The sequence below is a fragment of the Eurypyga helias genome, unplaced genomic scaffold (assembly GCF_000690775.1).
Source record: "Eurypyga helias isolate BGI_N326 unplaced genomic scaffold, ASM69077v1 scaffold25952, whole genome shotgun sequence".
NCBI lineage: Eukaryota > Metazoa > Chordata > Aves > Eurypygiformes > Eurypygidae > Eurypyga > Eurypyga helias.
In genome coordinates this window covers 1-57,248 of record NW_010236950.1, presented here as the reverse complement: position 1 = coordinate 57,248, position 57,248 = coordinate 1, and the positions used below count along the sequence as shown (strand labels likewise).

The 57,248-nt window shown below is 40.5% G+C and overlaps 1 protein-coding gene across 2 annotated transcripts; it reads left to right on the top strand.

Annotated features, from left to right (window-relative positions):
• The first annotated feature begins 16,257 nt into the window (after nt 1-16,257).
• On the top strand, nt 16,258-48,082 carry MAP3K7CL (MAP3K7 C-terminal like). 2 transcript variants are annotated; one of them, XM_010147293.1, is made up of 6 exons: nt 16,258-16,626; nt 18,771-18,915; nt 19,434-19,542; nt 28,425-28,483; nt 38,189-38,304; nt 46,920-48,082. In XM_010147293.1, the coding sequence occupies exons 3-6, from the start codon at nt 19,473-19,475 to the stop codon at nt 47,098-47,100; spliced, it is 426 nt and encodes a 141-aa protein (XP_010145595.1). In that variant the 5' UTR covers nt 16,258-16,626; nt 18,771-18,915; nt 19,434-19,472; the 3' UTR covers nt 47,101-48,082. The 2 variants fall into 2 exon arrangements, with proteins under 2 accessions (XP_010145595.1, XP_010145594.1); XM_010147292.1 differs by lacking the exons at nt 16,258-16,626; nt 18,771-18,915 and adding an exon at nt 19,161-19,178.
• Nucleotides 48,083-57,248: the final 9,166 nt, after the last annotated feature.

Genomic DNA, 57,248 nt, shown 5'->3' with positions numbered 1-57,248 from the left:
GTATTTCACCAGAGCTGGCGGCGGGTGGCGCCCGCGCTTCGGCTTCTATCTCTGTGGGAGCCCCTTGTTCCTCGATCAGAAGGGTTTCCTAGGAGCTGGGTCCCGTGAAACAGCCTGGCACCTTTTCTCGCAGCCTCGGCACCACCCGGCAGCGTCTGCCTCAGCGCCCGGTAGAGGCCTCCGGGAGTCTGAAGGAGGATGGAGCCCGCAGCGCGGGGGTACTGGCTGGGGGGCTGGGGGGGGGCCCGCTCCGTCTCGTTTTGGGTGTTTCGCTTTAGGGAGATGAAACCAACCAAAGGTGGTGGTTCATTGCACTTTTACAGTATTTGTGTAACATTTGTCATTTATTAAAAAAGGAAAAGGGCCCAGTTCACCTTTTTCTGAAGTAAGACAGCGTTGCTTGATAGTCGCTGAGCTACGCGCAACCCACTACCTCTTTGTGTCGCGGGTGTGGAGCGGTGGTGGCCTTTCCCAGGAAACCTCATCCGTGCAGTGAGGTGATGTGCAGTATTGCGGCAGTGGCTGATGTTGGCTCCTTCCGAGTCTTCCTTTCACTGTCACGTTCGGCATAGTGTCTCCAAGGCATTTCTCTGAGTGCGCGTAGCGATACGTCTCCCAGAAACGATTAAGAGCATTCATTGCCACCGAGGACAAAACCTGGTCGTAAACCATTGCAGGCTCCAGTTGAGTATTTGGCTTAGTATGTACCTGACTTGCTTAAATGGAATCAAAATGAACTGGTAGGAAGAGTAAGTACAGTCAAGTTCTTATTTTGCAGGGCAATCCCAAGTAATACACGTGCTACAGGACAGGCTGAATAGTACTTTGCAGGCTCAACTTGGCATCTCTGCAAGTACCTGAGGCCCAGCCTGGAGACAGGGGAGCTGCTTCTATAGGGACCCATTTTAGGTTTGATAAGTTTTGTTAACTCCACTTCTGTGCCACACAAAATCAAACATACCGTTTCAAGTTGAGAACTTCAAAGACCTTAGAAACAATACTACTGTGTTTAGACTGCACAGTATCTGAGCCTGTAACCAAACAGAGACGGGGTTGCTCCACCTCTGCAGCACAGATAGGCCACCTGCAAGGTTAATGAAATCACTTGATGTGTGTCGCTAAAGCAACCTCAAGAGGACACACTTGGGTTAGTTTTATCCTTCCGTAATTCTTAACCTGTAGCACGTTATGGCAGTGTAAAAAAGAGTGGTGACTGAAAGCAAAACTACGTAAGCACCCCATGAATGAACTTCATAAAATCTATATGCAGTTTTGCTAGAAGTACTTAGGGGCAGATGACACATGGAGCAGAAGAGGGAACCTATTCAGTTCTGACTGTTGTGGCCAAGAAGCATGGGAACTTCCAAAAGGAGGTGCTGGGGCTTGATATATGGGGCATAACCCCATTTATCCCTCTCTTCTCTCTTCCAATGTAACTGCACCACAGTGCAGCTAGGAAGGAAGGAGGTGTCCATCCTGTTCTACAGCCAAGGTACCAGAAACTCTTTATAAAGCAGTTTCTGTAATCTATTGTTAGCTGTGGGGATCAGAAGAGGTACTTACTCCTAGATCAATGCAGAAGGCTTTTCATAGTCTTCTAGCACGAAGTCACATGCATTATATCAATAGTTGAATGCACTCTAGTCAGAGACATTCATTTGAAGGCACAGAAGAAAGATGGTTCAAGTGGTTAGTCTGCTGATTAGTAAGGGCAGGATGCGTTTCATTTGTCTGTGACTAATACCCTGCATGATCTCAGGCAAGTCTCTAGTGATTCATCAACACTTAAAAGCTTTGTCAGTTTTTTACCGTATACTGTACATTCTCAGTGCTGTCTGGATTAGCTACCTCATTGTTGCAAGACTTAACGTGAGTACATTTTTTTTCCAGATATGAAATAGAATGGTAAAATGATAAAATGGTTTCCTAGAAATTTTGCAGCCTTCAGCCAGGAAGTCCATAGCTCTTTTCCTGTTGGATCCTGTCACTTGCCTAAGTAGATTACTAACCTGGGTTTAAGTTATGATACCCCAAACAGTATTGATTTGTATTAAAAGAAGTTTCTCAGCTCATTGGTATACATCGGTATTATTCTCCTTCCTTGATTTTCACCAACACAAATATCAGAGGAGTCAAGACAGTAGTATGTAGGATGCTAAAGAAATGGGCGTTTACTATTAAAAACCTTTCTCAAGTTTACATTCATTATGGCCTTTCCATAAAAAGAAAGGCTGAATATTTATCTTTCCATAACTTCTGAACTCTGTTCTCTGATTTTTCAGGCATGGCCTCTCCAAAGCACTCACTTTGTCAGAACCTTAGTAAACATTAGCTCAGAAATTAAATCAAGGGCTGTTATTGCCTGGCAATGTGGCATGTTAATCACATGAGCATTCATCCTACTAACAAGGTGACGTTCCCTTTCTCAGTATTCAATAATTAAAATGCTGTTATTTCATTAGTCTCTCAAGTGATTATATACAGGAAATGTAGCTTGCATAATGTTGGAACTACAGCAAAAAGCAAAGTCACCTCATGCAGGCCATCACAGCACTGCATAGCGCTTCTTGTTAGGTCAACTCTGCTTGAGTAAAATAAGCAACTTTGAGGTGAAAGACTCAACTCTTCTTAGTCAGCACTTCAGCTGTCCAGTTCACTCCGGTTTAGGCTTCTTCCTAAGTGTTGCTTTTGCTTGGAGAAGTAAATTTATCCAGGTTTGTTTCTGGTCATAATATTGCAGAGTCATAAATCAGTGTTGCTCAATGATTCCACATTCCAGGTCCAGTATTTTAAGCAAGGACAATGGCCACAAAGGCAGTCCCATCTCTTGGCTGCTTGTTTCACCTCTGCATTCTCCTTCCCCTTCTCTCAAATCGTCTTGCGCCAAACATTTGTGCCCCCTTGCGATGAACCAGGTTAGAGTACTGATCTGCCTTATGACTAACCCAAAAGAAGCCTGCCCAGCTTTCAGCTTTCCTGCTCACTACATGGTTATGCAAAACCTTGGGCTGGCATGCTGGGAGAAGAAGGGAGACAGGGCAGCAGTCTCTCGGTGGCAGTGCTGCCTTATGCTATCTTCAAATATTTCTGGAACTGCCCTGTTGGTACAGTGCCTTTATTGAAGCTCATGCTAGCTGTTTTTTTTTTTAAGCCAGAATACCACTAAAGATAAAATATACAAGTATGTTTGTGTGTATGTATATACACTGTATACATATATATGTTAATTTGTATTAAAGTATAACCAAAACATCTATTTCTATTATAATCAGGAGTTATTTGGGACTCGCTGCCTAATCATGACTTTGACTTGGCCTTGATCTTTTTTTAGCTACTCATCTACGCCATTTATATTCTGTACAGACATTGCCATGCTAAAAGACCATCCAAAGGTCAGAGGGTTGGCTATTGGCAGTTGGCTGCCCTTTCACCAGCCAAAATCTATTACTGTACACATGGAAATCCCCAGCTTATCTGTAGACACATGTTTGTCAAGTCCTAGGATGGTAAAATTTTAACAGGATCTTGGGAAGTTGATAAAAAGGGCAGAATGTTAATTTCTATTTGCTTATTCAGCAGTGGGAACCTCACCAATTGGAAAACAAGGGATAGAAAAGCATCTGCTGAAGTTGTGGGTATAACATCTGACTGTTTGTACAGCAGTGCTGACATCTGGCTGTTGGCAAAATGTGAGTAGCATGTTCAGGGAAGCCCGAGGACCTTACTTAGTTTGCAGAGAATTGTGCTTATACCTAAAACGGAGAATTGTGAACGACATTGGGCTGAACGTGCAGGGTGAACATAGTTCTTTTAGCAACAGCAGCAGCAGTTACATTAGCTTTTCCAAGACTGCGCTTATCTCACTTGTGACATAATGAGAAGGAGCACTCTAATCAAATAGAGTACTTGTAATCAACTAAGTACTTCTTAGGTCATTGGTCCACAGCTCCTGGGTTAAAGGCTACCCTCATCCTGGGCTTATCTCGCTTGCTGGTGCAACAGATTGCAAGCTAGACAGGAAAGCGAGCTGTCCTTACCATTTCTGTATATCCTTACATGTGCTTTCTGCTACAGATAATTCCTTTAGCTCGAGTCACTGGAAAGCACTTCTGGGGATTTTAGAGGAGTGTTGCCTTTCATGGGATCAGTAGATCAAATTGTTTGAAAATGTTGACATAGTAAAATAGTGTTGACAGTTCCCAGCTGAGTTAAGGATCCAGTATGTTTGATTCTACCTGCACAAGAGGCAGGAATTTGGAGATTCCTCTAATCACACAGGGTTGGAAGGGATGATAGTTTCAGAAAGGAATCAATGTCGTTGGTATTGATTTTGTAATGCAGGTACAATCAAGGTATAAAATCATGCTGTGACACTGGTGCAGTGCACACCAGAATAAAATTCAAAAACCTCTGTTTCATGAGAGAAAACAAAATTATTGAGGTCTATCTGGTTTTGATGTCATGAGAAAGAACACATAATTGGGCAAGAATTATGTCTTCTAGATGGTGAGTTCTGATTTCCACAAGGAGGTCAAATCCAGAATCAGATAAGGTATAGAGAAACGTTTTTCTTCAATTTTCAAACTGGTCATATGGGAACTTTTTTTTCCAGTGGAGTACACAGGAACCTGGAAATAAAAGCCAACTGCTATTGAAATTTCAGCTGTTCTTGTTGGTGTGAGAAGAATTTATCAGTAACTATGGGATGTGGAAACTTGGAGAACATCAAACTGAGGAGTCTGGAAAATGGTAATTTCAGGCTGTAATTAGAAAAGATAGGAAATACTGGAAGAGGGTGGCAGGCTCAGGACTGAATAGCTAAAGACTTCCACAGAAAGAGCACACCCAAATGAAGTCATGAAGAGTAAAATAAATAAGTGTCTGCAGACTCCTGGAAATAAGCTACTACCACGCCTGATTTGCGTTTCTTTCAGCTCTGCAGACAGCAGAAAAAACATAGCTAAAAGGTAGGATTCTGAGATCAAGACCACAACTTAACATTGGTTGGCACCTGGGCCACTGAGATCTGTGGTCTTCTTTCTTCATTGTGTCATGCCTTGACTTGGATGCCCAATCTGGAATTTTCTAAGGATGGTCTAAAACAATACTAGATCTTCGAAGGTTTTTTTTTTTTTTTTCCAATTTTTAATACTTTGTTTCTCTATTCAAATAATTTTAAAGACCTTGCCCAAGTAACTGCAAATTTTGTTCCTCAAGTTGTCCCCATTCTTATTTGGGGGTTAACTTTAGGCGTTCTTAACCGTGTGTCATCTGAATGTACCTGTTGAGAAATCCATGAATTCTCCAGAACTCAGGTCAGTGGGAGTCGGTTGGCACGCCTGTCCCTGAATGAGGCTGCAGAGTACTCTCCTCCTTGCTGCCAGAATGGAGTGTGACCCACCAGACTGACCTGGGGAACTTCTGTGTGTCCCATTATTTCTTGGCTACTCTGTCAGCCTCATATATCTGCCAGCGGCTAGGAAATTGGCCTGAATCCGTGCTTGGTTGTGAATCAAAAGAATTCCAAAGACACCTTTGCAGCCCTTGTTTCTGCTCTGCATAACCTTCATAGCTGTAATTAAGAATCATAGCTCACACAGTAATGCATAGTCTTTCCTATATGATTCTTTAGGTGCTTAAAGAAATATTAAGGAATGAATGTGCACTTCTGCAAAGCAGGACATACTATGCCACGTTGTACAAATAAGGGAATCATGCCATAGTGTAGTAAGGGCTAAAGGTCACGGCATGGATTCATGCCAAAATTTAGGAAATATCACATGGGACTTGTTCCCAGCATTGTATGCTAAATCCCAAAGGTGTGATCTCCTGTCTGAACAGTGGACTCATCTCCTCCTGCCTAAAAAAAATTGTTAAGTTGAAGACAATGTCGTTACTATCTAAGTTCCACAGTAGAGAAAAATAAAGTAACAGATATATGTGAATAAAATTATTTTGGATAGTTACTGAAGTATCATTAAAGCTTTGCAATGCAGTTTTCATATAAAGATTTAGCAGAGAACATTTTCTAATAAACAACTCCATAACAGGTAACTGTGAATACACTGGTGTTGTAGTGTGTACAACAAAAGAAAAGTTCATGTCCTGGAGGTTTATTTAATAAGAAAATCACCCTAATGTACATCTAATCAACAGGAACTAACGTTTTTACTGTGCTAGGATGATATGTAAAGCTCCTGAAATACTGCATTGCCTTGTTCACTCAGATTTGCATGGATTTGCCAAGTATTTGATCTCTGGCCACTTTGCATACTACGCAGTGAATGAGTGAAATGAGAACAAGAGAACTAGGCTGAGGGAAGCAAAAGGATGTTACCAGGCATCAAAGTTCCAAGGTGAAGGTGGCAACACCACATCTCTGACTCAGCAGTATCAGTGGTTTTCCTTGCTGGCTCTCAGCCAGATTTAATTCCAAACCCTGTTTTGGGGTTAAGATTCTTGAAAATGTAATCAGGCAGTAAAGAAATAGCTGCCTTTTTTTTTTTTTTTTTTTTTTTTTTTTTTTTGCTTTTGAAGGATGATTGTCCCAACAGTTTTTCATTGTCAGTATTGCTTATCTTACCAACTCTGCAGGCTGGGTGTTGATTGCTTAGCAAAGAGATTTCCTCTGTGATGCATTTAATGCAGTACAGTGAAGTGAATGTCTAAATGTTTGTTATGCATCTTTATGATCCAGATTCTGAGTTCTATTGACTAAAATATGGGCATCAGTATGCCATGTGTGAGATCAGGACAGATTCTCTGCCCAATATGGTCCATAACATACACTACAGCATCACATTGGTTATTTTGATCCACTAACAGATGTCCTTGTTGGCAGCCAGCTGGCGAAGAGACAGCAGAAGACATAAAACTGGGGCTTGAAGTGGGACAATATGTGGCAGCAAGCCATACCACCACTCTTACTTTGAACATCAGCAGGTTGCGGGTTTAGGAGGGAGTCATCTGTGTTCCCAACACCTGCAGAAACTCTGAGGGAGCAATTGTCGTCTTCAGTCACTTACAAAGGCTTTGGACATGTTGGCCCAGAAGCTACCGCCTTCACAGAAAGGTGATGGAAGGCAGAGTGTCAGGGCTCCAAACCAGACTGCTTTGGTTTTGCTTCGTTTGAACTTAACTTGCTTTATTAACAAAAGAAGACATTTGACAATTAGGCTTGCTTTGGGCATGAACTCAAAAAACACAGTGGAATATGTTTCCACTGTCTAACTCCCTTTGAACGTCATCAGCAGTTTGATGCCTGCTTTTCCAGCCTTCAGAGTCAGTTGAACTCACACCTGGTGGGGTACATCATTGAGCCTACATGCCTCCAGTCCTCTATGACATGGTCTAACCAGCAATTTGTCTTCCATCTTGAATTTTTGTTACCACTGGCATGTGCAAGGGAACTGCAAAAGAAAATGCTCTGTTCTGATGAGACTTATGAATTTGAGAGCTAATAATGGATTTTACATACTACAATCACAATCCAAGATGAAACAGTGAAATGCAGAGTGTATGCTTTTTAAGGTGCCATGTACAGTATTTTTACTGTAAAAGAAAACAAAAATAAATTCTTATGCTTTTACCCATTGATGATGTCACTAGTAACTGTGGCTTATTCAGTCAATCTATGGTCAGTCCTGGGCAGTTATCCTAGGACCATCATGGGGTGAAAATAAGGGAACTCTTAGAACAAATGGGATTACAGGTTTTTCACTGTTGTATGATACCTGGTTCCAAAAGGTTCCAAATGCCTCAGTAGCCCTCCTGCAGATTTCTCATCAGCTCTAAAGAAAATACTGTTTTCATTTATGCGTTTATCTCCGGTTGCCTGTGTTAAAGATATGTGCTTCCAGTGTTTCTCCCTGAAATGTTGGAGAAAATACCAAGTTATAGAATCACAGAATGGTTTGGGTTGGAAGGGACCTTAAAGACTATCTAGTTCCAACCTCCCTGCCATGGGCAGGGGCACCTTCCACTAGACCAGGTTGCTCAAAGCCTCATCCAGCCTGGCCTTGAACACTTGCAGGGATGGGGCATCCACAGCTTCTCTGGGCAACCTGTGCCAGTGCCTCACCACCCTCTCCAGGAAGAACTTCTTCCTGATATCCAATCTAAATCTCCCCACTTTCAATTTAAACCCGTTACCCCTTGCCCTGTCACTACAGGCCCTTGTAAAAAGTCCCCCCCAGCTTCCTTGTAGCCCCTTCAGGTACTGGAAGGGGCTGTAAGGGCTCCCCGGAGCCTCCTCTTCTCCAGGCTGAACAAGCCCAACTCTCTCAGCCTTATGCATCTTTTGCATAACATCTTACAGTCTTGTAGGAACATACTGTTTTAACTTTTTGTGTCTATTTCCTGGTTTTAGGAGGCTTAAGTGAGGTTATGATGAAATCTATGAGTGGTGGTGTGAAGATGAATAGCAAAATTGTAATATTTGGATATGCAGAGCTTTAAAAAAAGGTGTTTCATCAGCAAGTGAAATCAGACAATGTTTATTTTCACTGTTTTGTAATCATTATGGCAAATTACAGCTTGTAAAAATGTTTTAAGAGAAGAAATATTTGAAATAGTTTTCTTACTTTTTGGTTTTTGACATGTATTTGAAGTTCAAAAGTCTGTCATGTCTATAAGCCATGTTTTTTGTAATGATTGAAAGAAGTGTTTTAAAACTGAAATCGCATCAACCACTAAGCTGTGGTGATACAAACTGTCCAGTTCTAGTAAACAGCACTTTATTACAGGATTTAACATTTATGGCTGTAACACTGTAGGACCTAAGCGAATGGAACAGGAGTCATTTTCATTGTAGGTATGTCAGTAGTAATTTTCTAATTTTGCACTGTGTTTGAAGACTTGTAATACTGAAGTGGCTGAACTCTAACTTGGAATGTGCAGTTTTCCCCCAAAAATTATGTGCTACCCCACATATCTTTCAGCTTTCCTTACAATGCCGTTGATGGCCGCTTGAGACTGCAGTCTTGTGTTTCATAAGGTTTCATCTGAAATGGACAGTTACCAGGCATTAAGATCAACCCCTCCTCTAAAGGAGAGGCATTCAGGGTATGGTGAAGCTTCACACATAGATAGAGATGATGTAGTTTGCAAGATGAGAATCTTAAACATCTTTTTCAAGAGCCTGTAATTCCGATAATTTAAAGATTGGTATTCCCTGCTGCCTCCCTCTGAAGGTGACATTCCTGTCACTCTCACATGAGAATCAGGATTTAGAAAACTCAAGCAGGAGGTATGGCAGCCTGCATACACTTGATTGTGTTAAAACAATTAGCTGGTATTGGCAACAGCACTTAAAAAAAAAAAAAAAGGAATAAAAAAAGTTAAAAAAAGATTCAGTACAAGTTTAGTTTGGAGATATAATTTTGTTCTTGGATTATTGCGGATGACCACATGAAGAAAGTCATAAAATCAAACCCAGGATGTCATTAGGGGTATGAACATGGCACTTGAAATCAAGGTTGGGCTTTGACAAAAATTGCTGTAGCAAAGGCAATTTTTTATTATAGAAATGACCTGATTAACTCTGATTTAGGCGTTTTACATCGATATGCTATACTGGTGAACAGTCAGTATCAAAACAGTTAATAGGTTTCAAATGGCACAACATCATACCGCCCCGACCCATCTCTGTGTTGTCGTCTCAGGCCCCGTGAGATGAGGTGGATGAACTTCTCGAACGTGCCCTCTAAGGGGCAGCATTGAAGAGCAGGTCTCCGCAAACGGCAGCTTCTGTTCGTATTACGGGGTAGGTGCAAGTGACTAACGAATCAGTGCTTGAGCCCTGTTGTCTGGAATTATGGATTTTCAAAGGTAACCAATATATTTGGGAGTCATTACTCCCGATCTGTCAAAAACCCTGTGGCAGGCGTGTCAGTTTAAGTGATAAAACTGTTGGAATTATCCTCTGTGTAGTACTCAAAATCATAAAAAAAGGTTGGTTCTTTTGTTATTTTTTTTTTAAGTGAGAAACTGATGGCAGAGCCTATTTGCATTTCTTTCTTGTGAGAAATATCAATGTTATGTCGTTTCTAGAAGCAGTATGTCATCTTGACTAATGCTAATTAGACAATGTCAAGTCTTTCCTGTCATTATTGTACTTAAACAGTATTGTGTGGGTGACAATATGGGAATATTCTGGAGTATTAATATCACTGGCTTAGTCCTGTACATTAGATCACAAGAAAATCTGCTTCTTCCTTATTAAAGTCCTGTGACAGGAGGAAGAGCTTGGCAGTAATAATGACAAAATGGGAATGCTTGGTCCTTCACTTGCAGTCAGCCTCAGGGGATAATCATTTATGAAGAACAAAGTTCAAGTGCTATTTCCCCCCTCTGAAAAAGCAGCAGTTTACTATCCTTACCCTACTTTGTCTTGTCAGTGTCCCAGGAGAAAACTGGTAGAGTCTTGTTTTCTGGGCAGGAGCTGTCCCTGGGTAAGATGGCCTTTGAAATTGTCTCGTATAATTTATCTGCCAGAGCAAAGTATTTTTTTTTTCCCTAGTGTGACTTTATAAAAAGATAATATCTTTGGATTTATAAAAATATAATATCTTTCATTAGAACAAGTAATTTTGGCTGCATTTGGTTCATGGGAGAAAGTGGCATGAGCATCCATCATAAAAGAACGTATCAGAGATGCACAAGGGTTCCAAATAGGCAGGCAGGTCATAAGTCTGACAGTTTTGACTTTGTAGGCACAGTGATTTCTTGTTTGGTGTAGCTCATTCTACAGAGCAAGATAAATCCGTGCACACACATCCTGTCATTGTGTGATAGTCATGAGCCTGATACCCCTACCACGCTGCTGAACGGTCTGCTCTGCTCTTGCTAGTTATAATATCATATGCCTTCTCTTTAGGGAGAGAGGGGGATAAATATCTAGAGGAGGTGTGAGGACTTCCAGAACTATTATAAGCCCCATTTAGGAATGAAAAATTTTCATTAATAAGTATTCTAGCATTTGTTGTTTCTAAACTTCTGTGTGTTTGCAGCTGGCATTATTAACTAAGGCAGTTTTGGTGCTGAATCAGCAGTGAGGTTTTCAAGCTGGCAGAATACCAGCTGCTGCTGGGGATTTCACCGCGTTCTTCTGAATGCTGATTTCTTCCTCACAGCAGCAAAGCTCCATGAAAAAAGTGTGTTGACTTAAAAGTCTTGTGCGTGTGTCCATGAGAGCATGATGACCTCAGCCATCACCTGCAAGTGAGGCTCTAATGTCTTGTAGTATGCTGTTCAGGTAAGTTCTGACATAAGGTAAACTAAGCATTCCCTCAAGGAAAGGCAAATTCAATTGCAATGGAGTGATTACTCAGCTTTTACATGGTTATGAGGGAATTCTCTTTTTGTCCTAGGACAGTTGGATGTGGTTTAGTGGCACAACGGGCAAGCACAATTGCTGCATTTGTGTTTAAGTGCTTGTGAGAAAATGCTGCTGTTTACAGTTAGACAGCGCTAGCCAGTGCTAGCTTTGATCTCCTGGGGCTGCTGATCTCCTATGGAATTGCTGCACACTGTTAATCCATATCCTCCTTCATCATTCCCTGTTTAGATGATATGCTGTCATTCTTCCCGTAATTACTTTCTAAAGGCAAGGTTTAGATTGGGTATCAGGAAGAAGTTCTTCCCAGAGAGGGTGGTGAGGCACTGGAACAGGTTGCCCAGAGAAGCTGTGGATGCCCCATCCCTGGAAGTGTTCAAGGCCAGGCTGGATGAGGCTTTGAGCAACCTGGTCTAGTGGAAGGTGTCCCTGCCCATGGCAGGAGGGTTGGAACTAGATGGTCTAAGGTCCCTTCCAACCCAAACCATTCCGTGATTCTATGATCTCTATGCTGATGTGAGCGAAGCGTGTAAGTTTGGACCTGCAGATTTCTGACAACAGTGAGACTTTTTGAGTAATACTTCTAACTTCATCTTTCATCTCATTTTCCATGCAAAAGACATGCAAGGGTCTTTAGCAGTAACATATCGCAAAGGCTTCAGTTTTCTTCCTCTCTGCAGAATTAGCTTCCCACAACTTCCGTCTAGAGTTAGCTGTGGAAGCGATGGAGTTTTTCACCAGTCAGGCTTTCAAATGATTCAAGATGCAGTTAGTTCCAGGTGGTCTTAAGGCAGGTGTAAAACTGTTAACACCCGTAATTCCAGATTTTGTTGAATGAACTAATTTTTTCATTTCTCTGCAACAATTTCCTTCATTAGATCTGTATGGTCCTATGTAAGCAATTTCAGCTATTGCATATCAATTTGCCATTAAAGTTTCTTATGTGCTATTTTTTATGTTGGTGCTCAGTGTATGTTTCATGCTGGTTTTAATTACTTATTTTAATCTGATAGGCTTCAGCTATTTATGAGTTGTAGAGCTTGGGAGAAAGTATGTTATTTTACCTGTGTTAAAATCCTACCTAGGCAAAGAGACTGTAGGTAGTATCTAGGAACAGTAATGAAGTGCTCTGTGGGCTGCTCCGGTTGTCAGGACTTGGGATGTTAGGTTGGGAATGAGGTGCAACAAGACTAAATAATGTATATTTGATCTATGCTTTTCCATTATCCAAAAGACAAGGAAAAAATATTCTTCTGTCGTTCTGGATTTCTGGCTGGGAATACTGTGATTTCATTACACCATGTTGTATGTTGTGATCTCACCTAGGATAACTGCTGTTGTAGGAAAAAACACTTCTCTACTCAGTCCTATGGAGAATACAAATGGTCATCCTTATGGACTGCAAGAAGAGATAAGGTCAACAAAGAAATTCTGGTTTTGTGGCTGGTGTGAGGGACCTTATTCAATTACCATGGCAGACAAATGGAATATACCATCTGGCTTTTAATATTTGGCAAATTCTGAGCTGTGCAATCCAACTGGTATTAGAAATTCCACAGGTGATGTGACATTAAGGGACATGACTCAACAATGTTTATGCTTTCAAAATCAATTCTCTATAGCCTGCAGCAGCTTCACCCTGATCAGCCCCAATATCAGTAAAGGGCACCAAGTCCCTCACACAGTAGGATTTGTAACAAATGTCTGTCTTCAAGGCCAGGCTGGATGAGGCTTTGAGCAACCTGGTCTAGTGGAAGGTGTCCCTGCCCATGGCAGGGGGGTTGGAACTAGATGGTCTTTAGGGTCCCTTTCAACCCAAACCATTCTGTGATTCTATGAAATTTTGCTGCAGAAATAAAGCCATCAGAAATTTTCAAAAATGGGATTCTGTTTGTACTCAGAGGAATCTATAAAATGAAGATTTTGCTCTACGTGTGGTTTTAGGCAAAGCGTTTGTTTTTTTTTTTTTAATTTCTCCTTGAAACATCTTCCATATGTTAGAATATTTAAGAATTATTTTTAAATAGTGACTGGCAATCTGTGAAACACCATTTTAGCATGAATGAGGTCATGTGCTACTAAAATACTACTTATACTAGGAAACAGATAAATTGAAAGTAGCACAGCTAAAAAAGGGAATGCAACAGGTGTTTTATTAGATAGCAGATATTGGCTTTTTTTACCATAACCGATACTTCATCCTAAAAATTGTTACGAATTTGCATGTTTCTACTACTGAGTATCACTAAGCCCCTGTATTCCTAATTTAGAGCGTTTCTTCAAGGTGTTTTTGATGAATAAAACATGACATCCTCTTCTAGCATATATCACCAGTTTCATAATGTGATACAGGACTGAAAGAAGTTTTCTTGGGTACCAGGCATGTGATGACTAAAAATATGCTGGAAATGAAACAGGGCAGGCTGCACGCCTGCACAAAAATCGCTGGAGTTACCAACATTCTGTAATTTTCACAGAGATGACCACTAGGTGTATGTGCAGACTGTTATAAAGAAGTACTTCTTCTGTTGCAGTAAATGGGAGAGTAATATTCTTAGATGCGCAGATTTTATCCACCTACTTAGTGAATAAAGAAGTGGCATTTGTCTCTGCCCAAAACTTACAATGCCTGTGGCTATTAATTTGAGCGAGTCACCGAAGTGAACAACTCTGGACTTCTATTTCCCTGTTGTTTAAAATTGAGGTCTTCCCTTGTTTATTGTTATAAAGCAATTTAGAGAACCTTTTAAAATATGTTGTTTAAATCCATATTGTTGAGGGTGTTAGCACTGTAGCCCCAGTAATAAATAGATGATAAAACCGATTACAGTCAAATCATTCATCCTATTGCTTCCAATTTAATGTTCTGTGTACAGATGCTATAATATTTTCACATTTTAAAAATACCCTACCTTCTATAAAGTAGTAGTTGCAGGTGACTAATAATTGTGTAAAGCACAGAACTGATATTCAAATGCAAATCAGGGGCCTTTTGATTTCTGCAGTTTTGGTATCTTAGCCCATGACTCACAGCTTTCGGGAGCAGCACACCCTTGAGAAGAGGAGTGTGCATCTTAAGTGAAGTGCAGGTGATTCCACCTTCTTTTGTAAAGTGTGTAATAATATGGATTTACCTAGCAACACTGACATTTAGAAATAGGTATACAGTGGATATAAAACATAAAATGATTATGAACTCAGTTTGCAAATGCACATTCTGTTTAAACTGAGTACAACCTGAGTGTCAGTCTGGAAATGTGGAGTGTCAGAGCCATCTGGAAAAAACACCTCATGGCTATTCAGCCATCATTTCTGCCCAAGACCCTTGCTGCCATGGCTACTGAAGGTTTTGCACGTCTTCAGATTTTACGTAGAGAGTCTTTTGGGGGCTTTACTGTACTGGCTTGTAGTGAAGGCACTCATACCACCCAAATACCATCTGTCCATACATAGCAGAGGAGTGTCTTATGATTTGGGGGAAACCCTGGCTCCATGGAAACTGAAGCTGAATATTGTTGATGACTTCAGTGGAGCCTGGATTTTCTCTATCTATCTCCAAACATATACTTTCATAGGAGTTGGACCTGGAGCTGGAGATCAACATCAGCTACTGAAGGTATTGAGCTGTTATTTGCAAAGGTGATTGTGATCTTCCTCTCTTCCCTTCCAAAGGAAACATATATGAAGGAACCCTCAGTCTTTAAAGAAATACCTCAAGAGAAGAGAAAATGATCAGCATCATCAGGGGCGCAATCCTGCTTTTCACTAACTCTTTAGGGCAGAGCCCACGGTCCGTCTGAAATCTCACTGCAGTTACAAAGACAGCCTCACCAGATACCTAACTAATGGTGTAGCTGTCTGATACCCTTCCGGGTCATTGCTGGGGGAAAGGCAGTGTGGGTAGAATACCTTTGTAGTTTAGTCATTTCAAAATATGAAAAACGTCTTTTGAGATGACAAGGGCAACTGCTGGCTTCCTGAGATTTGCACTGATTAGATCAATCCTGGGCTAGGGCCAGAAGGTGAGGGGGTGAGGAAGGATGAAACTTTGACTTCAGACCTTCACATCTCTATTTGTCCTGCAACCTCTCTGTATCTCAACTGAGCCAAGAGAATCTAGCAGTGTGCCTATGCAGGAGATCTGGGTTAGATAAATCTTTTCCCTTTGGAATTTGAAAATATAAAACACACCTTGAAAATATATTTTGAAATATAAGTGGAGGACAACCCCCTTTTCAAGCACAGAACAATGAATGAGAAGGTATTCTGTGTAATCATTCTGTAACTGTTTTTTTCTCCATTTGTTTTAATGTCTGTGGTAGCAGTCAATGAAAGAAGTCACGTAGGCAGTACATGTGTGTGACATTTTCAGAAAATAAAAGTTTAAGCTGAAGAAATTCATCTCTCTGGTGATACTTCAAGATTTATCTACTAATTGCTTGCCTGTGGTTTCAAATCTGAGAACAGCTATCCGAAATGGCACTAGGAAATCCTCCGAATCCAGTCAAATCTCTGATTTAGTCAGGCTTAGCTATCACTGCCATCACCAGCTCATCTATAAATACATCTGCCTTCACAGTGTACGCATTCTGAAATTTGCCCGTTGCCTCCCCAGAAGTGCAGGGCTATTGCCTGCTATGAGACAAGCCCGGCTTGGCCAAAGCCAACATGAACCCAGCCTAACACGCCAAGCCCATCCCTTGTTGTTAGCTTTGATAGTCGCTGCTATCATCCGATAGTCCGTTTGTAGCTGGTCCAAGTTGGCAGTGTCAGCCCGAGCTGATTGGAGCTGCAGACATTTTTGCTGACTGGAGTCATGCTATCTTTGCCAGTTTGCTGGAATAGACACAGACACTGATTGGGTCATGCTGAAAACATTCCTGTCCTATGAAGCAAGTCTGTTTGTATTTTAGGTTTGCCAGGACTAATGAATTAAAAATCTTGGGCTCGCCACAGTTTGCTGCTTAATAATGCCTGTGATAGAAGGATTTTTTCCTCCCCGAAGCGTGACGGCATCATAATCCCTCACCACTGGCCAGGAGAGGAAGGAAAAGCGGAATTGTGGAGAAAAGCGGAAAAGGGTGATCTTTTGGGACAGCAAAGCCTGTGGGAAGTGCAGGTAGCAGCATGTTGCCCTGACAGCTGTCTCAGCTTCTCAGACCTTGTCAGTTTGTTGCTATGCAGCAGGTGCAGCCTTTTCTTTTATTGAAGCTATACTCCATAGAGGCAGCGACAAGCCAAGGCAGTGGCTGGCCCCGGATTATACAAGCGCAGACACTCCGCTAAGTGAGGTAAGGCAACAGGTGTGAAAACCGGACTAAACCGATAGAGCTGTAGCAGCGCTTAATCTGAGTTCTGCTGCCCATATTTTTCTGGAGAAAAAGCATTCCATTCCATAGGCGATTGTTGTGAAGAAGGGAGCTGCTCACTGAATCTTCTTAAATTCCGGGTTGCCCACTCACCTTTGTCTCTGTCCACAGAAATATTATTCTTCCTGCATGGAGAAAGCAGGTGGGGAGTTGGGGGCAGCTGGTCTGTGTGTTTCCTGTGTCATCTCATTTGCACGCAGACTGCTCCCATCCTTCTCTGTTCCCTTTTATTGCTTTTTGTGGTGAAGAGCTTGAAGATTCACACAAAAAGGAGCAAAGGGATAAATGCAATAAAAAAAAAAAAAGGATACCAGATTAATTGCTGTGTATAAAGATGAGATTTCTTTTGTGGGTTGGCATAAAATAAAAACACTCTTCTGTGTTATGGTAGAATTCACCACTGCTTATTGAAGGGATATTGATTTTTGCTCTCACACAGTAAGTGGTTAAAAGAGGTAATTTAAAGTCATCACAAACCAGGGAGTATCTGAGTGGGATAAGACAATAGATTTACTCCTGGCAATATTGTTATGGCAACTTTAAAACCTCTAGCAGAATGAATCATTTTAATTTCTCAGGCTATGATGCAAATGTTAAGTACACTCTTATGTGGAAGACCACTTGAGATAGCAAGCAGATGCTAGTGGAATGTGTACCACCAACAGAGAATGATGAACAGCCTTGTTTCAAGGATGTGCTTATAATTTAAAAGATATATATTTTTTTTTTTTTTGCTTTACCTTGTTTTAGGAGGTATGAAAGGGAAATACGACAAAGAATTTTGTATTAGTAGTTCTGCTGTGTTTATAAAAAAAAAGAATGAGGTGTCCCAGATGTTTCTTATAAAATGAGGGTCTGGGGGTAAAAAAGAGATCAGTAATGCTCAGAAGGTAAAATCTAGTCTAATGCGATGCACTTTAAAATTTCAGTTGACTCCAGGGATCTTGTCCTGCATCCAAAAATATGCACTGTGTCAGTTTGGTACACTTTTCTTTGTCTCTGCCCAAGAGATATCTGCCCTACAGTTCAACCTTTGCATATCTTGATTGTCAGTACTGGGGAATAAAAAATGATCACTGATATCCTTTCTATATTAGTGGAAGGAGATACTCTCAGCTCCAGATAAGATTTATTCAAAGTAATGATTTTAAAATATTTGTTGTTATTTTAAGAAAAGATTATTCACTTCAAATAATAGTTTCTTGTGTAGCATTGCTACACAGTAACCATATCACTCTGTCAGCTAAATACTAAGACAGACGAAGCAAATAAAAAAGAAATGCTGAAATTAATGGGCCAAATGCAAATTTGATACTCTTCCACTGATTGCAAGGCAGTGATGCCAGGCAAGATCTTGATTCACTTGTGCATCACTGAGGAAGATTATAATCCTGAAATATTGTTCTGTTTTATTGAGTTTCTGAGACTGCCAAATAATTAAGTGTAAATTAGAATGAGTTGTTGAGATTTCTGTGCAATACAATAGCTACTTTACTGAAAAACTGCACAACTATTGGCTTATGAAACTGTCTTTTGATTTCACTAGATAAATGCCATGTTCTGTGCTGACATATGGTACAACTTCTAGTAAATTAATCATATTTTCCTGAAGAATTTGGTTTTTAATTGACTAAGGAGTTTTTATGGTCATTTAAAAGCTGCTCTCATCATTGTCCACGTAGTTGGTATGCATACAATGCACTCTGGATAGCATAGTCTTCACTCCTAAAATAATTTCTTAACGGGCAGATCTTTTGTGTGCATGAAGTCCCACTGACTTCATGTTCTCCACACATGGAGCTAAGCAGAAGATTAATATCTGTGAATTTTAGCAGCTTTGTGCTTGGTATACAAGGAGATTAAGTTTGCGTTCCGCTCTTTAACACAGTTTAACCAAAAACGCCCATTCAAAAGGTTAAATATACATGGTAGAACTCAGAGTACAACTTCTGAGTGTTCAGAGGTGCTTTAATTCTACCGTTACAGATGAGTAGTAGCTAATTCTGTTGCTCAACAATTCTTTAGTGCCCTGCCTGAAATGAACAATCAGTTTTCTTAATGGACAGGCTTTCATCTCAGTAAACCCACTTTTTGGAGTTGATAGTCTGGGAAGACAGACCAAGGAGTGAATAAGGTCCCCGTCCAGGAGCCAAACCCATGCAGACAGACCTCTACACCTGCACAGAATTCCACTGAAGAATCGCCACCAAGGTTTGGAGACCCAGTAGCTTTCTGACCGTTAAGCGTGTGACTCTCAGGCACAGTTTGGCTGGGGGAGTATGGGTGGAAGGTAGGAGGATGGGTGCCTCCTCATTGACACCATGTGGAGTGGTGTGCACGTTTCCAATCACATGGCAGGCTTGGGGTCGTGTTACTCTCAACTCCCCACCCCTTCTTCCTTCTTCACCTTCAGAACCAGGCAGCATTGCCACGAGTCAAGGCTTGCTGGAGGGGCGATGGCGGGGAGCAAGCAGGTGAGGAGAGGGGAAGCTTCCTTTGCCATCGTGCTTTCTAATCTGTAAATCGCAAAAAGAAAGGCAGCCTCTGCACTGAATTTCACTTAAATCCTTTTTAAGCGGAAAAGCGAAACGGCGCTCCCTTGACTTTGATTCTAAACGTTGCTTAGCCAGAATGAGAAAGGTAGCTGCGAATGCATGAGAAGCATTAGAACTCATTTGTGGAATGGTGTCACATACTCTGTAATAAATATATTGTTTGTATTATTGCAGCTGGAACAGACAAGTAAAAGCATTGACTCAAGTGCCCACATGATCACCACCGCCAGGGTACCTGCTGATAAGCCAGTGCGAATTGCCTTCAGCCTGAATGACTCCCCAGGTACAGTCTAATTTATGGAGTAAGCCACAATGGAAAATTTCCTTTAAATTTTACATGTTCTTACAAGTGTTTACAATATCAAATGAAGTCCAGCATTGTGGGTGGATTTTTTCCTGAGGAATAGCATGTGATATTTTCCTGTCTGATAACATTTAACGTTTCCATTAACTATTTCATTTGGCTAAAACCACTAGACTGACAGTTTAGATCTTAGCTTGCTTTCAGAGGTTTGTGGAATATACTTAGGATTGTAATTAACTATTGAATTTACTTGCATACGTTTGTGGAATATACTTAGGATTGTATACTTAGGATTGTATAATTGTATATTGAATTTACTTGCATATGCAGTATGTCTGATATTAAGGAATTTTAAATCAAGAAAAGGACATTTTGCACTGAAGATGAGACTAGAGCAGGAGGAGACTTTTCCTTCAGCAGCAAGGTTGGAAAGTGTCGCACATGGCCACCTTGGTGAAAGGTTTCAGCAAACGGATGCCTCAGGAATTTCATTGATGTTTATCCTCCCAGCTAGTGTTAATTTCCCCAAACATAGCCTGCATGTGCACGGACCCTTTGGCCTTTGGAATAGATGAATATTATGAGTTTGCACCTTAAATATTATTAAAGTGTAGAGAGCTGTTGTCAGACAGTAAAAGTCAGAATGAAATAAAGTAAATCAGAAGCTGCGAAGCTCCCCCAAGGAATTTCATTGATGTTTATCCTCCCAGCTAGTGTTAATTTCCCCAAACATAGCCTGCATGTGCACGGACCCTTTGGCCTTTGGAATAGATGAATATTATGAGTTTGCACCTTAAATATTATTAAAGTGTAGAGAGCTGTTGTCAGACAGTAAAAGTCAGAATGAAATAAAGTAAATCAGAAGCTGCGAAGCTCCCCCAAAAAGTTGGTGGTACTGTTGATAAAGGTGAGTGCCTGGATTCAGGACTGAGATGTGTTTATGGCATGAAATATAAGCATCTCTAATAACAGTAACCGAACCCCACTGCTGATGTGTGCTTTATGGGACGGTAATGTGTGAGGCAGCTTCCTGAGCTTTGTGCGGAGAGTCACAGCTTGAAGGCAATTTTCTGATTTTAATAATATTTTAGAATATGCATTATCTTTCCTAGCTAAATGTTGTGCAATATTAATTTGCAGCTATAAGCCTGAAATAGAATTGCATTCCCTAAGCAAAGGAATTTAAAACCAAACATTTTCATATATTATTGCACATATCTTTCCGCTCATAAAGATGAGTGACACAGAAAGATTGGGACAGGGAACGTAAAGAAGCACATGTTGTTGTCTATGTGTCCTTTTTCATAAATTAAAATAATCTGGTAATTATATTTTTATTACAGAAAGTAATAAGGAATCATTCTCATATCTCAAGATCCAGTAACATTTCTTACAAGAATTATGGCAAAGATAGGCCTTGAAGAGAGGTGTAAAAGAAAGGGAAGTGCTCCTGCAGATTATGGAAAAAGAATGCTTGTGTGAGACACTGAAAACAAATCAGGGAAAGCTGAGACCATGGGAAACTCAAAGAGGGCAGAGTGGTTTGTGACAAGAGACAGCAGTAGGAAATGACAAGGTTGTGAATAGCTTGGAAGAAGAGGACATGAAAGGCAGGAAGCCTAGCTTCCTTAACATTGCATCATGTTTTATTTTTTACTTTTCTAGCCTGCTAATAATTTCAGCCTCTCTCTTAACACTTAGAGAACAAACTCAATTACAGAAAGGTAGTCTTTCTGCTACGTTTTGTTAAACATTTCCATAATTTTGAGTCCTTTAGTGTACACATATAAGTATTCCTGCAGTATGCAATCCAGAATCTCTGTGAGTACTGATAAAACTAAATAGCAACCAGTAAAGTGAGTGCCATGTTCTTCCCTGATTATAACCCCTTGTGAAGTCTAGACCAGCATACAACCAGCATAGGTCTAACCATACCATACATTCACAAGAATTCCACTCTTGCTCTTAGTGATAAGCCTGAACAAGGTTATTATATTTGATATATTTTAAAAAAGCAAAAGAAATAAACTTTTATCAGGTTTGAAAATTTCCAGCAAACCATAGTTGAATCAAGAGAGTACAGATAAGTATTTAACAATTTTTTTAAGATGAGCTGTAAAAACATTTAACAGATAGACCTTTAGATATTCCGTACTTGGCTTTTGTTTTTCCTTAATTTGGTTATTTGTGTGTGTGGGTTTTTTTTTTTTAATTTCTTTAATCTTTTTTTCTCCTTGACAAGGATATTTGATTTTGGTTCAAACAGGAGTTACCTGCTCTAAGTGTTATAGTAAAGCATCAGGTGAGGCTCATGTACTGATAGGGTATATACTAAAATTTCTTCAGCGGGGGAAAGTGGTGAGGACACCTCTCTTACTCAAACATTTCCTTAAATTTTACTTCACATGAAAGGCAGAGTGACAGATTTCACCAAGAAACGCTGCATTCTCCTTCCGGGGGCTGTACAACTTCTTACTAGGAGGAACTGGCAGTGTAACTGGATATAAAAAGGGGAAATGGAATGTTTCTTCTGGGTGGTGATTATCTCACTGGCTAGGATTGTAACCAAGCACTGGGTGTGAGGAGCAGGGAAAGGAGAAACTGCACTCAACTCATGAGAAGAGATTACTTTGTCTTAACTGACCTACGAGACCAGAGCTGGCTTATCCTCAGTGAACAAGAAATAATTGAATTGTGTTATATTATTGGGCAGTCAACACCCGATGACTGAAATCCTGACCAGCTTTGTGCAGTATTTTTAATGTGAAAGTAGGCTAACCGGTTCCCTAAAAGTCTCAGGAGCAGCCTATCAGTGGGTGCTATATAAGAAGACAGTTTTATTGTGTATCTCTTATTCCTGTATATATAGATATCTAACTTTGGCTCTTTTACTCAAGTTCACTAAGCTGGCATCCAACATAGGTTTCCAAGGGTGTGTCTGCACACTGTATTGCACCAGCTTGACTTAAGGCACCGTTTTCATTTCAGCCTATCTTATATCACTTGGAAACTAATGCAATTTAAACTGAATATAGTGTTCCAAAATCAAAATAAGTGTTCCCAAATAGAAAGTTTGTTGTAGCTTGTCAACATCAATGTGATTAAACAAATGAAATTCAATATGCCCCAATTTATATCACTAACTCTTATTTACTGAACGTATTAAGATAGAATGATTGTAACAGTAAATTCATTAAATTTTGTCTAGTCAACTGGATTTGTTTTGTGTAATAATTCTAAGGGTAGGTTTATAGGTAAACATCTCTTCGCCCTCTTCCCTCCTAGAATAAAAAACTTGAATCTAGCTGAAAAGTTCTGCTAGTGACCTGTGGTGATAAATCACTGGTTTTGAAATTATTAGGAATTTCTTTTGTTTGAAATTAGTCTACCTCTGATGGCACTCTTCAGAAGAACCACTGAGAGCATAACTGACTTATTTTACTCCTCTTTGTGCTTATGTTATCCCAGTAACCATGAAGAATTTTTTGCTTTTATCATTGATCATGCAAGGCTGTTTTGCAATGGTTCCTTCTTCAACAGCAACCTTCAAATCCCTAATCCATCCTCATTTTGGTTGTAACGGCAACAGAGGCTTTCCAGCAGATAATGTATTGGTTGAAAACTGGGGGAGATTGTTAAAATCTGTGTCTAAAATTTACAGGTCTAGTTTCCTAAAACTACACCCAACCTACAAGTAAGTGGCTTGATCTTTGGGAGGTTAATAATTTAGGTGAGACACCCTGGAAGGGCTAGTGGCTGCGTGTTCATCAGAGGATGCTTTAGGCTTAAGTGAAGGTATATGGAGTAGGAGGGTTTTGCTCTTATCTCTTCTGTTATGGGTTGTTTCTATTTTTGGGAGGTCCACAACTCTTATTATTGAGCAAGCCTTCCTAGCCTATTCCTGGGTCAGGCAGTGACCATTCCCCACTATTTTACGAGTGAGGTAACTGCGAGGTTGTGTAAGGTCACGTCAGGCAGGGCTGTGAATAGAAGCCTGGGAGCTTCATGCAGCAGTGCCAAGTCACAGTCACTTAGCCACAAAGCCTTCCAGGACGAATTTGATGAGTCTATGCTCGTCTGTCAGTAACCAGGGCTGGAGATGCTGGATCTCACCGCCCTCCGAGGGCCAAGACTGGACCCCGATACACAGTTTGTCATTGTTGTCCCACTGTGAGTTGCAGTGCCTGCTGTTAAGTTTGAGCATTTTTCCTGTGTAAGGGCTGATCCACTTACAGGATAACAGCCTACTTATGTTACCAATTTAATTCTTTAATTTAGGAGGAAGAGATCTGAATACATTTGCCCACACATGCAGGAGAAAAAAATAGTACCTGATTGTATAATTAAAGACTGGATCATAACTCAGTTACTCAAAGAAGCAGAGCTGTGATTGGCATTTCCTAAATATCGAGTGCTTGATTTAGCAACCTTAATGTGCTTTCAACACACTGAAATTTTTATGTTCTATTTCTGTCTGTCTTTGTGAAGATCCTAGAGAAACTGTAATTTGCGAATTTATGCTGTAGGTAAATCAGATGCTATTCTTAAATTATTTATTCATTAACTATTGCCCATCGCCCAGGTTTCAGCTAAATGGAGCAGCCACGTAGGAAGAGCCTGGGCTGTTAGGCTTCATTGTGCCAGACATTGTGTCAGTCAGACAGTGAAGTGTCAGGGAATTCGCTCGTTCGTCTCCATAATTGAGCTCTGGCCTATTGGAATCTCCAGAAGGCCAGAACATGATTAAATAAGTGAAACTTTCCAAAAAGCATGATTCATTCTCAACTGTGCAACATTAGCGTATACCAGGGGTGTGCATGTATCAAGACATCACTGGTAAGGAGTAAGCCTTTGGTATGAAGGCAATCAGTCTTAACACAGTTCAGCCTTCTAAATCGTGTGGCTTGTGTGGATCTCTGTACCACACGTTAGAAGCCCATCTCACCTTTGTATTAATAGGTGCTATCAGCAGAGATACAAGAGCTCACCTGGACATTTTGGGTTGAGCAGCTTAGCCTTGCTGTCCTTAGCTGAAGCTGCCCACGATGCCATTTCAGCATCATCTGGGCAGCTTGCTTAGGGAGCTTGTTCTTTTGTTATGTTGTTAGTTTTGCTGTAGGAATGGTCAGAGGGCTGGCTCTGGCATAGACAAAGGTACTTTGTCTCAGCCCAACTGATGCAGAGCAAAAGGAGGAAGTGATTTCCCCAGAGAACCTCCCTCAGATGCTTTCTGTTATGACATTTTTCAGCAAATGAGCACAGCAAATGTGTGAACCTGGTGAAACAAACATGAATGTCAGACTATTGCATACACACCAACCGAGTCTTTGGTTAAAAAAAATCAACTGTGTGTGCAGCGAGTTATCTTGTAACCCGGGTACAGGTCTCTACCTTTAGTGCACTTTTAAATATAGACCTTCAGAATTAGTTTCAGGATCTGTGAGAAATCAGGAAATGCTACTCATTTAGAAATCGTGCAACAGATAACTTAAATGGCTGTGATGAAGTCCCTGATCTGACTCCTTCACATCACAGGTTAGTGCGGTTTAGTTCGCTGGGATTGCCGTCACATTCACGTGTACGTTCTCCTACTTTCTTTCTTTCTTTTGAACCCAATTATTTTCAGGTGCAGCAAGTTGCAGACTCTGATTTTTTTTATATATTTATTTTTAAACAAAATATGTTTCCCACAACCACTGTGAAATATAAATCCTCTTTCTTTATGAGTGACAAGGAAGGGAGCAGTAAAATAGTGACCACAGGGGTGAGATGCTGTTTGTATCTGGTGAAGAATCAGCCTAGTTATTTCCAGGGTTTTGTGGTACAGAAAAGCCACTAACTTTATTATGAAGGGGGTCTTTTATTATATCAGTGACTCCCTATAACAACCTAGTCACTCATTAAATATTGATAATAAATTGAGTAAAGGAGAAAAAGAGATCTTTCTGAATTTTATTGTCTAGTTAAGGAGATGCAGAATAGAAAAGAACACATACAGACAGATGAGACAGCTATGAGAGTGTTTTCATCTTCAGAAGATTTTTTTTACATTTTTGACATTTTCAATGTTTCTGATTTCCAGAGCCATAGATTTTTAAGGCTAGAAGCCAGTGGGCTTTTGTTTGATATCTGGCTCAACAGCCAGTATTCAAGCTTGTAAGGGCAATAGTGATTCTTTTGGAAGAAAATGCAAGAATTTATGTATTTCCTCTTAACTTTCTGAAAGCATCCTCAAAAATATTTTGGGAGGCAAATGACTGCTGTTATTTGCTTTCCCCTTGTGTGAAATCTGGATGTGTTTAGTTCTTACCAAGTGATGTTTGTTGTTATTGTTGTGGTTGTTGCTTTGACAACAGTGAAATACAGACTGACCCAATGCAGTAATTTATTTCATTGGAAGCTGTGGGGAAAGTTTTCTGTTGTTCTTTTTGTAGAAAACAACATTGCAGTTAGCTGTGAGGATTTCTGTTAATTTTTGTAAACTAAATGCTTTAGCTGAAAATTTTAGAGGAGCCTAAGAGAATTAGGAACTCAGAAAAATTTCAAGACAGTGAAGTCCCCAACTTTTCTCGATGATGTTCTACACATCAGATGATGATTTAAACAAGTCTTAAACCAGCATAACTAAAAAAAAACCCTAGCAGCTGTTCAATAGATGCTAGGGCAGGCCCATTATAAAATGTACTACGGTATGCCATAATGGTTAGGATACCAGTACGCTCTATTTTTAGTACCATTGACTCAGTCACTCGAGTTCAAAAAAAAAGCAGGGAACATCTGTTTATTGAAAGGATTTCCTCTATAGTAATTTCTCTCTCTATTCCATCCTTTTTACAGTATTTGCAAACTTTTTTTTACTGGTTGTTTTTGAAGATAATCCAATATATTTTCTAATATTCTGACATTACATTTCTTTTGTTTTCTTTTTAATATATGATGCAGTGAAAAAGTAATTGTTGGCTGATGTTTCTTTAAAATTCTTGGGGTTGCTTGTGCTTTATTTTTCCTAAGTTAAAATTGCTCGAGGTCCCTCCTTAAAGCTACTATACCAAAGACTGTACTTGCTGGAATTGTCAAAACAAATAGCAGCTTAGCTGCTGTCCACAACTGTGGTCCAGTATCTCTGTCAGAATATTTAACAGCTATTCAGCCAAATATTTGTAGGGCAGCTGTACCTCTAGTCGGACTGAGTCCTATTCCGTCCTTCCTTTCAGCATTGCCATATGATTCATGTTTCTTCTTTTAGAATATTAGTTTATTTTTAAATATTGTACAAGGAAGCAACAGCAATTTAAAGGTAAACACATATCAGTGTGATAGAATTCTATACAATCAAAGCAATTTAAGTATTTTTCAGAATGGACATGTTTGGGACATGGTGTCAAAAATTAAGTTGGTGGGCAGGGGGAGGGGGCGGGTATGACTTTTTGATAATACTAGCAAGACTCCTACCCCATGAAAATATAGAACTTCACCTGGTTTCCTGGGGAAGTTCAGAATCTTTTGCTTTTTCCTCTCTGCATTACTGTATTCTTTTCTTTTGTGAGCACCTCTTCCTAGAGGTGCCCAGCTCTAGTTATGTTAGTTAAAGTAAGGCTCTGACTGTCTGTTAGCCAGTATGTTTATTCTTCATAGGGTAAGGTGATTTATTTTACTTTTTCTCTCTAACCGACTTTGCTGTATGACCACTGAGGGCAGAAATAAGAGATAACAAATACTTGACAAACAATTTAAATCCTAGCCTGTACTCTAAGAATATTCAACATCCTGCTTTGATACATCGTCCTCTTAATCTTGTTGGAATTTTGTTGTAGTTTATGAGTCTGCCAGCATAGAGCAGATTGCAGGATCTGACCTATGTTAGCAATTTTCCCCTATGAGAGCCATGCTTGTTTAATTTTGAGACATTACACATAACTGACTCTGTAAGTTAGCTAATAGTAACCTTCTCCTCACCTCCCGTAACCTGTAGTAAGACGCATAAGCAATCATCACAATCCAATGCAAAACTGATAGTGTGAAAGTCACTGAGAAAGAAATATTGCAGTGGCTAGCTGTGACACTACCAAGTATGATTCATATTTCTGATCTCTGTCCAGCTACTAGTGGGCAGGTGTCCACATCACAACACTGACGTAACTGGCACAGTCTGTCCCACCTTTGCTGGAAGCCTGTACTAAAAATAAATAAATAAATAAAAACAGAGCTTGGCTCGTTGCCATGGATGAACTAACTCTAGCCCATAAGGACTGGTAGCTATGGGTTAGAGTAAAGACATTTCTTTGCAGTATGGAGAAATTTTGGTGCCTTCCGCATTCTAATAATGTCTGTTTAGGTAACAGTCTCCTAGTTTCAGGGTGTGTGTGTTCTTGTGGTTGCCTTTGGGTGATGGGAAAAAAGGTTTCTATTATTGCTGTTTTAGCCCTGGTAAGTCCTAGTATTGTGATGGAGAAGACATCTTTCCCCTCATTCAAGGTAATAAACCCTTTGGTAGTAAGGATGCTGTCCTTGGAAGGTTCTTTACTTTGCAATGTAATGGAGAGCTCAGGAAGAAAGATGTTTGAATGTATTGTTTGTATTAAATTATCACATGTTCTACTGGCTTTGTTTTGTTTAATCACTGCAATACAAAACAGGCTTTCTGTCTCTCCAGCACCTAAACGTTTTCATACTGCCAACCCTCTAGTATTTTCAAGGAGTCCATTATGGTATCTCAAGTGTAGAAAGATAAGCAAATGTGGAGGTGTTTGCAGGATCCCGATATTATTGTGAATATATGTAATGCAGAACTACATTAAACAGATCACTTGAAATGCCCTTTTTGGTAGACATTGACTTTTAACATCATGTTTACATTTTAGACGATGCTTCCTCTGAAAACTTCCCCTTGGCATTTCCAGAACTAGATCAGCAGCTGCAGGTAAACTTCTATTTATCTATCTGTCTGTCTGTTTTTTTGTCTGTTTGTTTTTACTACAGTTCTACTTCACATTCACTGGGTTAGTTATGGTAAAAAAAATCTGGTTGTTACACTATAGTGAAAGATTTCAGTGGTGCTTCTGTAACCTATTAACATTGTATAATTGTATAATGTTAATAGGTTAAGACTGTATATTTCCATATATATAGACCTAATAAGACTGTGTATTTCCACAGAAGAAAATATTGTCTTCTCAAGATCTGCAGAAAAATTAATTTGACATTTCCCTATTCCAGGGAAATTACTTTTTTTTAACAATCTCACCTGCTTTTTAAATTGATTTTACATTACCTGTTCAAAACACAGCACGTACTGCTGCACTGAAGTGAGGAGAGTTCTTGTGGGTTTAATGGGAGAAGGAATGAGCCAGGTGTTATATTCTCCTGCCTACAGGCTGTGCTAAGACCATTATGAGTAGCTTCCTCTGAAGCAGTCCAAGAGAGTACAAAGGTATATTTTGTAGTGCCAGCTTATCTCTAATCTTGGGCAACTAGAGCCAGTCATCAGGAGTGATGAGAGCCTCCTCCGAGTTTCCCCAGCTCACGCCGCACAGCCAGCAACCCTAACGGTTGCCCTAGCAGGTGTCTGCGGACAGCACGGGATGAAGGCGGTGCAGCCTGTGTGACCGGTCTGGTGTGTCAGCATAGCACAGTGGAGCCCTGCAATACTGGACAATCAGATGGCAGTTGATGGCAACTCCATGGTTCACCAGGCACAGAGCCAGTGCTGTATCCAGGGATTATTTCCCTTTCCTCTGTGGCGGTTCTGGAGTGTTTGCTGGCTTTTGTAAACTACTTCAAATCATCTGTTTCCCAGGAGCATTTAGACTTCCTCTGATATTTCAATACGAAGGCAGTTGCTTCCTGAGTGTAAACTGAGAAAGGCATTAGCCAACCCTGCTGCCCAATGATGTCACCCTTCCTGTCCCCATCCACTAGTGAGACAACACTGGCAGGTGGCTGACTTAAAGGACGGACTTCTCTCTCCTACTGCTCTCACAAAAAGGGTGACTGAGGCAGGAATGGAGGATGACAGAGACTCTTCTTGCTCTGTCCCTCTAATCCTGAGACTAGGGGCAGGTTCCTTAGGCATACCTAGGAAAGATTAAAGGAACTCATAGCAACTTAAGGTTTGGGCTGAAAGGAACAGGGTAGTATGTTGGCGTCTTTATTCCACTGATCTTCAAGTACAGCAAAGATGATTGATGTAATTTTTTCCCCCCAGAAGAATTCAATTTGAGAAAAGCAAAATTGTTGTGTGGCTGAGGCAGTGGATTGAAATTAAAGAACTTGCATTCTGTTTCCAACTCTGTCAGTGACACATTGTGTGGTCCTGGACAAGTTGCTCCATTTTTCTGCTCATCCCTGAAAAGAGGTTAATGATTTTTACCTTTTTTGTTAGACCATTGAGATCAGTGGATGAAGACTGCTCTTTTAGCACAAAGTCTGATTGTCATTACTGCTGCTGGTACATAAAAACAAAATTACCAGTGTTAGGTGTAGGTACTTTACAGGCCAAATGATGATTTTTTTATTAGGACTTTTATGACCCATTTCTGGAACATATAATGTACTCTAAATGTTTAATTTCATGATAGACTGAAATTGCTCCTCTGGAAGCATTCAAGTCTGCTGGATAAATAATAGTCCTTCAGTAAAAGTTTTTTAAGTACACACTAGAGCAATTGCACTAAGTAAACCCTCTTGGTCTCTTAAGTACCTGACATTTTTTTCAAGAGAACATTCCTTCACTCTCATGATCTCAATATGATAACAAATTCAAAGAAACAATCAAAGGCTTTGATTCAGAAAATGTTCTTTTTATTATCCTTCAGAAACTTTTTTGGTAAGATTGAGGTAGTTGAAAGGATAACTTATGGGGAGTATCTGGTTGACTCAACCACTCGAAAGCATAAAGTTAGTGGCAGTGCTTCATCTTTTAGCTTTTCAAGCTTATGTGCATGTTTATATTTGGATGCCTTTATGTTCAACCAGAGCCACTTAAGTCAACACAGGGTTCTGGGTGGATGCAGAGGTAACAGGGCATTGGCTCTAGCAATGAAAACTTGAATGTCCTTGCTTTTGTCAATCTGGATCACAGCTTAAATTTATAACTATTTAATATAATCACACTATGTTTATATTGCTTTAAAATTTCAAACAAGCTATAGTCGTAACAAAGTTATAATTTACCTAGTTAAATTTTCTTATTAATTACTTTTTTAAGTTGCTATAATCCAAACTGCTCAGGGTGTCAGGGTATGTATAGCATGTGGTTGCAATTTATGCTAATAGAAGCACACCAGCTTTGGAACGGGCCGCTCCCGTATTACAGAAGCAAACTGCAACAAGATGGGCTTCACCAGGACCTGCAGAAGTACTGAATGGTGGTGTCCCTTGTCATTCCAACCATGCTTTTGTCTATCCCAAAGTTAGCTGTATGAAGCAGCACGCATGAAGTGTCATGCAAATGAATCCTTTAATCAACTGTGGCATAGCAGCCTGAAATGCTTGAATTTGTAAGAACGCTGGTACATATTTTCATAATAAAAATATCACATCTAGAGCCACAAGGTTTTCATCACCATGCCATAAATACAGTCAAAAGCATTTGTATTTTATTTAAAGAAACAAACCATAAATGTAAGGTAGGTGGCTATATAATAATAGGCACTTTAAAAAAAATGAAGGGAATAACTTTCCAGGTTTCAAACATACAAAGGAAAATGTTGAAACCTCTTTTAAAAGCAAAACAAACAAACCAACAAAAAGGCCAAATTAGCTCATCTTCTGGTTGGATTTTGAAAGCAGCTTGAAAGCTATGTGAGTTCACAAAGTGACTTGGAAAATCAGAGCCTTAGAATTTTATGCATGCAGGCAGCAGACCACAGCCTGAGTACCAAGCAATTTGCACCTCTGTTTTAGGCTTCAAGCCCTTGTCCTTCTATGTTAGGTCTTGGCAGACAACTTGGCTGTTTGAACAGAATTACCTAGTGTTCCCACTTCTCCTACCACGATCCTACCATACCTACTCCCTGGGCACTGGTATCCGATGGCAGGGCAAAGTTCAGTGCAGCCTCCCCCTGACAGAGTAATAAACCCTGCTGTCCAACACCGGTGCCAACTTTACAGAGGTAGAGGTAGGATTGGCTGGAGAAAATGCATTTCTAGGAGACTAACTGCAAGTAGCTAATTCTCTATAAGGACTCTTACCAGAGGAGAATCCTCTTTGAAAGTTACAGCTTTTTTCTGAACAATACAAACAATCACTCTAATGTTCTGATCTCCTAGCAAGGTTCAGACCAAAAATATTGTCTTTTCCAATTATCTGTTTGAATGTTACATTTTTCTACTACTCTAAGAAATTCCAAGGTACAATTTTTAAGAAAACAATATCAATTCTCAAAATTCCCTAAAGTTTTTTCTTCTTTTTTTTTAAACTTTAAAAAAATTAAAAAATAGGATAGTTAACCAGACACAAAAGCCCTACTTAAGAGCACAAAGCAGTTTAAGCGATATGCAGGAAAAGCCTGTTCTCTTTTTCAGCTTTATTATTAAAAAAAAAATGACAAAAAAGTTCCTGATATGCTACCACTGAAACAAAGCTCTTATTAATAAACATCTTGATTTCAAATAATTTTGTTTGCAGTACTGGAAATTGTTCTCTGCCCACTGATGAGCAACACTTTGAATGAGGCTAAAGCACTTGCTTCTTTGGGCTTCAGCGTCATCTCCCCGCCCCCACGCACACACTTGTGTGAGCAGCATGGTGGGTAGCCCAGCCAGGGTCAGTTTGTTATTGGGAAACATTAACCTTTGCCTTGTACAGAAGTTGGACTGGGCCTTGGAAGGTGTTTCCTTGATTAGCTGCGTCGCGGGTGGTGGCCCCTCTGACAGACACTCTACTACGGGTTATCTGCTATATTTAGACACCTACATCCAAGGCCTTGCTGCTTAGGTCACTGAATACAGGGGAAGGTATCCAGTGCTAAGTACCCGCATTACTATGCCCTGTGTGCTGCCTGTCCTTTTCCAGCATTTCCTGTGACTTTCTCAGTTCATCTCCCTCTGTCAATCCCGAAGAGGGAAGAACACAAGTCACATACAGATGCACAGGATGTTCTGTAATTCTTTATCTCTTCTCATGAAATTCTGAGTTTGAGAGAGGCATTTATATCATGTTTTATATTATGAATCTGTTGAGATCAGTGGTGTTAAATGACCATCAAACTGCTGCAGCAGAGAATTAGCTCCAACCATTTATACTGTCGATTTGGTAAGTCAGTGGGTAGTTTTTCATGCTTTAGTAGGAAATACCTATACAAAAGAAGCAATGAAAACATTATGAAAGGGACAGTTTGTTGTGTGTGATACAAGCATTTAGAAGAAACCTTGGTTACTCTGGAACTTTAATAATGGAACTGTAGCTTCTACTGACTGCCAAGACTCTGTTAGATGTATACAAATTATTTTAGAAAGTTCAAAAGTGTACTGTGTTTCTAAAGGGTATGCTGTATTTTCTTAATACATATTAAATTCCAAGAGAAATACTAGAGTACTGCAGTACTCTATAATTAGATTTGATTGCTTATGAACTTGGTAAGTCTCCTGTAATGCTGCTGTGATAACTGTGATCTTATCTTAGATTATGTAAGACATGGGTACTTACAAAGTCAGGGCATCATACTAAGGTTAGAAAAGAATGGAAAATCTCCTAGGAAAGGAGAGCAAAACTCTCTGTTTCTCTCATCCAGTTGACTTGAGTTGTTTGGAGGAAAGAGAACTACTTACTTTCACAGTAAAACTAGGCTAGACTGGATATATCCTAGACTAGGTATCTGAAACGGGTCACAGAGTTCCAGTTGCACAAGAAGCTGCAGCGTGCAGCTCTCACTTCTGCATGGAATAATGTGGTTTCATCCATCATGGAAGAGTACACGATGCCGTATAATGAACATGGACCATGTGCAAAATATTGGCACTGAACTTTCTGGCCTTCCATAATAGTTTAGCTGAAAATTACCAAATTTACAAAAAGTGAGACACCACTTAGATAGACCGGTGCTAAAGGTTGCTTTCTAGATGAGTCTATGTGCTCAGATGGCAAAACTGCATGGTACATTTTTTTATTTAAAGTTCAACCTTTCAGGAGAAAGTTATGATTTTTTTTTTCCCCATAATAGAACCAAAAAATAAATGCAAACAAACAAAGGTGAATTAAAAAACCCCAAACTTTTCAAGTTTTTGAACACTTGGGTGTCACTGTCAACTATAAAACATTTTTGAGCGTGGAATGCGGATATTCATATGGCAAGGCAAAGCACACTGTCATGTGAGTGAAGCAAAAAAATTACTGAAATTTGTCTTTTTGTGTCACCCGACAAAGATTTTAGTTAGAGCAGCTCCTTCAGCCTGTCTTAAAAAACAGGCAGAACTGCTTGGGCTCTTCCTGTTGCTTCATGAGCTGCCTTTACGTATCACCTTCTAGCATCTTTCATATCTGGATTCTAAACAAAAATCTAAATAAATAGTCTTGTAAAGATGTACATACATACATGCAGCTACAGAGTAGCCTACAACAGGCATCAGTGGATGCCCCATCCCTGGCCGTCTTCATGGCAGGGGGGTTGGAACTAGATGGCCTTTAAGGTCCCTTCCAACCCAAACCATTCTGTGATTTCTATGATCTCTTAGTGTCTGCTTGCTGGATTCTGTAGGGAGTTTGTCAGTGTCACTGTGAGTCATTCAATAAAATACAAGGAAAAAATAGACCTTTTAGAGAATCAGACATAGGAGGATAGACAACTAGTATGAAAAAACTGTACCTTTAGTACTAGCTTTGTGAACAAAACCAGAGATGCTGTGCATACATATTTTACCAGCACAGGAAAATGAGGGTGGATGACACTGAAGCCTGAAATAAGCAGGATTAAAAGTAGCAACTGTTGCCATTAAATATAACTTTCTTTGGCAGGAGCGTTTTTTGCTTATGTAGCAAGTATGCTTTTATACATATTAATTTATGGACCGGCAAGATATTTCATGAAGTAACAAGTTCAGGCGCCCCTAACAAGAAATTAAAGTATGGCTGTTGGCTTCTGGGTGAAAAAAACCATATACTGCAAATTGAGCTTTATTAAGGCCTGTTGTAATTAGTCACCTGGGTAAATTAGCAAACTCTTAAAAAAATAGTATACAGTCTTCGTGGGTAAGAAGTGTTTTCTACTGGGAATTCCAGTTCTTTTTCTGTGGCGTGGGAATGCCACCAGGAAATGCCACCATCTGCAACACTTCCCATGGCCTGGCCACAGGCATTCAAAAAAGTCATTCCAGGTGGAAGGGGGAGAAGAGAAAGTCTGCTTGGATGAGATAGGGAAAATGGAAATTTCATCTAGGATGGATTAGAGGAATGCAGCTTTACTGAGGCATAGATCTTAGAAAGCATACGAGAGCCCTCCATAAGTACAACTCAGGGGTAGATCAAGTAGGACAAAGAACCACCATGTGAATGAAAGGTAGTGCTGGCATGATAAGAAAATGTACAAACCTGTCTTCAACAAAAACAAACTGGAAATGGCAAACATTTTTCTAATCCTTGGTGAGGCTCTGGGCTGGTCATACAACTGGGGTAGGGACAGGACTTTGGTTTTTCTAAGATAGAGCTGGGCAAGCCTGGTAATTGCAGGATTTTCTGATTTTGCGGGTTCCCCCATTCCCATTCAGATGAGTATGGACCAGTCTATTAACTGTTACTATTCTGTTATTGGATTATTTTCTGTGGAAATATGTTAATATTGTAGATGTCAGCTGGCTAGTTGGAGTTACCCTTTGGAACAAGCAAGTTTTGCCTCTGCTTTTGCATTTGTCCTTTGAGAGTTTGCCGTCATCTTCTGAAAAAGCTTTTCTTGGTGGGAACAGATGTATCACTAATTCTTTGCACTCTTGTTTATGTCAAAAAGTAGGCTGATAGACATGGGTAAAATAATTTCTCCGTGCTTTTGTGTTAACTTGCATTTTCTCATGTGCCACAAAAAACTGGCCGGACTAGTATCTCTCCATTTTTTCTTTTGATACAGTAGTTTGTTAAATAATGAATCCATGCATAAACCTGTTTCATAGAATCATAGAATCACAGAATGGTTTGGGTTGTAAGGGACCTTGAAGATCATCTAGTTCCAACTCCCCTGCCATGTCCTGTATTGGCCAGCAATTCCTCATGGACACTGTAGGTACTATCTCCAGAACCTTTCTTAGAAATTTCAAATTACAAAAGGGCAAACCAAATTGTCCAGCCATCTAGGCTTATAAAAACATAAACAAATTTACATAGTGCTTAATAGCATCAGACAAGATTGAAAAGAATTGGATGAACACAATATTAGTAAACTGATTGTATCCTTTGTTGTCATGTAAGAAAAAAATGACACTGAAGAGGAAACAATGGTAGGAAGGGGTCTGAAAGTCAGCAACTGGTTCTAAGTGGGAATTAGATACTAAGTCTCAGCATGACGAGATAATTTTTAGATCTCTATATATATCTCTTGAGTGGGAAGCTGGAATATAGAAACTGAATGCTGTTTTAATTTTTAAACTGGTTTAACCAGCTAGATTTATGGAAACAAAGATGGAATCAAAAGCAAGTGTGGGTTTTTTTTTTTTTTTCCTTTTGAAGTATCACTGTTTGGGGACTTTCCCCCTGGGTACGGTTCAAAATTGTTTTATTGTGACGCATGTGTTGTTTGCTGATCCCTGGTAGATACCAGAGATGCTACTTTGGCTCACCCTTGCATTCTTGGATTAGAGCACTGAGACTTCTATATTCTGTCTTGTTAAATTTATGCTTATTATTTGGGTGGCTATATGAATGTGGCTATTGCTCATCCCCATAGAAATGCAATTAAAAGACCTTTCCTAGGGATTAGATTCATCAAATAATGGACTGCCTTCTCCCTGGGGTCCTACATTCTCCGAGCTCAGAGGGAATAAAACAATGTGCTGTGAAACAATTCTGCCACAGCATTTTTTACATAGAAAATAGGTGTCTGTTTTAAAATTTCATTGAGGAACCACGTACCATCTACAAGTACCTGCAATGTCTATACATTAGTTACATCTCTGCACTGGGTTGATATGAAGCAAACTTATCCTGCCACCTGGATAAAAATATTTTAAATCTTTGTCTCTGAATATGTTTCATAAAGTTTAGACTTCCAGTTTAGCTAAACCAAAAGTTTACAAGATCATGAATAGGAAGTCTGAAGACTTGTGCTTTTCTTTTCCTAACAATGTCATCATGGGAATATTATACTATGAAGAAGAGTCAAAGTAGGACAAGAAGAAATAAAAAATAATCTACTTATATTGTGAAATGCAATTGGATGTTCTTTAACTGGACAGTAAAAGAACTATTTTAAGTGCTTCCTTTTGCTTCAAACAGGTGGCTCAAGCAAGCTATTTGGTGTTCATTTACAGTCAATTGATTCATGGCTAATAACTTAAAAATACTACACTTCCTGAAAGCATTATAGCCAAAATGTGACAGTCAAGCCTGAAGCCTGAATTAAGTTGCATTCTTTTTGAGGAACAAAAACCAGTGACATTTAACCAAACTATATTTCAAGATCTGGGTTGAAATTCATACGAGGAGTCCCAGGACAGAGTGGTTTATTTGCCATATTTATTGCCTCCAGTGTGCATTGGAAAAAAAAAAAAATTAAATCTTACTGCAATGATGTCAGTATTTAGGTTAGGATGTGTAGTGCTTTTGCCTTCACTGTATCTTTTTATCTGGGTTTTTTTTTTTAATTGCTCTCATCCTTCAACTCTCAATCTCACCTTCACATCTCAGGTTAATCTAAATCACTTTGCAAACATAGTTGTTGTATTTCTTATACCGTTTCTGCTAACCAAGAACCCTTCTTCTACAGGAAGTAGAAATGCAGAGAAACAGAGTATGATCAAACTACTTACAGCTTGAGGCATTGCTGGGATAAAACCCATTGTGAAATCTTGACTGCACTGGGGTCAGCAGTAAAACTCCATCTGAGTCCAGCAGAATCAGCCCCAGTGTCCCAGTTCATGGTCCTGTCCCATTTAGTAATAAGTTGGAAGAAGAAGCCTTGAATCCATGAAAAATCCCTAACTCTTTAGTCAATAGCTTTCCATGTCTTTTCTACTCACCTTGCAGAATTGGAGAAGGAGAGCTTGTTTGTACTCAAATTACCCTTCTGCTCAGAGCTGCAGTTTCTGCAGTGAGAACACTTTGATGTATTTTTATGGGTCTGACCGGTGCATCAACCCTAGCATGCTTCTATCGCTGTAGCTGAGGAAGAGGGAGGTAACGGAGAGATGTTTCTTTGAACAATCTTTAGGGATACTTTGCAAACTTTACAGGAAAGTTCCAAAAATCCTTACAAGGTTTGAAGCATTACACATATTCTTATGCAGGGCAGTGGTTTTTTCCCTTCCATGAAAGGCCATCACTAGGAATACTTGGCTGTATCCTGCAGTTAGAGAGGGGAAAAAAAAATTTCTTAAGTGTTCTCCCAGGAATTAAGATAAATACTGTATCTTTCAAAATGCATGTTGTTCCCTAATATTTAGTTCAGAGGCAGTATAAGTATTTTTTTTTTTTCTTTTCTTAAAGCCACTGCCTCCTTGTCATGACTCTAAGGAATCTATGCAGGTGTACAAACAGCACTGCAAAATAGCAGAAGAATACCATGAGGTCAAGAAAGAAATTGCTCTGCTGGAAGAAAGAAAGTGAGTATCTTTCCCAAAGTATTTACGGTTGTATATTCTCTTTGTAAAATCCTGTTTTAAACACGAGGCTTTCACATGGTATTTTCTCACCTTATGTGTCTGCCTGAGGGTCACAACACAGCACAACAGCTGGGACATTGGTCTACAGGATCAACTAGGCCCACTAAGGACACAGAGTTGTCATAGCTCTGGGCCCATAGTTATACAGATATCCCTTCAAACCTCCCCTGACAGCCTCCAGGTCACGTAACAATGTAGTTCAGCTGGTGTGAGTCCCCTTTTCAGTTTTAGAGATATTTTTTTCAATTGAACTTTGCACGTTTTTATGACGAGCATAATGGATCCTCAGTTAGAGTGCTTGTCCGTATTAGTAAACATTTTTCTGTGAGATGCATTGTCTCGTGTGCATTGACATTTTAGGTGTTCATATCCAAAGTGCGTAAACTGGGGACTTTTCTTCTTGTCTGTGGCTTATACTCATACCCCTGTCATCTTTGCATGACTGTTAAATGGCAAAGTGTACTCTGTGACTCTCAGTCCCTCCCCACCAGAAACATGAAAAAGAAATTCAGAGAGAGGGAAGAGGGGGAGTAGTGAAAGCTTTTAACAGACAACCAACCCCAACGAATAACAGTTACTGCTAAGTAATCTTTCTCTTTCAAAATCTACTTTATTTCTACATTCACACTTAAGGTGCCTTCACTGTCAATCTCTCAGGCTTCCTGTGAAAAAGAAGACCACACCATCATTTTTCCATATGCTGCTTGAATAGAAACATTTGTAAAACAGTAACAGGGGTCAAAAGAGCTCTATTGTAGAGTGGGCTTTGGGTAAAAGGTGGACCACTGCATCTGTTTCATGGAAACTTTCACAGTGCTGGCCATGCAGTTTGGGCAAGTTTGCATCCGTGGGAGTCTTCAGCTGCAGAAGCAAGCTGATGGGAGTGAAACTGGTGATGTTCTCTAGTCTTACAAGTAAGATAGCCAAAGATCTCCTTGACTCCATAGTGACAGGACAAGGGGTAATGGTTTTAAACTGAAAGGGGGGAGGTTTAGATTGGATATCAGGAAGAAGTTCTTCCCGGAGAGGGTGGTGAGGCACTGGAACAGGTTGCCCAGAGAAGCTGTGGATGCCCCATCCCTGGAAGTGTTCAAGGCCAGGCTGGATGAGGCTTTGAGCAACCTGGTCTAGTGGAAGGTGTCCCTGCCCGTGGCAGGGGGGTTGGAACTAGATGATCTTTAAGGTCCCTTCCACCCCAAACCATTCTATAATAACCCAGACTACGCAGGGTAGAAAGTGAGACTTGTTTTTTTGGGGTTGATGGCTACAGGCACAATAGCGTTAGTTTTTGCCTAAAGCATCAGAACTAGTTGAGGTTTCCCACTACAAATCCATTTCCACCGTGGGGCCTGCATGGCACTCACCTGCTGACAGTCCACCACAAAAGTTAAAAGAAAAAGAAAAAATAACCAGAAAAGATTAACACTACATTGTCCCAGTGTTTGCATTTGATTCATCATTAATTAAACTTGGCTAATCAGAAGTAATTTGTGTTTTTAAAAAGATGAAGGTAATTAATTCAAATGTTTTTGCAATGCTTTGCCAGATTTGATTGTCTAATATAAGCTTGCTTACATGGGTATTAAGCAACCAGGAGAATTCAGTGGAAACTGTGTGTGTTTGTCTTCTCTGAAACTCCAAAGTGAATATAGAATATTAAATGGTTGTTTAAGTGCTTAACTTTAGATGTATAAACTCAAAAGTTAGTCCTAAATAATTTGGTTTTCAGTTTTCTAATATAAATGTACTGTTATTACTGACACATCCCTGAAGTTATGCTCATTTATGAAGTGAGCTAGGAGCCCTTGAAAATTAGACTCACATATATATTATTGCACTTACTAGAAAAAAAACCAATGCCGTTTGAATGCATTTTTGTTTATTTGTGCACTCTGTGCTACTAGCTGAATTAGAAGTATCCTTGGATATGGCAGACACATGCACAAAATCTTTTACCTGAGCTCAAAACTTTTCCTAATCAACCTCTGAGCCCAGAAGTCAGCCTCTTATAAGTGGTTATCCTGGATGAATTAAGGAGCTTCAGGCTGGCATTTTCCTTCACTCCGTGGGTATCAGCAGTGGAACAACGTGAGGAGGCTTCCACCGCTGCTACCTTTGCTGAACCTGTTCTGTGGATAGAAGTTTTCATGCCTCATTAAACAGATGTTAAGAGCCGCTAATATAAGGCAACAAATGGAATTATATTACTGTGATTCCTATGTGCATTCTAATTACATACTTGTAGCCTAGATATTCACCTGCTCTGTAGCTGTGAAATGCCTAAACATGAAAAAATGTCAATGCAGCACCTTTCATCACCTTCCAAATCTCTTAATCTGAAGAAGTGGTCCTACAAACACTGGGATTGAAGGTGTTTAATTTCCTACAGGTTGGTGCACTGTGGTTACTTAATTTTGCAGTTTAAAAAGCTGCAAGTGCCAACTGAAGCTTTTTTTTTCCAGATGGGAACTATTTATGACCCCTACCTCCATGGGGTGGGTTCTCCATTTTGTAGTACTTTGGAAGAGGTTTCACAATACTGCCTTTCCCCTCTGAAGTGTTTTTCCTTTCTGTAGCAGTCTGGTTTTATAAAACTTCCAGAAACTAATTGGGACCTGACATTGGAAGGTGGATTAAAAAACTATTAGGACACATATACCTTCACACATGTGTAAACACACACAACCTGAACACATTAACCGTGATTTTGATATAAAACTAGATAGAAGGGGAGTATAAGTGTGGAGGTGAAGGAGTAAGCAAGAAATAAAAGAGAGTTTTAGTCTAGTGATTGCTGATTTATATATAACAACATTGTCAACAGATACAGTTTGAAAGTTAAAGGAAGTTTGTGGGGTAGCATGTACAGAATGAAGAGTGGATTACAATGGCTGGGGTGGCATGTGTGTTGAACATTCCATTCTCAGAAGGGAAGGATGCTTTGACTTTTCCGAAAAGTCTGATGAGATGCAAAGCTTTTAGCCTCAAAAGCAGTTATTAACATAATGAAAAGATGGAGTTGTTTGCAGCTTTCCGAAATCTGCCCGTTGTAGGCGTTTATCTCCTTGTACATTTGAATTTGAAGGTATGGAGATACAGATTCACCATTGCCTAATACGTCTGCTATCTCTGGTCTATTTCTTTTAAATATTGTTTTGATAAAATAGGCAATGGTAGAGTTTCATCCCTTTTGATGGAAACAAGGAATCTGTGCAGTGTTCTTCAGCATACATTACCTTCAGCATACCCTTCCCTTACTGAAGGGAACTGGAAGTGCTGTTGGATGGTGCCCCTGCCAGTGCTCTGAAACTCCTCTCCACAGACCGACTCACCTGTGGAATTAAAATGTCAAGTCCCACATGACAGTGTGGGACCTGTTGTGCCCCCTGGTAGTGCTCTGTGCACATGGAATACCGAAGACAATGATTGTCAGGAGAAGAGCAGAAAATGGCTTGAGCGATTTTTTTTTTTATTTGTGGCTAGGAGGAAGAAATGATGTTAAGTTAACCTGACATAAATGTCCACGCAGGTATTGGAGCTTTTTAGCAAAACAAAAAAAAGGAATAGTATTCATTTTACTTTGAACAGTTTTTGTTCCAACCTTCAAAGTTCAATGTAACCTTCTATATATGAAATAATACATGCAGGTATAGTTCTAGAAGTGCAGGTGTATTTCTAAAAAAGACATCTTTAGGAAACAGAAAGTTGAATAAAATTGTTTAGAAATAGTCAAAAACATTTATACTTTGCAACTTTTCAAAGACTTTTAATTCTGATTAGCTTGACTTGTCTCTCACTGTGGTGTGAGGATCAAGTACAGCCAAAGGCAGCGGTGTGAAACGGCAGGGGTTGCTTTTCATCAGGGCAAGAACAGAGCTTATTTGCCCCTTTCTCTTGTATGCAGTGTAGATGGCAAGGGAATGTACTAGGCTAGGAGTGTGAAAGAAGACAACTATCTCACAGGAAAACGGAAAAAGAGAGAAAGGGAGGTTGCAGATTCGGAAAAGGGAAAATAAAAAGACAAAGCAAAATAAGAAGGGGGAAAAAAGCTACTCAGGAAAAAGACAAACAAAAGGAAACAAGCAATTGCAAGAATTTAAAAAACGCTGGGTAGATTTTCTGCCAATATAAATCATCGTTAACTTTGCTGTCTTCACTCAAACTCTTCCCATTTATGCCAGCAATATGTAGTACAAGGGACAAAATCACTCTGGAATGGGAGACATGATCGAAAGAAAGAGAAGGGTGTGGAAGCGAGAACACACCACATTTAGGTCACAGAATGTAGTTTAATTTATGTTCCAGAAACACACATGTATTTCCATAACAGATGTTTTTGGCTATCTAAGTTTGGGTGAAAGGGATGGGATGGCTGGTTATTTTGAGCACTTGTTATATTGCTATTACTAGATAATGACCCTGGATTATGTAGTTAAATATTAGAGTTGCCATGGTTGCTAGCTATATCTTATATTCTTAGCACTGGCTGGTTTTCTCTTTTTCCTCCCCCAGACAATTCTAATATAACTTTACAGAAAATATCATTTGACCACCACCTGGTTTTGAATCACTCCTAAATCATGGATATGATTTCTTTTCCTTCTTTTACACATACTACAGTAGACATACAGTGGAGATGTCTGCTTCATTTGTGGTATCCTACCACGTGCTTCAGCATGCTCTCATGGCCGTAGGACTATTGCTAAGGTCTCAGGTCCAGGTGGTTTCTCCAGGCACACTACTTCTGGAGTGTCTTTCCCAACACTATTCAGACAGGTAGTCTTCAGTATTTCAGATACTGCAGAAGACGACTGGTGTAAACTATAAAGACAACCTTTTACCTTAATAATTTTCCCATTCTAGACCTGATTTTTTGTTGTCTTACATGTATCCAAAATACACATTACTTGGCAAATAGTGGAAATTACAGCTTTTTTAATACAAAGAGGAACCTAAACTTGCCCTATTGCAGTGATGAATACTTACGGACTTTTTATGTGCTGTCATCCGAGAAATATTTTCACTTACATTAAAACAGGCTGTCTCATTGTTTTAAAAATTGATTAGTAGACTTGGGACACACAAGGGAAGTCTCCTCAGGCTGCAATTACCTTACAGGGTGTCATGATTCTTCCTGACGGGAAAGCCATGTCAAATATGGGAAGAGTAAATGACCTGATGGCCACCAGAACACATAGACACATGTTAGCTGGGAAGAAATGTGCAGTACCACGGATGTCTGATCCTGAATATGTTGTTCACAGTGGGGGAAAGACAAGTCCACCTCTTTGCACTGTGGAAGGTGTTTTCCTTGAATGCAGCCCATCTCCAAATACACTTGTCTCCAGCTAGATTTATCTGCTTTGTCTGTCCCTTTCCTTGGTATTTATTCATTGTGAATATGACTGTAAAGGAACTCTTTTCCCTGCATGGTCAGTCATTAAGGCTAGGACCAGAGAAATAATTTCCCTAAGATCACGCTGAGTTTTTCTCGTGCTCTGGTATGGCTTGTGGTTTCTTGGTTTATGATGCAAATTGCACTCGTCTTCCCTTCCCACTCCAACCCCTCCCTGAAAAAGAGCGCTTAAAGTGTACGTTACAGATTGTCTCAAAGCTTCGAGTACCTCATCACCATTTTAGAAAATACGTTATCAATGCTGTTAATATTTAAACTCAGGGTAACCATTAACAGAAAACACAGATTACACAGTGCTGGATCTATTTATTAAGCATCCATAACAAAGGCTAGAGGGTGCAAGAGCTTAGTATGGTGTTCTTTAACCTCTGGAAGCTAAGTTCAAATCCTGGATTAGATCAGAAGCAAATGTTAGTTACTGTCCTCATCCTTTTGTGAGCTTTGTAAACCACACCATTCATAACATTTAGCAATTCCCTGGTACTCTAATTTTAGATCTCGGTGGCAGGCTGGCAGTATTTGCCTGAAACATCACCCTACCCTGTAAACAGGTGTTGATCCTGATGGGAAGGGAATAAGTAGGTTCTGCTGACTCAGAAGTGGGCAATTTTACTACCTCAGTGCAAGGAAGCTGCTTTCTGCGAGGGAGGTCCTGGAGTGTGGACTACAGCAATGAGTATATTTTGATCTTAATGCATTTGTATTTTGTTTACTAGCAAAGCTAAATCCCAGGGAAACAAAAAAGTTATCTGTGCTGCTTGAGTATTACTGGAGAGCAGCAGGCAAGCCATGCCTGCACGTAGCCTCCTTTTATCAAATCGGGACTGACATTCATTAATAGAGCTGTCTGAGTTTGCACACTGTCTGTCTGTGCCACTCCTGGCTCAAGTCCAAACGGAGTAGTTAGTACCCTTCTTCTACACGTACTAGAAGTCCCCATGGAAAAGGTTGACCTGCTTTTAAGGTGCTGATTACTTGTTAGCGTGTTCACTGCACCTCTCTTTAAGAACCTCGTAAGTGTAAGAAAAGTAAGGAAGAATGATTCTGAATTTATTTGTTTGGAACTCTTCTGAGTCAACAGTCTGTAATTTGGAAGAGCTTAATTTCATCCTTCAGTCTACATTGCACCAGTAGAATAATTACAGAGAAATATTGCTGAAGGTCTCTTTTGGTCCTCGGAGACAGAAGTCTTCTAGAGGAGGCCCTAAGAGGCTGAAGTGATTAAAGCTGCTGGGCTTGTACAATCTCATTGTCCTAAATGTGTTTTTCCTTCTCTAAAGCATACGTGCAATTACTCCTTTGTGGCCTACAGTCCCATTAACAGGAGCTGGAATATCGAACTGTCTAGCAAGATCAGTTCATCATGGCCAATTTGAAAATGGGTTGATCTAGCGTGGCCCAAGCAAAGAGAAATGAACCTGCTAATGGCTTCCTGCTTTTAAAATTTTTACAACGATGTTGTGCCACATGTTAATAGAATTCTGCCTAACAAAAATACGCTCGATATTTTCTCTTGAAGACCTGGTTGAATATACCTTTCACCTGGTGAAAGGGAAGGGAAGAGAATAGGCCTTGCTGCGGTGTAGCTGCTACGCATGACCTCAGTGCTACGAAACAAAGCCAAAATGTTTAGCTACAGGATGGTTTCTATAGACTGCAATTTTTGGATTGCTGTAGTGGCTGCTCACACTTCCTTTCTTCTTTATTTTTGTATGAGAAGCAGAGAGCAGCAATGAGTGTGCCAGGGGTCTCTTCTACCTTGTGAGTCCTTGAACGGCAGTAACTGTGGCTGTAAACGGTCAGCTGGACCATGGGCAAACTGTGCTACCGCTGGAAGCTGTAGCAAAGACAGAGGAAGATCAAACCAATCCTAAAAGGGGCCCAGATGATAGAAGTGTTTTTCAAAACCCAGGTGCTTACAGTTTTGCTGCTCCAAGTGGTAGTTTTGCAGCTGTAAGTAATGTAAGTGATCAGCAGATGTTGAAATGTTCTCATTTCATGAATACTCTGACCTGTGGCGATAGAATTACTGATCTGTGGGAATTTCCTGTCTGAAAGCACGGGTCTAGCTGGACAAAGGGCCTCTGTTCTAGACTGCAGCAAAAGCTCTCTGCTCTGAAGGCATTACATCTTCCCACTGACGGTCTACAAGCATAAAACAATGACATAGCTGAGAAATAAAGTCACAGGGCTATGAACAGGTAAAGGTTAACTAATCTCTGAGATAGAATGATCAAAAGGACTAAAAACCTTTTAGAAGAGACTTCCTGTAGCAAGGGTGAATAAGTTATTTGATTTAAAGAGGAAAAATACCCAGAGCCTGCTGGGTAACTGAGTGGAAAGCAATGAGATACTCTGTGAGTTACTCATGCCTTCAGTGTATTTTGTTTTAGGACCTCTTTTATCTTAACTTGTGCTGAGGTAATTTCAGTTGATACTATACAGCTCCTGGTCAGCGCTGGGAATACAGGGCACTGTGTGACTCCATCCAGAATGAAGCAACAGCTTGAATCCTCCAGCGTCTGCTCTTAAAAGAGACCAGGAGGGGTCAGGTTTGCTGCTCTATCACTCTTCCTCAGCAGCTGGGCTAAGGTCTGAATGTAAATACATTATAGAAACGATATATGCAGTTCAGATTCATGTGCCTAGTATTTACCAGAAGCATTTTTCTTCATAGCAGAGGAGAGGAAACCAGGCGTATGTTACAGCATTTACTGATAAAGCTGACCAACTGTACAAAAAAAACCTCTCGCTCTCTTTCAAATACATTTGGTATTAAGGGGAAAATGAATTGCTATTCTTCAGGCAAAATACTAGCACGGGGTCTCCAGGAACTTGATTCTTCCCTCGTGAACTGCATGTTCAACTCTTACTGAAGTTAGAGATCCTTGAAGGTCTTCAGCACTTTGCAGGTTTGGCTGCTAAACAGCAAATCTGTCACAGATTTTGCCAGCTTCACCTTCTGCAAGGAAAAGGATAACTAACAAATTAGTTTTCTAGGCCTCTATTTCACAACAGCTCGGGTAATGCCACATTAACAACCTCTACCCCGGCTTTCACCTAACACAAGACAACATATTTTTGCATCCTGCCATTTTTAATCTTTTTTTTTTTTTTTTTTCTTTCTCATAATCACCAGAAAGGAGCTGATTGCCAGGCTGGAACAAGTGGAAAAAGAAAGCATGGACGCTGCTCAGCTGGCTAAGGAGTACGCAGAACTGACAGAGGAGAACCGAACACTAAAGCTGGCCCAGACTCAGTGTGTAGAGCAACTGGAAAAGCTCAGAATACAGTACCAAAAAAGACAGGGCTCCTCATAACTCCCAACTAGCTTATGTGAGGCAGTTAATACAGGTTTGGTCCTGTGCTGAAAGAGATTTTAAAATAAAGGTCTGTTTAATATGTTATAATACTTTACTACAGATACAGAGTATGTAGAAGTCTATATTTGATTTAATGCTTGCCAGCCAGTAGCTTAATATAATGGATATTTCATCCGTTATATAATGGATATTTTATTTTGAGTAACATAATTGAAGTTAATCTATCCCCATTATATGTTCTAGTAGATCAGGTTTCCTTTCTAAACATATTTCTTCCAATTTAAGAAGATATGGACATACTAGAAAATGATATAAATAGTCTCTGTGTTGGGAATTTGGACCATACTAAGGCATACAGCAGGGACAGTGTTAATATATGGAATACATGTCTGTTAATTTTAGTTTGGTGAAGATTTTTTAAATTATTTTCCTCATGCCTGAAGTGTTTGAAAGTTATCTCAAAACAGATCTCCTCACAGTTGAAAACTATACTTTATTATCTCATGTCAACTTTACATTGCTATAAAAAATCTGAGAAATTGCACATTAAAAATTGAAGTAATAGAATTATTTTTTATCAAGCAAGTGTACTGCCAGTAATAATTCACAAGTTATGAAATTAAAAGGAAACAGATGAGATCAAACTTTCCTTCCTCAAGTGTAAAGATAGCTTGAGTCTTTTTATTTTACTTTTTGGCATGCAAGAAATGAAAAACTAACATATGAACACTACCATCATAGTTTCAACTGAGAATATGTCAGCTTTTGCTGTACTGTGAGGATATCTTGTTCTTATTTTCCAGTCTGTTTTGAAACATAAGTGGCTATAAGTAGGGACAGGAGTCCCGTTGATATACAAATAACCTGGAAGTAAGATGTTAGTTTTACTTGCTCTATTTATCCCTGTATTTTCCTAGATCAACTGAAAATTCTTTGTTATATTCCATTCCTATTCATACAGTATTTTTTTCATTAAAAGAGGATATAGAAAAGCCATTTTATGTTATGAAAGTTCTTAAATCACCCTGTATTTTTAACTCTGCTTGATGGGTGCAACTTGTTACACCTTCATAAGGCTGGAATTCAACTCGATGTGTCAATAGTACTGAAATGTGTCTTAATAATTGAAAGCTATGAACTAAAGATTTCCGCCAGAACTTTAGCTTTCATTATTATCGCTAATCTATTATAAAAATGGGATTTTATGGTAATCAGAACAATTCCCGTGGAAGTCTTTTGGCACCAGAATGTTCCCCGCTAATTGTGGTAGCAAAGAGGACAAAAAATTAACAAGCTGCTCCTTAATTTCTCCATGCTAACTACGTACAGCATTCCCTGCAGCCCAGGGGTGACAACAGGCTCCGTGTTACTGCAAGCACCGGACATGACAGCAGGAGGTTCTGCAGAGGGAGCGGGAGAGGACAGCCTTGTCTGCACTTGTCCGGAGCTGCCGGGGCAGGGGTGTGAGGGGAAACCACCACGCTGAGGCATGCGCCTTCTGCTGGGATGCTCCGCGGGCAGTGCAACACTCTACTTGTTCCTCTTTCAGGGCACGTTGTTATCTGAGGGTCCAGTTGGTACTGTATCTTGTGAAAGCTGGAGAGAAAAAACCAGTCATGGGATGTCAAGCCTGGGAGTGCTGGAAAAGCCTCGCCTGAGTTTTGTGCTGACGGCAAACGTACCCTGTGTAGCCTTCAGGACTTTGCTCTGAGCACAGGACGCTGCAGAATCAAGGATATATATTTTTTTTACTATTCATACATTTTGAACAACAGGATCGTAATTTTTAAATTAATTTGTCGATTTAGTCACTGATTTTTCGATCTAGCTTTGAATCTAGGCAGTCTATTCGGTGACTTCAGTCAATTCATTGGAAACTGCACAAAGTACATCATCCCATTTCATTAGCAGACTGGCTTTGGATGCAGGTGGATCAGATGGCAGAACTTGACTCACAGATAACTTCGTTCACCTGGAAATGTTCTGTTTAAGTGCAGCCACTGTGTTTTAGGTGTCAGAATAATCTCAGATCACACTCTCTGAGAAAAACCTGGGGGAGAGCCAAAGTCCTGCAGAGAAGGGCAACTGGACATCATTTCTGACCCACAGTGATTTGAGAGTAGCCAGGGAATATGGCTTTTCTAACCCACAGAGACTGACCAGTATGGAAGCCTTCAGGAAACATTTTTCACAGGTGCACAGACACCAAATCTGTGGTGTGGTCCAGCTACCAGCCTGGCTAATTATGGAACTCGTAAAACATGCCAAACTTATTGAAATCAGAGATCTGTCTTTAATATGGACTGTGGCTATTTGCAATCAAATTTTCCTCCTACGTTTAGTTACGGTGAAAGTAAAAAATTGATGCTTTGTATCAGTACATTTGCCTTCCAGCATGGACACTCGTGTGCCTGAGAACAGTGATTCAGAGAAATTGCATCACAGTCAAAATGAGTAAAACTGAATTAGAAGTACCAAGGAAGAAAAGTTAAAGTATATCACGAAAACAATTTTTTAAATTAAAAATAGCAGAGGAAATGGGATTTGAGGGCAGGAGAATAGACAAATGGAATTTTCCAAAAATATTCATAGGCAAATGAAATTAAAATTCAGAGAAGTCAACGTAAGCCAGAAAATCAATGAAGTGCTGGGCAAAGGGTAAAAACGGCTAGAACAGCCTTCTGAGAGGTAACTGCTGTATCTATCATAGACTTCTTGTTTTTTTATCAAGAGCACAATAATGATAAACTTTTACATATTCAGCAAGTCTCCAATTTGGATTTGCTGATTTTTTCTCTAGATATTACTTCGAACTGTGTAGCTCTGCTGACTCAATAGCTGAAATTAATTTTTTTTTGTTTCAGAAGATGTTTGTTTGTCATACTTATGCTGTGTTGTCCAAATAGAAAATGATTTGTGTCCTGGTATTTAAGAAGAGACCTTACATTGTTCTGCTGGCTAGGTCTATTGTAAGTACAGCACTGTTAAAAAGAGTGTTATACAACTGATTGCGATACAGTCATGTCAAAGATGGTTTAACATCGTATTTCACCCAAGAACTTAGAAGCCAGTTTCAGCATCTGAGTTCGACGGCCAAAGAAACATTCAATTTTATAACTTCTGGCTACAGCCTGTGACTACGGCAGTTGTATTCAGCACAAAAGCAGCGTGGCCCGGGCCTCTTGCTGGCAACTCACGGGTGGTCAGAAGGCAAGGAAAGATGTGAAAGGCTCAGCCGACAGCAGAAGTTGCTGAATGCATACAGATGCATAGATGCAGTCTGTTACACCGATGAAGAGTATTTCATAGAATGGTAGAATCACAGAATGGTTTGGGTTGGAAGGGACCTTAAAGACCATCTAGTTCCAACCCCCCTGCCATGGACAGGGACACCTTCCACTAGACCAGGTTGCTCAAAGCCTCAGCCAGCCTGGCCTTGAACACTTCCAGGGAGGGGGCATCCACAACTTCTCTGGGCAACCTGGTCCAGTGCTTCACCACCCTCTCCAGGAAGAACTTCTTCCTGATATCCAATGTAAATCTCCCCACTTTCAATTTAAACCCATTCCCCCTTGTCCTGTCACTACAGGCCCTTGTAAAAAGTCCCCCCCAGCTTCCTTGTAGCCCCTTCAGGTACTGGAAGGGGCCATAAGGTCTCCCCGGCGCCTTCTCTTCTCCAGGCTGAACAAGCCCAACTCTCTCAGCCTGTCCCCATAGCAGAGGTGCTCCAGCCCTCTGAGCATCTTTGTGGCCTCCTCTGGACTCGCTCCAACCGGTCTTTATCCTTCCGTTGTTGTGGGTTCCACAGCTGGACGCAGTACTTCAGGTGGGATCTCACCAGAGCAGAGTAGAGGGGGATAATCCCCTCCCTCGACCTGCTGGCCACACTTCTCTGGATACAGCCCAGGATACAGTTGGCTTTCTGGGCTGCCAGCGCACACTGCCGGCTCATGTCCAGCTCATTTCTTGCTGTTTTCCAGGTTATTCAGGTTAGCAAAAGTAAGCATGCCACTACAATGACAAATGTGTTTGCTTCAGACCACTTAAGAAAACAGTAAAGTACATGGGTTTAAAAAAACAAGACCTGTGCTTCCCATTTCCCATTATACTAACTAACTTCCTTCCATCTTGACAAATGCTGAACAAGCTCAATTTAAGTATTCCAGTTAGCAAGGATATGACTCATGCAGTCTTGAAACAGTCAGAGGCTAGGGCAATTTTACACTTGAAAACTCTGGAAAATGAGGACCTACAGGTTTGGGTTTGGTGGCAATTTTTTTTTTTTTTATTTTAATATTTCCCTCTCCAGAGTTATCTGTATTCTGGCGGTTTTTGTGAATTAATGATGTTTGGACACGTGTCACCTCCCCCCAGTGACTTTATTGCCATTAGGCCTTTGTGGGCATTACGCCGTGTTCATATTTGCAGGTAACAATATGCAAGCGTACGACACAAGGATGCTCTTGGCCCTCCTTTGGGCCATGTGGCTGGGGGGCTCGGGCACACGCCCATTTGCTGCTTGAACTCGCCACAGCCCAGCTTGCAGGAATGAGCTTGTCGGACACTGTCATCATGGAGTCACCTCGGGTTTTCTCCTACATAAAATTCTTGGCTCGTTCAACACACAGGACTGAAGTCTCCAGAGGAGCTGGGGGGAAATGTTGCATGGAGGAGCCTTACCTGTCTTCTCATGGAGGGTGCAAAACGTGCAATGGTCGAAGAAGAGGGTGGCAGGGAAAGGAAGTTTGGTTTGGGCAGTGATGCAGCAGGAGAAGCGCTGGCCCTGGCCAGCAGCATTATGCGGAGAGCTGACAAACCTGGGAGGCGGCATGGCTTTTCTCTCCCGCACACCAGCTGCCACAGATGTGCGTACGCACCCACGGCCCTGAGGGTCTTCTCCCTCCTGATGGAGTTTCCTGGCATGTATATACATGGATAATATGGTGATGAACATCCTTGGAAAACCCATGGTGAAACAATTAACTGTCCTCACAACAGGTCTGGAAGGTGCTGAGCAATGAAGGCCCGGGGCGATTATTACACAAGTACCGAAAAGCTGACCCCCATTGCCCATCCTGCTGGGCTTCTGTGAGGCAAGGCTGGACATTGTGACTGCAGGGATGTACCACAGTGCACCTTTGGGAGGGAGGGAAGCAAGGCAGGGATGGACGGGCAGCCTCAATCTCACCCTTTCCTCCACTGAGACCCTTGGTTTTGCAGTGCTAAACTGGGATTTGTTGAGATGGGTCCTTCAGATGCACACAGAACCTGTGCAGATTACATTTTAACTTCAAAGAAGTAAATTATTTTGTAAGAATAGAAAAAAATAATCTACCTTGTTTCTGACTGTGCCGGTCTCCTCTAGGTGCTTCCGTGCTCCTCACAAGGAATGTCATGCATTTCTCACATCTGTATGAATGAAAGATGACAGTCGTTCACAAATTACTCTTAACCTTGACCTAGGCTTTCTAGACTGGTGGCTTAAACTGTGGAAAGTGCAACCTTTAGCATGAGTCACACAGCTTTCCTACACGCCAATCATTAGTTTCCCCTTCTCAACCTCAGTTCCTTGAATCCCACCCCCAAACAACCACAACCCGTGCATCTGTACCCCTACTGAGTAAGCAGCATCGTTCCAGAGCCCAGATCCAGTTGACTGGTGATCTCATGACGCGGTCTGATGATCACCGTGTGCCTGAGATGGTTTCCAAATGTGAGAGTCGTGCGACGTTTTGTGATTCGGTGCTGGTAGACGGCAGCAAGGCAACCTGCGGGTGCTGACTGCGAGATGCTTGCTTTCTCTGAACTGCCTAGGAAAATAGGAGAGCAGGTGGATTTAGTTATTTGCCTGTATTTTGTATTAAATTTTAATAGAGGAATTAGGGAAATGAAATCAGGATGTGTGTGCTCATGGAACAACTGTGCGGCCAGATGCCAGACTGTGCCTTGGGTGCTCAGAACGAGGATTGAGAACTGTAAGTGATGGAAAGGAAGTAGTTGCAGCGAGGAAGAGGAACTGGTGAGTGAGCTGACTGCCTTCACTCCTTGCTTTTTTGCTCCTTATGGCTTGCACCAGCGCGATGTATAGGCTGTTGTCCTTAGCTCAAAATTAAGAAGCTTTTGTTGGGATGTTTCCCAAGGCTTTCCCAAGCCTAGTCCACACAAACATTTCATACCGGAACATTTACTTCAGCTAAGGTTATATTTTTGCCTAATATGCGTAGAATCAACAGAGCTATACAGAGATGAAGATGCTCACAGCAGTGCAGAAACAGCCGATATCAGTATGTGACGCTATTCTGCTAATGGTAGAACCATAGGGATCATCGAGCCCAGTAGCATGACAACTGCTGTATTTGCATTACAGATAAACAAACCACAGCCTTGATAAAGAGCCGATGTATGGAAAAAACTACACTGAAGCTACAGCGCTTTTGCACTGAAATGGGTGCACTAATGGGCTTTTGCTGCTTTCGTTGCACAAGTAGAGTTCGGTGCTTTTAACAACTACATCCCCAGCTCCACACATGAAGGGAGAGTGACGTGATGTGATGAAAAACCTCCCACCCCTGTCTTGTGACTTTCCTACAAGCACATGACACATTTCAGTGCACAGCCCAGATCTGCCTTTGCCTTCAGACTTTCTCCACAGCCATTTCATCACAGTGCTCTCCCCAGCTTTGACTCCTGCCTGTTACATTCCTCCTGCGTAGCTGAAATGTCAACTAACTTTATATTTTTAAGAGTAGAATGAAGCAAATCCATCATTTAAAAACATTACCTGCTAAAGACATTAACCATTTTTGGTCAGACCCTGTTGTATTCATGTTACGCAGGTACACCAGTATAGAGGTTTACTGATGTCAATACAAAAAAAAACCCCGAGGCAAATGTTAATATTTATGGGGGCCGGAGGCACATTCAGACATAGAAATACTGTTCTAAATGCTAGGCTTATTTGGGAAGCTCACTCACTGGTTGTGTGTCTAATCAGAAAAAAAGCCCACTACTCACGTATGAAACAGTACCTCCTTATGAAGTTATCTGCACCAAGAAGAATGTGAACACTCATTTTTTAAATCATTGGGGGAAAGAAGAGCATTCTTTCACGGAAAAATACCCACCCGTAACAGTTCCCGGCTAACATAAATTACATCCAGCTATGCACTAACTGCTAAATATCTGCTTAAATCTATTTATAACCCTTTGAATAGCTGTCATTAGTTTACGTGGGTACAGGATACCCTCACATTTGGCTGTATGAGCTCCCTCTGGTGGGTAACGTGACATCTACCACTATTACTACACAGCAAATACAGACACCTCAGTAAATATTTTGGGTATACCATCACCTTTATCTAAGCAGAGTTTTGGTTACTGAAGTGTTTATAGCTAGTAATACTTTCCATTATCCAGGTGTAGGGCAGTATACTAATTTATCACCATCTGATCACATCTGAAACTACCAAAAGCGTGATACCCAATATTTTTAAGATACTAGAGATACTTGCACAAAGGTGTAGTTTTCAACAACACATTGGACAGCAGCTAACAGGAGTCCCCGAGTTAAATGAGTTCTGACATCCTAGAGAAGCTGCATGAGTTCGTAACAATTGCAAATTATGTATCTTTATTTGTCTAAAGCAGTTCTGTTGAATTCTGTTAATTTGCATTGATTCTTGCCTGGAAATCTGGCCTCTATTGCTTTACTTTATAAAAGTACTGTGCAGCACTAACTGACTTCAGACACTATATGTAATAAGTATTTATTTAATAGTATGAAAACTAAGAAACAAATATGCTTTAAGTAACACAGTACAGAACAGCTAACTAATGTATCTCCTTTTGCTGGCAGATTTTAATGTGCCTTAAATCTCCTACAGCCTGGTATTCATGAGTTACACTTACATAACATAAACCACAAATGTTATCTTACTATTTTTCTGTTTGCATTTAGGTTAAGTAATCTGAACACGGGAAGTGTTAGGCTTCAGAAGAGTGCCCTAATGCACGGGCAATGTTCCAGCCGCAGTTCGAGTTTCAACAACCCCAAGTGGTTGTGCTGGAATATTGGGATTGTTTTGCTGGCAGTGAATTTGGTGGCTATTGCACACCCCACGGTTCGCTTGAACAACTACATTTTTGGAAAATGTAGGTTCCTAGAACACTTTGGAAGGAAAAAGAGCAGGAAAAGCATGCTAATAAGTTTGCTTTTCCACTTTAGATGTTTCAGAATTCCCCTTTAATTAACAAAAGAGGTTTATGTTTTGCCACTTGGCTGAAACCTGGAAAGAGGCAAAATTCTAGTTACACCGTATGTAAAGGTGAGGCATGAAAAAGAAAGAAGGCATGGTCAGGATTTTACTGAAGGCAGTGGACAACATTTTTACTAGCAGTTTGTGATAACTGTGTATCTCCTGCGTATGGCTGTACATGCAGTGTTTTCAGACTTTTATGATATTCTAATCCCGTAATTTCTGTCCAAGAGAAAGTTTGTTCAAAGTTCAACGGTCAGAGTGCTCAGATGTAAATCTGCCACCATATTGCTGTCCAAAAGGGAATCGTCACTGAATTTTTATCACGAGAAAGTGGCCTTTACAAGTGCTCACCATTGCTTCTGAAACACGGGTGCCCACATCTAAGTGAGCAAGGCCTGCCTGGCAGGTAATCAGCAGCGCCAAGAAGGCACCACAGGGTAAACTAGATCTAGGCCCTGGTTCAAGACGGCACTTACCATGGGGCACCGTGGCCACATCAAACACAACTCTTGAACACATACCGAACGCTGAGCGAACTTTAAGTAGTTCTTGCTGATTTGCCAATAGGACTGTCCACGGCCGGTAAAGTTTTATTCATCCACTGAAGTGTTTTGCTGGATCCAGGCCAGGGAGACCAGTACCTCAGCTTGAAACTCGGCTGTTGAAAGATCACTGGAATTTAATTATGTGCTTGGAGTGTTTAAACACCACACTGCGTCAGGGCCTTTCCGTTGAGCTCTCTGTCAACGAGCTATGCGGGTCCTCACAGCACCTAATAGCAGGGAGGAGCTTCGCGCCGAGAGATGCGTACGACACTCGGGCTTCTTCCTCCAGCGCTTTGAGCTGGGCCTAGGCCCAGTTGCAGCTGCCGAACAAGCCAGACGCCGGCATAAGATGTCAGAAGTAATGAAGAAAACATTCTCTTTTCTCATTCCTGGTAAGCACAGTTGTTCCCACTCGCACAACTGCAGACATGCCAGCCCTTATGAAGTGCCTCTGTAGGGTCATTGTATGGACCTATGAGAGTTAAAAAAAAATAAGCAAGCAAACACAGGAGAAATGTCAAATATTTACAAAGCACTATAAAACACGTCTAGAAATGGCTCTTAACTAGAAGAGTAACATCATAATACTGTTTAAGAATTAGAAGAGTAACATCATAATACTGTTAAAGAATTTCAGAGATACTCCTCTTTCTTTGGAAAAAATTAGCAGTAGTACTGGACTAGGATGACAATGCCATGGATTTCTCCATCAGATAGGTCCCATTCCTCCTTTCCTCCCTCTTCACATACCCCTCCCTGTTCTTCCAGTAAGAGGAGATCTCAGCTGCTTCAGAGATGAGATAGAGAAAGAAAATGTTTCTCAGAGTTGTGGTTGCTGCCCCTTTTCTCAGAGAAATTCCCCTCTGCTTTTGATGGAGCTGGGAAAAGGAGGAGAGTTTGGGTTAAAGTTGTGTTCTCTGCCCTCCACATGAATGCTGGCTCACATTTGGGTGGGCAATAAGCGTATGAAATTTTCAGTTCGCATGTGGTAAGTAGAGACTTAGAATCCAAATATTTCCTAGCTGAACTTCGTCCATAACCCAAGGGCACCGACGCAGTTGTGACTGTTCAGCACACACATTGCTTCCCCCACAAATGTATCCTGCAGACAGGCATATATGACCACAGACAATTTTGCTTGTGATTTCGTCTTGCAATTTGCTTCTCCCAAGCTGTCAATACCCTTCCTCTGGCCACTGAAAGTTGTGAAGGAAGAAGATGTCGTGTTCAAATACAAAATGATCAAACACCTTAACCCAGGAAGGAAAAGGACTCTACCTTTAACTTTGGCCAAAAACCAAAACCAAAACCAAACTTTTTCTCCTCTCCCCTCCCCTCCCCT

Excerpts from the sequence above, each read along its gene's own strand:
- MAP3K7CL (XM_010147292.1), top strand. Across the intron at positions 19,543-28,424 it reads CAGCCTGAATGACTCCCCAG|ACGATGCTTCCTCTGAAAAC; the intron begins GTACAGTCTAAT and ends TTTACATTTTAG. Across the intron at positions 28,484-38,188 it reads AACTAGATCAGCAGCTGCAG|CCACTGCCTCCTTGTCATGA; the intron begins GTAAACTTCTAT and ends CTTTTCTTAAAG.